The following is a 72089-nucleotide window of genomic DNA, read 5'->3' as shown; positions in this document are numbered from 1 at the left end:
TATAGAGATAAGGGAAGATCTTTCGTATGTGGAGCAGCCAGTACAGATTTTGGATCGCGAGGAACGCACGCTACGCAACAAGACTATTCCTCTAGTTAAGGTCTTATGGCGGAACCACTTGGTCGAGGAAGCAACGTGGGAACCCGAAGCACAGATGCGTGAGCAGTACCCGTATCTGTTCCAGTGACGTGCGGAAATTTCGAGGACGAAATTTTTGTAAGGGGGGAAGGCTGTAACACCCCGTCCCGAATCGCACCGGAATCCGTGCACGTTGACCGAGGTTGACCGTTGACCGTTGACCGAAGGGGTCAAAAGTTGACTTTTTGACTCGGTGGGAATTTCGAGTTGACCAGGGTACCGTGGCGAAGTGCATCACGCCCTGAGTTCGTAGACTAGTAGCACGTCGAAAACGGAGCTACGGTTTGAAAGTTATGGGCAAAACAAGTTGAAGTGTAAACTGTCTAAAAGGTGCCGGGAGTTGACTTTTTCTTGTGATGTAATTGTGAGTTGACTCTTGTATGGTTGTAACGTACTCGTCGATACGAGTTCATAGACTAGCGGCACGCTCAAAACGGACATCCGGTTAAAAAGTTATGGACGTTTGAAGTTTACCGGATACCGTATTATTTTAATATTTTTTTTTGGGTCGGTGAACAGTGAAACGCCACGTGTCAGTTTCTGATTGGTCCACGTGGCATGAACAGTGTTACGCAGGGGTTTTATTTGTTAAAACACTCGGGGAAGAGAGAGAAAGAGAGAGAGGAGAGAGAAAGAGAGAGAGAGAGAGAGCCACCGCCGGCCACCGGATTTTGCCACTGTTCCGGCCGAGTTACTGTACACGCGCCGGACAGAAAGCTTGCCCACCTCATTTCCGGCAAAACCTCCAAGTTTCACGGCGAACGGCCGCCGGACGCGCCCGGATCGGACGTCCGAAGTTTGGCGGCGATTTTTCCCCTCCACCGCCGGCCACCGCGAATCGGCACTATTCCGGCCGATATACAGTACACGCGCCATACATCCAGCATCCTCTCCTCAAGTCCGGCCTACCCACCAAAAATCACGGCCATCGGACCACCGACGCGCCGGGATCGGAGCGTTTTCCGGCGAGGGGTCGAAAATCTTCAAACGGTGATTTCTCCGCCGTCCGACCTCCGTTTTGCTCACCGTCGGTCCCGTTGGATTGCTCTCCTCACGATCTACAAATCTGCAAAATTTCACAGCAAACGGCCACCGTCGGAAATTACTGTTCCGGCGACTGTTGCCGGTGACGTGGCGGCCTGCCGGAAATCACTGTTCCGGCGAGTACCCCGAAAATTCCGGCCAGCTCCAGTCCGCAGTGTTCGACCTCCTGAACCCAAATCCGACTTCCGTTTCCACCAATTCGCGACGGTTTGGGAGAATTGCAGAGCCGAAACCCGAAAAGCTTCCCGATAAAATTCCGACCCCGTCGGGTACGATCATCGGAAATTAAGACCGGATCTATGATTAGCATCACTCGAGCTTCGATTCGGTATATAATTCGTAAATTTTAGTTATCGTTTGTGTTTTGACCCCCCGGGTACCGGGTATTATTTACCCGAATAAAATATTAATTTATTTGACTGTCTGTGAATTTTGTTCTAGGAGCACCGGTGAGTCGTAGAATTGATCCCGTAGTGGATCATGGGTTAATTGCGTGCTCCAGGTGAGTGACCCACCTTCAAATTAATTTTGGGGAATTTAATTGATGAATATATTATGTGTGAATTAAATATTTGGAATTTAATTTCTATGTGCCAAATATTTATTGGATTTATTGTAGAATTATTTATGAATTTATTGGATTTAAGAAAATGTGAATTCTACAAATTTATGCCGTGTGGAATTATTTTATGATTTTGAGGATTTTGAAATTGGTGTGGTTTTAATGGTAAATTGGGCACGATTTGAATTTCAAATATTTCAAGGAAAATATTTGGTTATGTTGGTGATTTCAATTTTTATAAAATATGCCCATGAAATATTATGAGATTTGATTATGAGATTTTGAGCATTATTTATGCTATTGGGAAAATGTGGATATTTGAATTGATGGATTTGAAAGTTGGTGGATTTGAAAATCATGGAATTTATGGCATTGATTACAAAGAAATTGTGGGAAAATTCCCGGTTCAAGCGGATGGATTATGCCCGCTATGTTTATGAAAAATGTGAAATTTGTTTTATAATTTAAATTGTGGATTTTATGATTTTTAGATGCACCGTGCACGTACTGGTGTTCTGATTATGTGATATGGTATATGTGATATGGATATTGTGCACACGGATATGATTAGCGCGCAGGTGGGTGTGAGTAGCGCGCAGGTGATATTATGAGGGTGTCCTGTGGATGCCATCGGAGAGGGCGGCCACCCCCCTTTGGCCGGGACACCAGGTTAGCAGCGGCGCAGTGGGACGCCACGCGACCGTATGCCGGTTTCTTTCTATAACCTCCTGTCTGGCGGTACCTTGGGACGCTGGGTACTGTTGGCGCCACTGGTATATAGTGGGTGCATCAAATGATTTTCAGAACTGTGTTTTAAAAATAAAATGTTTGGAAACTGAATTGGAATTAAAAATATAATTGTTACCGCTTCTGGTATTTAATTGATGTCTTGGTTTTCGGGGAATATGGATAAAGGGTTTTGTGAAATTGTTTTAAAAGGGGAACCTTTCCAACTGAGAGAATTGTAAGGGTTTTGAGAGAAAATATTATTTCCAAATAATTATTATTTATACTTATTACTGTGATAATATATGGTATAGTAGTAGGGTCGCTCACTGAGATGATTAGCATCTCACACTCTTAAATTCCGTTCCTCTAGGTACCAGGTTGTCGGTGTTCACTCGGAGCGGACTTGATCTTCCTCGCTGTTTTAGTTCGGCAGTACCCTGTTATTCTTTTATTGCAGTTGTAATATTTCTTTCACTCTTGTTGTAGTTATTTTGCACTGGATTACTGTATTTATTTTTTTAAGTACTGCAATTTGTGGAACCAATTTGTAGTTTGTGGGAGGAATAAGGGGATATTTTTGAAGTGTGTTTTCAGTGCAGGTAAATTTGTGGTAAGTAAATCCCTTAGGGGAGGTGCTGCCGGATTTTCCGTTGGAAGGTTCGGTGGTATTTCCCTGGGATCAGGGCTGTCTAGGGTTCCGGAGGAGGAATTCTGGACGGGTCCTGACAACTAATGTGATTGTGGCTCATGAATTGACAAATATATGAAATTGTGATGTGATTATGGTTTTAGAAAAAGGAAAGGCTGTGAAAAAAAGAACCCATGCAGCTTTAGTAGCTAAAGGTTCCAACAATGGTGCTTAACACTCTCTATGGAGTGTGCAAGAATCCAAAGAAGCTTCATGTAATTAAGGAATAAAAGATGCACTTATTTTCATTGAAGTAACTAGTGCTATGTGTAGTAACTTAAAGATTCATTTGTTAAATCTTGAAATAATGATGGTAGTTAGTTGAAGGATAAACTACAAATTAAAAAAATTAGTCAAATTTTTTACTCTTTAATGTCTCAGAATCCTTCTTAGTTTATGAAGTACACATGCCTGAATCATCATACATACGGCCTTAACTTCACTTTCTTACTTAAATCTCAAGAAAATGCTCCATTTTGCTCCAAAATTTTTAACTTTTGCCAAATAACCTTCAAAAATCTCAATTGAAACCCTTTCAAAAAAACAAAAAAAAAAAATATATATATATATATATATAACTAAAAGTTTGAGAAATCAAACAAATATTATAAAATATGGGAACCCACTCTATGTGGGATGGTAGGATATAGGGGGAACAATACTCGCTGTAACATACCTTGCCCTCTGGATCATCCATCATCTTTCAAGCGAGGCAAGGTAAGGTCATAAAAGAGGATGCGATGGAGCACTAATAATGTAGTGCCATTAAATGTTGCATCCCCCTCTCCACAAGGCAGGGAACATATGTATTGGGTGGGTTCAGGTCAGTATAGGTTATTCATGGATGGGCAACTCGCCCTTCATTGATAGTCGTGAACCCCAATCCATATGATTGTGAACCTTTCATTGGGAAGAGGTAGGTTATAATGTTGATGATAAGAGGTGCACCCTAACCCAAAAGCAACATTATTGTACAGTCCAATTTATACATATAATTAATTTAAAAGAAGATAAGTTGTTTCCTGATTAATGATAAAAAAATCGTCGAATTTTAAGTAAACATTTGTAGGGATGGTTTCATATATGCCATTGTAACATGTAGTACTATTAAATTGGAATAACGAGATGTGCTACATTTGAATAAACCTTAATGAAAGGCAACAAGCCAAATACATATGAAAACAACATAATAATAAACAAGGTAAAATAAAATCCATTAAACGAGGAAAATAAATATTGATATAGAGAATGACTCATCCATGGGTGCTAGCACCCGACACCAAGTGTCCTCTAGACCTTTGAGAACCCTAGCACTACTTGATTAAGTTATCAAGTGGAATGGGGCATGTACATGTTTTCCTATTATGAATAGTATGCTTACACCGGTCGCATTTTTTTTCCCCCCTTAAGATGGAATCTGATTGGTTTTAGGTCATCCAGCCCTTCAGGCAAACCTAGTGAAAGCACAACCATGTCTAGGATAGCAATAAGAGCATGCCACTGTTTTCTATCTCTAAGTAGGAAAATAGTTTCAGAGTAAGCTGCATGGAGAACATCAGCAAAGTAAAAAAGATCGCAAAGCTATAACGTGAAATACTGTGATCCTTACAAACATAAAAGCATGGAAAAGTCGACTCGTGGCATGAGCACGTCTTGGATCATAAATTAACTTTCCCAATTAGATCACCACCATGCATTTCAAACTCTTATAAGTCAACTAGAACCACATAGAAAGTAGCGCATGCCTTTCTATGTTGTTGCAAATTCTTTTCCAACTCCTCGGTTACCAAACTATTTGAGTGGGTTGTTGCACTATTTCACCTCTCATCAGACCATCACTGCAATATGGCTTTGATATGATCGAGAAGATGAATAATTGGAGCTTATCTTGCTTCTTTTAGAATGATGTTCATGCTTTCCGCAATGTTGGTAGTCATGATATTAAATCGATTACTAGGAAAACATGCAAGTGCTCACATCACTAGATTTGCATCCATTACATGTCGTGCACAATTAGGGTGCAATTGGTGAAGTTGCCCCATATGCATGTCAAAGTCTTCTAAAATATAAGCTTTGGATGCTAAGTAGAATATATTGCTAATATTCCCCTATCGATGGACTTTTGGAAACTTTGCCCTTATATTTTGCCTTACATCGTGTGTACAGTATCCATGGTATGCATTGGAATAAATTGATCGAATCGTAGTATCAGAACCCGTCCAAGATCTCTCACTGGAATCCTAGACATGCCCTGATCCCAGAAAAACCTACCAGACTCTCCAATGGAAAATCCAATAGCATCTCCCCTAAGGGTTGGACTTATCACAAAATTTCCTGCATAAAAAACACATTTCTATATACACCACCTTATTCCTCCCACTTTACTAGAATTTATTTCCATAAGTTTGCAACATTTCAAATAACAACAGGGAATTAATGCATAATTAATTAAATAAATACATCCAATATAGTATACAGAGCATTTATAAAATTTTTAAGTATGATAGTTATTACAACATAAAGTAGAAAAAAATATTACAAGATAAGAAATGAAGAAATGAAGACTTCTCAGACTTTCAGAAACGAACAAGTCGTCGAGCTCACCCCTGTTGATCAACGTCCACAACCTGAGCTTAGGGAAACGAAATTTAAAAAAAAAAATATGAGATGCTAATAATCTCAGTGAGTGACCCTAACTACTACACAATTATAATAATAATAATAATATGATAGTAAGATAAGCATGATTAATTAAAGATAATAAGTAAATAAATATTAAATATTTGAAAATAATTTTTTTACTCAAAACCCTCACAATTCACTCGGTTGGAAATGTTCCCCTTTTAAAATATTTTCACAAAACTCAATATTTATATACCTCGAAATCAAGAAAATAATTAGTCAATTAAATTGCAAATAAATACAATAAATTAAAGATCCAAAATTTATAATAGAAATAAAATAATTTTTATAACAATTACTAAATGGTAAATAAAAATATCATAAACAAATAATACAAAAATCACAATAAAATTCATATTAAAAATAATTCAGGAAACATTTAAATAAATAGAATAAATCAATTAATTACTAAAAGAAATATTTAAAACAATCTAAAATAGTCATTTAAAATATATGGTAAAAATAAAATATAATAGAATTTATTTTAAAATACCAAACCAATTTAAATAATAAAATTAAGGCAAATACCTTTTAAACATTAATGAGAATAGGTAATAAAATCACGATAACATTTTCATAAAATTTGTGTAAAATTTTAAATTTAAATAAATAATAAAAATATATTTAAATACAATTTTAAAATATTTTATATTTGAAAATCATGTCGTAAAAACCATTTGATGTACTAACTATATACTAGTGGCGTGCGACAATACTCAGTATCCCAAGCACTTCCTGACAGGGAAGTTAAAGAGAGAAACCGGCATACGATCGTGTGGCATCCCATAGCGTAGCTGCTAACAGGCGTCTTGGCCACAAAGGAGGGCGGCTATGGCCAATATCAAACTTGCCTACCATTGGTCCGATGGCAACCACAGGACAATCCCATAAATAACCTGCACACTAACCATATCCACATGAGCATTAATCGTATCACATATACAGTACAGAACACCAGTACTGTATGGTGCATCTAAAAACTCGTAAATCACAAAATCAATATTTACGTAAAATACTACCGGGTTTATTTTATCCATTTAAACCTGTAATTTTCCACGTTCTCTTTTAAATCATCATCACAAATCCATCGCTTAAATTCCATCAATTTCACCATAAATAAATCAATTCCATAATGTTCAAATGCGTAATTATATTCTTCAACATAATTATAAAACAATATCCTTAAATCCTCAAAATTCAAGATAAATAGAATTTCATTAAAATCACATAAAAATTCACAGATGGATAAATTTATATAAATACACTTTTATTAATCATAAATAAATTCACAACTAGATTCAACAATAATTCAATTAAAATTAAATTCTCATTTTCTTTAAAAATCGAATTTCATAAAAATAAATTCCCCATAATTTATCAAAATCAAAATATGCTTCAACGCACATATATATATTTCAATTTATTCAAACTGTGGCATCAAAAATTCAATTAGCAATTTATTTAATATTGAATATACACTAACATTTTCAAATATTAAAATATCACAAAATATAATTAATTTAACACTCAAAAATAATTTTGAAGGTAGGTCACTCACCTCGAGCACGCATATCAATCAAGATCCTCCATAAGATCAGTCTCACGACCCTCACGTGCTCCTAAAATATCAATGTTACACAATATCAAATAAATTAATATTTTATTCAGATATATAATACACGGGGTACCCGGGGAAGCTAACACAAACAATATCCAAAATTCACAAATAATATATCGAAACGAAACTCACAACGCGAGGATTAATAGTTGACTCTCACCTTCCAGAGATCGGATTTGTGGTGGTCGGAATCTTGCCAGAATTCTCTCGAATTTAATGTCCTCGAATCTCACAAGCCATCTCGAATTGAAGGAAACTGACCTAGGATTTGGATTCAGGGAGGTCGAATTAGTGGGGAAGGGTAGGTTGGATCACCGGGAACTCATCGGAATGGTGTTTTCTAGCGAGCCACCGTGCCACACTGGAGAAGCCACCATCGGTGGCTCGTTCTGTGGCCAATGGCCATGAAATTTGGTGGAAAGGTAGATCGGAGGATGAGTGTTTTAATGGGATTGGCGGTGTCAAAAATGGGCGGCTAGTTTGGGAGAAATCAGATGAAAACATGATTGGCGCTGTCAATAGAAAATGCTCTGATCCGGGCACATTGGTGGCCGACCGAAAACGGGAGGGTGGTGATGGGTGTCTGGCATGTGTCGATGGAAGAGGGTCGGAAGGTGTTCAAATGGCGATGGCTGGTGGTGGCTCTTTCTCCTCTTTCTCTCTCTTCTATCACACACCCCACATGCATTTCTAGCCAATTAAAAGCCGCCCGTGGGTGACACTGTGCACTCACTAGATCAGCTGAGAAAATGACATATGGCACACATTGTGCACACGTTTTACACACATTTAAAATAATAATAAAATAATATGGTATTCGAAAAACTTTGTAGGTCCATAACTTTTCAAAAAAATGTTCAAATTAGGCATGCGACTAGTCTATAGACTCATATCAATGAGTACTTTACAACCATACCAGAGTCAAAACAAAATTTTACAAAAATAAAAATTCAAACTTGGCACCCTCGGACAATTTTGACGACAACTTGTCTTGCTCATAACTTTCAAACGGTAGCTCCGATTTCAACGTGCTACTAGTCTATGAACTCGAGACAACATGTACTTCACAACGGTGCCTCAGTCAATGTAAAATTCCATCCAGAAGAAAAAGTCAAAATTTACCCCTCCTCGGTCAATGACGGTCAAACTCAATCAATGTCGGTCAACGTGAAGAAAATTCCAGTGTACTTTAACATGAAGCTTAGGTGTCTATCTATTATAAAGATTAGATTATGGCTGTCTCCATATGTTTCTTTAAATCTTGCCAAAAACTAAGTGTAGGAGACTTCATTCTCACTAGCCATGATTCCAAATGCTAATGGATCAATTTGTTCATTGCCTTCCATATAGGCTGCAATGTACAACATATCACCGTATTTACTATTCAAAAAGTGGCATCCACAGCAACCACAGGACGCATATGTTGAAACCCTAGAATGCAAGCTCTAATGGCCATGAAGTAATTTTAGAATCTATTATCTAAGTCCGTCTTAATATGAGTGAGTGGGCTAAAATTATTACTTTCCAAAATAGCAAACCATAATGGTAGCTTTGCATAAGATTACTTTGGCATCCCATATACTGTTGCCCCGTGCACATTCTCTAGACCTCAGAGCATTGTCATAGCTAATATTCATCCCGAGCTCCCTACGTACATCGTTCACCAAATCAATTAGTTTAAATGGATATCCAATAGTGGTCAACCTTGTTTAAATAACTATCCAATCACTAAACTACTGGCTTGTCGATGATTACGATGCATAATGTCCAAATCGCACATGTGAGTTGGGACATATATTTTGATTGACCAAGAGTCTGTTGGACCAATCCTTATTGCTCAAAGTTTTCATGTACAATTGGTATCAATGTATCCTACATCATATCGCCCTGCGTTGGATTTCTTAACTTTGAACTCGAAATTATTCTTGATAGCATGAAGACTCAACTTCTTTTTAAGATCCTTTTTACTTGGAAGCATTTAGTCCTTCTTTATTGTTTGATGTGCACTTGATGAGGAAAGCTCTAAAGGTGGGATAGAGAAAAATATGGACCATAAGGGATAGGTGGTGTGGTTAGAGGAAAGCTGTGGAGGTGGGATAGAGAAAAATGTGGACCATAAGGGATAGGTGGTTCTGTAACCATAACCACACCACCTTCAGTTAGCACACTTGAAAGAATTTGACCATGTCCTGTGCCACCCTGTTAGTAACTCCTTTTGGACTATCATCGTGTAAACTGTTAGCACTTGAACTTTCATGTGTATCATTGTGTGGAACATCTATGTGTGGAGCATCAGCACCATATCGATCATGGTCATCATGATTAATATTTCGATCATCATCAATATCAAAGTGTGGAGTATGAGGAGGAAACTCATCACTACATACATAAAAATAATGTTCCTTCCTCATCAAGATTGTCAACAACATCATTCAAAGCCCATTGTCCAATCAAGTCATTATGTAAACATTTATTGTCGACATTAGTGTTCCGTTGATATTCATTTAATTGAGTTTGTTGTACTTGTGTTTCAGACACTTGACTATCTGGCATTTCACCTTCTGCCAATTGTATTACTGGAACTTCCAGTTCAAATGCCACTTGTGCTGCTGGCACTTGCATTTTTTAGAATAGGCACAAGGATTGTTGACACTTCAACTACTAGAAAGGGGACCTCAATTTGATAATTATGTAATACCCCGTCCCAAATCGCACCGGAATCCGTGCACGTTGACCGAGGTTAACCGTTGACCGTTGACCGAAAGGGGTCAAAAGTTGACTTTTTGACTCTGTGAGAATTTCGAGTTGATCAGGGTACCGTGGCGAAGTGCACGATGCCCCGAGTTCGTAGACTGGTAACACGTCAAAAACGGAGCTACGGTTTGAAAGTTATGGACGAAACAAGTTGAAGTGCAAACTGTCCAAGGGGTGCCGGGGTTGACTTTTTGTTTATGGAGAATTGAGCTTTGACTCATGCATGGTTGTGAAGTGCTCGTCGATACAAGTTCACAGACTAGCGGCACGCTCAAAACGGACATCCGGTTAAAAAGTTATGGACGTTTGAAGTTTACCGGATACCGTATTATTTTAATGTTTTTGGGTCGATGAACAGTAAAATGCCATGTGTCAGCTTCTGATTGGTCCATGTGGCATGAACAGTGTCACACAGGGGTTTTTATTTGATAAAACTCTCGGGGAAGAGAGAGAAAGAGAGAGAGGAGAGAGAAAGAAAGAGAGAGAGACCGCCAGCCACCGGAGTTTTTCCACTATTCCGGCTGAGTTACTGTGTACGCGTCGGCCAGCAAGCTTGCCCTCCTCATTTCCGGCAAAACCTCCAAATTTCACGGCGAACGGCCGCCGGACGCGCCCGGATCGGACCTCCGAAGTTCGACAGTGAGTTTTTCCCCTCCACCGCCGGCCACCGCAAATCAACCCATTTCCGGCGATTTTCTGGCCACACGCGCCATACACCCCTAATCCTCTCCTCAAGTTCGGCCGACCCACCAAAAATCACGGCCATCGGACCACCGACGCGCCGGGATCGGAGTGTTTTCCGGCGAGGGGCCGGAAATCTTCAAACGGTGATTTCTCCGCCGTCCGACCTCCGTTTTGCTCACCGCCGGTCCCGTTGGGTTGTTCTCCTCACGATCTACAAGTCTACAAAATTTCACGACCAACAGCTACCGCACGCGCCGCCGCCGGCGACGGTTGCCGGTGACCGCGGCGGCTCACCGGAAAGTACTGTTCCGGCGAGTACCCGAATTTTCGGCCAGCTCCAGTCCGCTGTGTTCGACCTCCTGAACCCGAATCCGGCTTCCGTTTCCGCCAATTCGAGACGGTTTGGGAGAATTGCGGAGCCGAAACTCGAAAAGCTTTCCGGCGAGATTCCGACCCCGTCGGCTCCGATCACCGGAAAGTAAGACCGAATCCGTGATCCTCATCACGCGAGCTTCGATTCGGTATATAACTCGTAACTCTTTAGATGTCGCTTGGTTTTCGCTCCCTGGGTATCCATTTGGGAATTATCCGAATAAAATATTAATATTTTTGGTTGGTGCACTGTGGTTGTTTAGGTGCACGTACGAGTGGCGTAGTTGATCCCGAGGAGGATCTTAGTTGATTTGCGTGCTCAAGGTGATTGACCCACCTTCAAAAATTATTTTGGGCAATTAATTATATTTAATTGGTATTTAATTTGGTATTTAAATTATGCTCATGTGTTGTGATTTAATTATAGTTTTATTGTGGTTTAATTTATTTATTATGCATGAGCAAGGTGTATTTTGGTAATATTTGTATGTGGTTTTAAATTTGATTTTCCGGGCATAATTGGGTTAAATATTTTACGAAAATATTTGGTTATATTTTATAAATTATGCCCGCGGTATTTTTATGGTTGCATTTCGTATTTCGAGAAATTGTGGTTTGTTGGTTATCAATTGTTTCGTACCGGGTTATTAAATAAAAATATGTGGGATGGTGTTTGTGAAAATTTGGTATACTTCCCACGGTGGTTTTTGGAAAAACGGTACGGTTGGTTATTTATGTTTATTTTTAGACACACTCATACAGTATTGGTGTTCTGGTGTATGGTGTATGGACACGTGGTAGCACGCGGTTATTATATGGTTTAGCGTGCGGTTATTACTTCACCCGTGAGTTGCCATTGGACCATGGGCAGGCAAGGTTATTGTTGTGCACAGCCGCCCCCCTCCTTGGCCGGGTGATGGTTTTTAGCAGCGGTACTGTCGGGACGCCGAAGTGACCGTTGCAAGTTTCTCTCTTTAACCCCCTGCCAGTCGATGCTCGGGACGCTGGGTATCGGAGGGCATCACCGGTATATGGTGTGGTGCGTCGGTGTACATTGCAAATAATGTTTTAAACCCCAAAGGTGTTCTAAAATTATTTATTATAATTTATTGCAGTTATTATATTTGGGGTATTTATTTAATTAATTGTTGTTTATCAAATGGTTTAATCCCTTGGTTTTTGGGAGGTATGTACATTGGGTTTTGCGAAAAGGTTTTAAAAAGGGAACATTTCAAACGGAGCGATTGGTGAGAGTTTTGAGGGAATTATTATTTTCCAACCGTTATTATTATTATTTATTTATTAATTGTTGGTATTTGTTCTATTCCTTAATTGCTATTACTATTATTTTTTTTATTATCACAAAAGGTGTTCAGTAGTTCGGGTTACTCACGGAGATGATTAGCATCTCACACTCTTAAATTCCGTTCCCTTAGGTGCAAGTGGTGGTAGGCGTTCTTCCGGAGCGAACCAAGTTTTCCGCTGCTGTTGTGTTTCGAGAAGTTTCTTTGTACTCTTTCATTTCAGTGTATTATTTCTTTCAGCTTTGTTGTATTTCTATTGTTTAGCACTTCTTAAAGCTCTGTATACTATTGGGATACTCCTGTTTTATTTATGCACTGGACTGTTGTTGCTTTTGAGAAGTGCTGAAGTTTGTGGAACCATTTGTAGTTTGTGGGAGGAATAAGGGGATGTTATAGAAGTGTGTTTTCAGTGCAGGTAGTTTGTGGTAAGTAAATCCCTTAGGGGAGGCTCTGTCGGATTTTCCGTTGGAGGGTCCGGTAGGGTTTCCCTGGGATCAGGGCTGTCTAGGGTTCCGGGGAAGGAATTCTAGACGGGTCCTGATAATTATGACCTAGAGTAGGATCTGAGCATGGAATATGATTGCTACCACAACAAAAGAAAATCTTCCATGTATAGTTCTTGCACGTTGTAAACTCTTCAATTATGTCACTTGAGGGACTATATTAACATATAATGGAGATCTAAATACAAGTGATTTTGTTATCTGCTTGGCATTGAAAATTGCTACATGCATATCGGTTGTACAGGGGCACAATGAATTATTTAGGACATTAAATGTAGAGAAAAACTTCATATTTAGATCATATTGGTGTACGGCCAAACCTAATGATTTCATAACTGCATCCTTCAACTCACAAAATGTAGAACTCTTTTTTATGTACGTGGCTTTCATCTTTGAATCTTCATATAATCATACATCCTGTCCATTTTTAATCCATTTTCCATCGTATGAGATTTGTATCCAAATCATGTCCAGTTTATTGAAATGGAAACAAATCAAAACTCAAAATTGAAGTAGCACAATCTAACAAATAACATAATATCCAACCAAAATTGTGCGTAGTCGTGCGGTTCCATGTTATTATTATTTGGTCTTCACCTCGACTTAAATTTATGTCCCCCACTCCAGTTGGGTAGGGTACCAAATAAACTATTTCCTTTACCCTCGCCTTTTAATAGGGTAAGGTGTGGGGACCATTTAATTGTCACTTGTTACTGATCCTATCCTAAATTCTACACCCTGCCACTAATTAGGGTGAGCCTCTACTATTAGGGTGGGATGATCTTACTCGATTTCCATTCTGCTCCTTTCGAGTGGCCAAACCCCTTGCCCACAATTCTGCACCCCACCCCTAATACCCATACATACAGATGGGGTATGCCATCTTCAAACTCAAACCCACATACTTTCTTTAGAGTTTTGGACTTTATATCATCAAGTTTTTCCCTTCTATCTAAGCTGAAGACTTCTAAATATGCATACAACATGCATATACACATCATAAATTGCTAAAACATGATTATAACAAAGAAAAAGCAAATTACCTTCATAAAATTTGGAGTTATATTAGATGTTAGGTCCAACAAATTGTAAAATAGCGTCCAAATGGCTTTTTAGAAATCTAAATATTATTCCAACAAATCCAATAAATTGTAGCTTTCCTGGTAGCTTTAGCATAGATAAATAGGGGTGATTCTTGGTAAAATTCGACAACCATTCCTTCACAAATGCCGAAAGCACACTCTGTGGGATTTTGGTTGTACGGAAGAACCAGAAAGAAGGGGACAGGTATATCGGTAATTAATTGTGTACGGCAAGTGAAAAGTGGGCAAAATTCTGTAGTTTTGGAAGGGTGGTATAATTCGATATTTTAGATGAGGTGTGGGCATTCTTACCAATTTCCCAATGATTAAAGCTTATAAAATGACCCTTATTGCCCTTAGACAAAGCCCACATATGACCTACATGACAATTCTGTTAATGTTCTGGTTGGAAAATTTGAATTGGCCAAATGGTGCATTATTCTGTTAGTTTAGGATGATATTAAAGAAAAAAAAGGAGATCAAAATGCAACTCACACTCTGTATTAGGAACCATTGGTGTAAATATTTATATTATTGATGTCAAAATATGCATGACCAATCATACGATACCCTAAATTAGCCAAAATAATAATAATAATAATAATAGAAACAACAAAAATAATAACAATAGAAAATTCAAAATTCAAAAACAAAATAAATAAATAAAACATTGGGTGCCCCTCTCGATTCACAAGGTAATAACCCTCCTTGTCGGTAGGCTAACAAAAAAGAAAGAATTGGGTAGGAGGTTTGACTCAAGTGTAGTGTCTTGCCTAATATCATTCTGACATTCAATTCAATCCTAAGGATCAGAAAGACTAGGATAGAATGACATGTCTGAAATGTTTGTGGCTATAGCTATCTATTGATGCAATAATTGGCAGTTCCACTAATGATTAGTATCACATATGACAATTAATAATGGCGGATCCAGGATTTATTTATTTATTTTTTTTTTTCAGATGGAGCATCATGGAGGCTTTTTTTTTTTTTTTAAATTTTTAGAAAAATCTTTTTTTGGAAAAAATTCTATAATTTTTTTTTCGGAGAAAATGCAATTTTAATGTAGTGATTTAGCATTCATAATAAATTCCCTACAAATTCATGTAAAAAAGAAAATAAATTTTATTTTGGTACAAAGCAATCAATCAAATTGATAACTAGAAAAAAAAATCAAGAAAAAAAAATCAGTAATAAAAACTAAAAATTGTAACTCAAGAATTAAAACAAAAGAAAATTAACAATCAAATGAATATAATTTTTTTCTAATTACATATTTTCTTTTTCATTAAGGATTTGTATTACATAATTTTAATATTGTAAATAAAATTAATTACTATATTAAATAATTCTACCCAAATAAGTATTACAGTGTTTGTTAGAAAGGTGTGCAGAAATATTAGATAAATATTACAATTATATTAAATAATTAAGATTCTAGACTAGGGAAATATTAATAGAAAAGAATATAGATAAATGCAATAAATGTATTAAAAAAACCGAAAAAAGAAAATTACGAATTAATCGAGCTATGGGTTGGGGGGTTAGAGGAGAGAGGTTGAGAGGGACACAAATGCAATTTTACTTAGATAAAATGGTAAATAAACAAAAATTAGTAAAAAAGTAGAAATGGAAAAAAAAAAAAAAAAATTGGAGGGCACGTGCCCGCTGGCCATATGTGGATCCCACGATGTCTACGATACATGTAAACATTCACCGCCACCACTCACCACACATTGCAAAAGTACTCCGAATCACAAACCAAAATTCCATTCACCAATTTTACTGATGAGTGAAGGGGAAATTCACCAAAAAAGCAAAGGGGGCGATGAAATTTGGATTATCACTTTCTATTTCTAAATTCTGGAGGTATGAGGTATCAACCATTTGGGTTTTCTTTGCAGTCAAATTCAGGTGCTTAATTCTCTTTACCATACTAGAGCAACATACTAGAGCAAGAGGAGGATGAGAAATTTCACATCATCTGGGTATGCTTTACTTATTCCTTTGATTATTTTAATATTTTGCTTAGGGGGTTTTGTTTGTTTCTTAAGTCCCTCTTTGAAATATTTCAGCCAAAAAAAAAAAAAAAGTCTCTCTTTGAAATAGAAGAAGAATAGCATACACAATGATTGCAACCTTTTTGAGTGAAAAGGCAATTAGTGCTTATTTATTTTTTAAGTGGGTGTCTCTTAATTCTGCTGTTTCTGATGTCTACCAGTACTTATTTTGCTGCCCTTGTTTCCATGATTAAGTGGCATCTTCCTGGCAAATATTTCAAAAAAAAAAAAAGGAAGAAAAAACACATAGACACGCACACATGGTTTAGAAGACCAAAAATTATTATTATTATTTTTTTTTTGCCATCAAAATTTTCAAAATTTTAAACATACTGCACTAAAGCTGGTTTTGCAGATTCAAAATGTTCTACAACTATTAAAAGAGATTTGATAGGGAAAATGAGAATTTTTCTCTGGTTTTTGAAAGGAATAATAAGGGTGGAAAAATAAAAAAGGATAATACTTTATTTATTGGTGAAGTACAGGAAAATTGGTACAGACGGATAGAGAAGAAGACTTTTAACAAGTAATCTTCGTGTGATTCACCCAAAAAAAAAAAAAAAAGAAGTGATCTTTGTATTGGTTATGAATGTATGAAAGGAAATAGAAGAATGTATATTCTGTAAAAGTGTCAATAGCAATTTGAAGTGGACTTGATTCTGACAGGATTGATTGGGATATTTTCAATGGACTATGGAATTTAATTAATTAATAGTTGGTTCATTCACCATTTCACATGCATTATTTAAAACAAAAATGAAAAAATAAAGTTAAAGCATATAATATAAGGATGTCTATTTGGATTAGCTCTCTTTTATAAGTTTTCTTTTTCCTAGTAAGTTTTATTTTATTTTTATTTTTTTAAAATAAAAAATACAAATATCACTCGCAAGCAGACAAGGGGCCGACTGCAGTAATACAGGGAGTCTTACGTAATGTCTACGTCTGGTGAGTCTTGTCTCCAAAATAGTATGTATATGTTTTTCTCGGGTGTTGATACACAAGATGGGTTTGGATCGGATTCAGATAAAAAAATACAGTTTTATATTAGATATAGTTTTATGCAAAATTAAATTGGATTAGATTATTTTATAATTTTTATTTTTTAAAATGAAATTTTTAAAAATTATATTTATAATTATAATAAAAAATATTATATTTAATTAAAATTGTAAATTTATATATTTATATTTACATACAAAATTTAAATTTTTTTTTACACCCACAATTTATATTAATATATAATTTTAAAAATAAATTAAAATTAAATTATAACATAGTATTTTATAAATAATAATTAATTAAAAATAAAAATAATGGATTTACGTGAAAAGGGGAAAAGGTATGTACAATAGTATCATGTAAACAAGAAAATAATATCACAAGGTGAGCATCTTATTAACTATGGTAAGAATAAGCGTCTTAATTACAAAGAGAATGTGACAAGATTTTGAAACTTCACTTTCAATATGCAAAAACAACTCTACATTAGGATACGATAAGCAGATAAAAGTTGGTCATCCTTTAGAACTTTCCCCCGGCATATCAGTTGTTGTTTGCTCTGATAGCACTCCAGTGACAGAAGTAATCTGTTCTTTCAAAGTAAGAACTGACATCTATAGGATAAAAGAAAAATATAATCTTTGACAAATTCCTATAGTAAAAGTAACGGCCACCATGCCCACCACCGTATAACTAGGTGCAAATCTGTCATGATGAAACTTCAAAAAATAAGTTCAAAACTTGCATGCATACATCAAGTTTTCAATCTAGCGGACACTCAACATTTTATTTTGAGAGTCATATCAAACTGTAAAGCACAATGACAAAGTTATGCACAGGTATGCTGGCAACATGAGAACCTTCAACATATGCCATGGGAAGTACACGAGAGCCCGTCCATGGACTTTACACCCTGCCCTCAAAAATCAAGCTTAGACTCCATATCATCAACTTGTTACAGCCACATTTGAATTTCTTGGAATAACCTATCAGCAGTTTCAACGGGTTGCATCAAGCCCTCAATTGAGTCTTTGTCAGCCTTTACTTGAGCTAAAACACCTAGCACCTACATAAGAAAAAAAATAATAATAAAGGGAAAAGGCAGTTATAAGGATAGAAATCCAGAATTAATCAATTTGTCAAAACTACATGGATTATACAAAAATCACCAGATCAAAAGATTATCATTAAATCTTCTGTGAAAGAACCCACATTAAAGAGGCACTCCTCAGGTCCCTATCTTATGGACAAATTAATATGACACCAGCAAAATTCATAAAGTAGAAATATACAGAGTAGGACAAGAATAGTAGCAAGAAGAAAGAAATGAAAGCTAAACTTATTTACAAATCAAATTCTTTGACAGAGAGATGTGTATCTTTTTCCTCTCATTGGTATGTTCCTGATTGTCTAATGCAATTACTTATGCACCGTTAGGTGGAAATAAAAAGCAATTAATTCTCTACTTGAAAAAGTTACACTTTTTAACATCATGTTAGATAAAGGATTGTATTTAAGGAATCTGTGTACTTCTCATCAATAGCTAGCTATGTCAAGCATTAAGTATTCAACACAATAAACTTAAATAATTTTCTATAAACGGCAAACTGTAAAATAAAAAGCCATAATATTTATTTAGGGAAGTAATGAAGAGGCAATTAAGAACAACCCGTTTATCCACTCTCAAAGTATAGGTTTGTGAATCCAATGTCTTTATTTTAATCTCAATGGCTTCAGATCCTTCAACTGTATCACTGCCAAGAGTCTGGCCTTCAAAATTACTTCCAATTCTTGTGACCACGTTAATTCCCTAGAAATAAAGAAAGTATGAGACGAAAACTAGTATGCTTTCTATCAGATGGCAGGATAAGGAAAATAACACTCAAGCAGCTGGTTTTTGTAGGTGACGGAATGTATTCAATGTCGGTATACAACGCTTAAAAGCCTCGAGAGAGGAGAATAGGGATAAACTTGGGTTCCCACTGTATGCTCCCCCCTCTCTCTCTCTCTCTCTCTTATGTTGTAATCCCAGGTACATATAAAGAGGGTGTGTGAGACTGCAATTTGCGTGAAAGTGGTCTTTTGTGTTGTGTGTGTCAGTCTGTGGCAATTCAAGGACAAGGAGGACACAGATGAAGGGAAAAGAGGAGGGAATTGTGCGCATCTTGATACATGGTGCAGGTGATTGAATACAAGCCCTAATTTTGGTAAATCAAAATACAGACATTGGAGAGAACACGAAGAAAAGAAATCATACTAACCAGCCGTGTTTGTTCCTCGGAGAGATGCAGAGATCCGGCAAGGCCACGAACATGCACTGAAGAAGAGCTGCTTCGATTGTTGACATGATCTGGTGGACCTGCTTCGGCGAGAGATACCAGCGAGAGAGAGAGGAGAATGGGACGATGAGTTTGGGACAAAGCTGACCCAGGTGGAAAACAGGTCAATTTAATCCTGCTGAAGTTGGGACTCGTTCACTTTATAAGTCAAGTTGTCACATTCTCTAAATGTTGCTACCAAACATTGGACTGGGATACAGTCCTGTTCTAATTTGCCCAATCCGTTGAAACAAACATTGTTTCTAATATTGTCTCCAACAATATCTTCTATTACTAGTTTAGCAAAAAAAGAAAAGAAAAAAAAAAAACAACAACAACAACAAAAAAGTATATGTATATAGAATATTTCTATAGTCATAATCGACCTAATTAAAATTGATGAGAACAAAAAATATGCTAAAAGTTATAGTCATTCAATTCAAAATCATAGATATAAACGGTTCAGATTTACCTTATATGAGAAAAATTGCCAAAAATTTCTTTCTCGCTCGATGCCACAGTTCCCTCTCACTCCATCAATTAAAGAATTCCCAACAAAACAAAAACGTTTTAAAAAAAAAGCTCCACAATTCTAAGATGGAGCTAGAGGCGAATTAGGTGCTCGGAAATTCCAGAACTGGTAGCACTTAGGGACATCTTGGAGAAGAAATACGAAAGAGATTTTGTATCTGCAGCTGCTGATCTAAGACCCAACTGTGGTGTGAACCGTATGGTAAGATATATTAGTAATTGTCAAAGGTTTTCCCTCTATAGTTGAAAAATTCAGTTGACCTTCTTTCCTTGAGATCATTCCGTGTCACTCCTCAATATACATACTGTGTGAACTTATCCTAATTTATTATTTTCTTGGTCATATTACAATTTCTTTGACTAATTATTCAGTGTTTATTTGTTCTTATAGCTTATTGACAAGCTGTCTGTTAGATCCCGTAGTGGTGAAGTGAAATTGAAAATCATGAAAGAAATAGCCGAGGAATACCAGATTGACTGGAACACAACAGAAACTGAAAAGGAACTCCACAAGAAAATTAAAAAAAAATAAAAATAAAAATGGATGGAAATGTCATAGCTTATTATTTGTTCTTATAGCTCATAGCTTATTATTATTCACTAAAAATGCCATAATTTATTTTATGGAAATGTCAAATTAAATTTTTTGATTTACTAAAAAAAAAAAAAAAATGAAGCATTTTGGCAGCAAGAACCCAAAAAAAAGATTAAAAAAAAAAAAAACAAGATTCTGATTTTTTTTTTTTTTAAATTGAAAGTATCAAAACCAACGCTATTATTGCTTAAATATATCAGCTTTTTTCCATCATTTTTTTTTTGTTTTTTTTTAAAATAAAAAAAATAAAAATTTTTAAAATTTTGATATATTTTTTAAAAAAAAGTTGATGCTTTCAATATTACAAAAAAAAAAAAAATTGTTTTTCTTGCAAAGAAAATGGTTAAAAAAAAAAAAATTGGATGGGGAAAGTCGATGCTTTCAAGCAGCAATAAATGCGTAGGCTTTGATGCTTTCAAAATTTAAAAAAAAAAAAAAGAAAAAAGAAAACAAACTTATTTTTCTTATAAAAAAAAAAAAGGTTAGAAAAAAACTATGGAGAAAGCCGACGGCGTTGATACATAACAGCGTCGGCTTTGGTATTTTCAATATTTAAATAAAAAAAAAAAAAAAAAAACTCAGAATCCCATGAAAATCAATCGAGAAAACAGAAATATACTGGTTACCCAATGAATTCTTTTGCTACTCCGCCTTTGACTGAAACTCGCTTACCTTTCTATCAATCCTCCTCCCCTGTTTGCTTGGATCCGAAACATTCATTGCTGAACAATTCCGATAGCGTTCTCACCTGCAACAACATTCCTCCTTCTTCTGCTGCTCCTCGTAAACGCCAACGGGATTCGATGGTGATGATGAGGGGTGATGGGTGATCCTCATCATCATCACGAATTCAACACCGATTTCATACCATCTCAGAATACCAAACTCTCCGGCAGCTTTTCACCATTGCTTGACAACGACGTTGTCTCCCAGATCCAACTTCAGCAATCCGAGATTGACCGCTTCATCATCCAACATTATTTTCTTTAATAATTCCCATTTTAATGGTTTTGAAATCAATGTTTTTCGGTTCTTATTTACCTTTTTTTGGGAGGAAAAGAAATTGAAACTGGAAGAGCAGAGATGATGTTGGCGATTCAACAAGGGATCACCATGAAACTCAAAGAGAAAGACGATGAGATACAGAGGATGGGAAAGCTCAATTGGGTTCTCCAAGAGCGTGTCAGAAGTCTATGGGTTGAGAATCAGATTTGGAGGGATTTGGCTCACACCAACGAAGCCACGGCCAATTCTTTGAGCAGCGATTTAGAACAGGTTCTAGCCCACGTCGGAGAAGACCGCCGTGCTTCCGCCGCTGGCAACGACCAAGCTGCGGTTGTTGAGGATGATGCAAAGTTGTCACCCAATTCCTTGATGGCAAAGTCGTGAGCTTGTTGTCTCTTGCCTCTAGGTTGAATCACATAATTGTCTCAGATTTCCACGGTTTGTTGTCTCTTGCAAACTTAATTCGCCTCTAGCTCCATCTCAGAATCTTTTGCTGGGAATTCTTTAATTGGTAGGGTGAGCCGGAGCCATGACGTCAAAGCTGGACGGTAATTTTGATAATTTTTCTTGTGAGGAAATTTTAAATCTGAATTGTCCGTATTTATAATTTTGAATCCAACGACTAATTTTTAGCATGTTTTTCGTCTTCATCAATTTTAATCAGATTGGTCCTAACTATATAAAAAGGCTTTATGTATATATACATATATATATATATATATATATACTGTTATTGGACCTTTTTGGAGGAGCAATACAATGTGTTTGGACAAACAAATAACAAAGTGCATACGTGGTCAATAAATTTATAACATAGGCACTAAATGAAGTTCATCTGAATTTGCAACTACAAAGCCCAAAAAACTTAATTATTAGTAGTTTTTTTAACATGTTAATAACAATTATTAGCATGTTCTTTTCAAAAGACGTATATAAATATAAATAGTTTTTTTGGACAAAGATATTTGATAAATAATTTAAGTTTTTTAACTAACTTAATTTAAAAGTCTAAAATATTTTATATCAATATTCTAATATCATTATTGTTTACTTAAATTATTTATTATTATTAAAATTACTCAGCATTCTTTTCAATTTAATTCAAATGTTTTTTCTTTCTCTCTCTCTTTTGGGATTTTTAATCTTTAATTTTAACATATAAATTTTTTCCTTTATTCTCACAAAAAAAAAATTATATATATATATATATATATATGAGAATGTTTTCATGGCTTTAATGACTTTTGGGACAAAAATTTATACTTTTTTAATTCTCAAAAAAAAAAAAAAGACTTTAATATATATATATATATATATATAGTCAAGCTCAAGTAAGATCCATTTTTTTTAATAAAATAATGTTTATCCTTGATAACCATTGGATCATATCAATTATTAGGATTTAAAATTCAAAAAGTAATTAAATATATATTTAATGACATACTAAAATTCTATTTAGAAAAAATAAACTTGTAGGGACTTGATGATTAATAAATGCAATTTTAAATCTCAACCATTTATTCTATATAAGAACTATAAAAGAAAATCCCATGTTAGACTTTATGTTAAAGATTTTATTTGATCTTGGATATATATATATATATATATATATAAGAAGTGTCTTTAATTGGTCTTGTAAAGAATTTTTCAATTTCATCATTTAATTATTTAAATAGTATATCGTAGAGAGATTTTCAAAATAAAGGAATCTAGTTCAAATAATAATAACAATAATAATAATAATAATCCAAATAAAAAGGGGAAAAAAATGAAGAATTGGGGATTAAGGAGAGAGATAGGTGATTGAGATTGAGGAAAAAAATAATTTTGGAGGCAATAAATAATTTAGGTAGAAAATAAATACTATTTGGATATGAACTTGAGATATTTACGGATTTTTAAAAAGACAAATATAACCGTCTAGATTAGATAAATTGAAAGGAGTAGATTATTTGTTAAAAAGATTTGTATGAGAAAGTCTCCCGTATAACAATTTTTCAATGACACAGACATTAACAAATTTTTGTTAGGAAATTGATAAAACTAAGAAACCTAAAGCCTAATGCATACATTAATATATATATATATATATATATATCAATTAATATATTGAACAGTAGCATAGGCAACACTTAAATACTTAAAAGCATCAGCTTTAGTTGCCTATGCAACGCTTTACTAACCAAAACCAAAAGCGTGGTTTATAGTTAGAAAATAACTTAAATAGGTATTAAAATATTTTAGTAGGCTGTCAAATTTAAATTATCACAATTAGAAATTTGAATATAAATTAATGAAGAAATTATTGAGAAACAAAAAGTTGTCAATAAATTAATATTACACTTAGAAATATACAAATAAATAATTGATAGATTATTTAGAAATATCAAATAATAATGTAATTAATTATTTTTAATGAGAGAACCCTTTGTCAACACTTTGTCTTAAAAAGCGTCATTGTAGACCCTTGGCCAACACTTTTTTACTTAAAAGTGTTGAGGATAATTTATCTATAAATTGATCTCAAAAACTCTTGTGAATCGTCTAAAGGTTTTTCTGCCTAAGCTTATTTTGGAAGAACAGAGTGCTTTCGTTCCAGGAAGGCAAATCACAGATAATGTTTTAGTGGCCTTCGAACACATGCATTTCATTGGCAAAAAACGTTTGGGTCAAACCGGTCTTATGGCACTTAAATTAGATATGAGTAAGGCCTATGATAGGGTGGAATAATGCAAGAAATGGATTTTAGTGCAAGGTGGATAAACCTAGTCATGGCTTGTGTTACGGGAGTTTCTTACTCGCTTTTGATTAATGGCAGACAGCAGGGTTTCTTTGAACCTACTTGTGCTTTCACCTTTCACCCTATCTTTTCCTAATTGTCTCTGAAGGACTCTCTTGCTTACTTCGGAAATCCTTATTTTCCAACCTGCTTACTGGGATATCAATTGCACTGTCTTCTCCACCACTTTCTCATCTATTTTTTGCTGATGATACTATTATGTTTACCCATGCTACCCCAAGTGATTGTCAGCAAATATTATCAATCCTCCATTTATATGAAAGAGCTTCAGGCCAGAAGATTAATATGCAGAAGACGGTGGTAACTTTCAGTCCTAACACACCACAATCGGTATGAAATATTGTGTTTCAAAAGTTTCAAATTCAACGTAATTGTGGTCATGATAGATATCTTGGTTTACCGTCATTTATTGGTAGGAGAAAGGTTGAGCTTTTTCAGTCTATTAAAGAACGGATGTGACATAAATTGGAGGGTTGGAATGGAAAATTATTATCTCGGGGAGGGAAGGAGATTCTTCTTAAGGCTGCTATTCAATCTATACCAACATATACAATGAGTTGTTTCAAACTTCCAAAGAAGTTAATAAAAGATTTAACTGGTCTAATGATCCGATTCTGGTGGGGTTCTTATGCTGGAAAGAGAGGTCTTCCATGGAAAAATTAGATGCAACTTAACACAACCAAAGTCTCAAGGTGGACTAGGCTTCCGATCCCTAGATGAATTCAACCGTGCTTTGCTAGCAAAACAATGTTGGAGAATCGTTAGAAATCCCAGTTCTTTACTAGCAAGAGTGGTGAAGGCAAAGTATTTCCCATGGTGCTCCTTTTGGGAAGCAGGTGTTGGTCGCCACCCACCCCATTCTTGGCTTAGTCTTGTATGGGGGAGAAGAATTCTGGAGACTGGTGGGATATGGCGTGTTGGTGATGGAAAATCCATTCGTATATATAAAGATTCTTGGCTACCAGGGGTGGGCTCATCTCGAATATTGTCTCCTAGAATCTTAACTGAGGATGCTACAGTGGCATGTTTACTTATTGATTTTGGAGCTTGGAATTTAAATCTTCTACAAGCTTCTTTCTCTACTGATGAGGTTGAGGTCATTAAAAATATCCCAATTGATGGTGCTGATAAGGCTGACCGTTTTGCATGGAAATTCAGTCCTACGGGTGTCTACACGGTTAGAACCGGTTATTTGGAAGCTAGGAAGCTTGGGGTTGGAAATCGAATTAGTGGCCCCTGTGATTCAACTGTTCATACATGGTGGAAAGGTCTCTGGAAATTATCAATTCCAAACAAGGTCAAGGTTTTTATATGGCGTGCATGTCAGGATGCTATTCCTTGTCTATCTTCCCTAGCCTCACGTCACATAACTGATATTAACGAGTGTCCATTATGTCACCAAGCTAGGGAAACTACATTACATGCTTTATGGAGTTGTATGCATGCGACCCGTATTTGGAAGCATTTGGAATTCTATAAAGAACTGAAGTATGGTGTCTGACTCTTTTACTACTTTATGTTTCTCTGTTTTTACAGTGTCCAGAATTCCAACTAAAGAAATTTTCATGGGCATGTTGGTGTTTGTGGAATAAACGAAATGACCTCGTACATGGCAATTGTATTAAATCTGATACTCAATTATTGGACTCTATTTTGAGATTGCATGTGGAGTTTAAAGAGGCTACAATGAGCACCAATATCCAACGTTCGAACAGAGCACAACAATGCTCGGAGCCACCACATGGAAGTAATTTAAGATAAATGTGGATGCCTCTGTTCTGGCTAGACAAAACAGAGTTGGAATTGGCGTGGTAGTGTGGAATCCTTCTGGTGAATTGATGGGTGCTGTGGCAAAACCTTTTGAAGCTTCCTGGTCTGTCATGTATTCTGAACTCATGGCTATTCGTGTGGCAATAGATTTAACCATGGAAGCTGGTTTCGTCCATGGTGAAATTATATGTGATTGTCTGGGGGCAGTTCGTGCGGTCAATGTGGGTATAACAAAAGCTAGTTTGGATGAGAACTGTTTTTTGGTTGAAAGACTACAAAAGTTATTATCATTATGTCCAACTTTTAAACTTTCTTTTGAGTCGAGGGGAAAAAATTATGTAGCCCACTGTATTGCAAAATATGCTACGGGGCTCTCTAATTTAGAAACATGGCTTGAAGAGGGCCCACAGTGGCTTCTCAATTTGCTTTGTGCTGATATGTATAATGGTTTAATGTGATATATGAAATCTTACCCCCTTTTCAAAAAAAAAAAAAAAAAAGTGCTGAGGATAGTTAATTTTTCTTTTTCTATTTTCTTTGGCCGATGTTGTGTTTGGTAAAACAGCATGCGATTTGCCCTTTTCAACTATACCAGTATTTGTGGTTTCCTTTTAATGTGAAGCTCTAACCAGATCGGTTTTCACTTATCAACAGCCCTACGTACGCATTATGCAAGTAAGTTCCCTAAACAAAAGCTTCAGTTTTAGGTTTTGTTTTGAAGTCTCTTTGGGTTTTTATTGAAGTATATCCCGTGGGAAGGGTTTGAAAGCTTGGGTTTTGGGTTTTTATATCAAGTACAACCGGTGGTGTTGGTTTCATAGCTTAGGTTTTTTGGGTGGGTTTTCTTCAAGGTTGCTTGGAGTTGATATCTTGCTCGTGATTTTGCTTGAGGTTGAGATTTTTCTTGCAATTTTGCTTGGATCAACGAGTTTTCATAGATTTTGCCTTGGGTCGATGGATTTTTCTTGCAATTTCACCTTGGGTTGACAGGTTTCTTGAACTGGACGGATTTTTGCCGTGGGTCGCCAGATTTTCCTTGTGATTTTGCCTTGGGTCGACGGGTTTCTTGAATTGGATGGATTTTGTATTGGGTCGCTAGATATTCCTTGCGATTTTGGCCTTCTTGCCATCGATTGAAGTTGGCGAGTTAGGGGGTTTGTAGAAATTCGTAGATTCTAGCTCGTATTTGCATAAATTTGGTTTTGAAGTGGGCGTTTATAGAAATTTGCAGATTGTAGCTCGATGTGCGGTGGTTTGTATGGTTGGACAGCTGCTCGGGTGCTAATCGGTTTGGGTTTGCATGGCTGCTCACCTGTTTGGGTTTGCGTTTGCACGGCCACGAAGATTGGTCAATTGTGTCATCGAATTTGGCTTGGGTTTGTTCTTGTGCTTCTGTTTGGTTATCGAATTTGCCTCGGGATTGGATTGGATTGGAATTGGGCTCGTTGAAATTGGTATGCTTAATTTAATTTTATTGCTTGAAAATATCATGTTTGGAACAAAGGAAAGTCACTAAAAAAAAGCTTCAGTGGCAAAACAACACAATAGTTAATTATTATCTTTAAAGTTAGCATTATTTTTTTTTTTATATACTTGTTATTTTTTATTTTACATACTGGTTATCTAATAATATATTTAAATTAATGTTTAAAATTTGAACTCTTAAGCATCCTGAAAGCAAGGAATGTGGTTATTATGTCATGCTAATAATAAGGGACATAATTAGAATAAATGTAGATTGTTAAAACTTACAAATAATGGTAATTATAATATTTTATTAATTATTTGTGTTCTACTAATACTTTCTTAATGATTTTGTGTTCTAGTAATTTTGTTAATTTAATTGTTTCATATCCAGTATGAGGGTGTTAGTTGATCACAAGATAATGATAACCAAATTAGAACTGACGGGGCATCAATCATGATTTCAAAACCTTTCATCTCAACCAGTTGATTAGTTTACTTTTGTTTTAAAAATTATATGACCATATATATTAGTTGATTGAATAGTAAAATTATTATGTGGATTAATATTTAATTTATTAGAATATTTTTGTTATCCAAATACATATTGAATTAATATTAACTGTATTAATTAATATTTTAATTTTATTGTCTATCATTGTGCATGAAACTGTCAAACAATTTCAAATTGATAAAATTATAAGTAATATTTATAAAAAAAAAAAAGGAAAAAAAAACACATCAGTAAAAGATGCCTTTGAGTGAAAAAATTGTCATTTGAAATACACCTTGGGAGACACTTTTTTTTTTTTTTTGAAAAGCATCTTAAACACGACTTTAGGCAACATTTCCAAAATTAAAACATCGCTAGATAGAATTTTAGGCGACACTTTTACATAGAAAAGCATTGCTAAACATTCACTTTATGCGATGCTTTTATTATCAGAAGTGTCGCTGCACATAGCTTTAGGTGATACTTCTGATAACAAAAATGTCACCTGCACACAGCCTGCACATAGCTTTAGGCGAAGCTTTTATTATCAAAAGCGTCACTACACATAGCTTTAGGTGACATTTTTGATAACAAAAATGTTGCTACACATAACTTTAGGCAACCTTTCTAGTAACAAAAGCGTCACTAAACATTGATTTAGGTGATGCTTTTACACAATAAAGACTCGCTGAAATATTTCGTTTATTTCTTTTCTAATTTTTTTGTGATGCTTTTGACAACTTTAAACGATGCTGAAAGTGTCGTTTAAGGTATTATCAGGCAAAGCTTATAAAAGCGTCAGCTTTTGTTTTGTTGACACTTTTGTTTTGTATATTTAGCGATACTAGATCAAGCGACGCTTAATCTAGCGTCGGTTTTTAGTTCAAATGATGCCTAAACCGCATCTCCTATCAATGTATTTCTTACAGTGATAGGATTAAAGCTTTTTTAATTACATCATGATAAGCCCATAGATATTATCCCTAATTAATGTTATGTTTGTGCTCTACTCAAGAAATGTCAAGGAAAACGTAACTATTAAAGAAAAAAGAAAAAAAGAGAAAAAAAACTTGGTTGCAACATAAGGTAGGTTGGAAAAGAAAAATGTATATAGCAGAAGAACGGAAATTAAAAAATTAGATCATTTAAAGATTAAAGGGATCTTACTAGGGAAATTTCCATAAAAAATAATATGCCAAAAAAAAGTGAGGTTAACAGTGTTATAATTTTAGACGAATGTCTTTTAGAATGTGGATTGTACATGAAACTGACTTGGAGTTCTTAACGTGGTGGTAGTTTTTAAATGAACAGGCCTATATCATATATGGTAGGTCTATTGTCTAAAATAATTTCTTTGTGAAGAGGTATTAGCAAGAGAATTCTTTTTATAATTTAAAAAAAAAAAGAAAAAAAGAAAAAAAAAAAGCTATATCCTGGAAGAGAAGTTCTTTTTATAATTAACAAAAAAAAGCTATATCCAGTCCTAGTCATTACATATTACCACTTAAATATAAAAATATAAAATAACTTTATACACTATTCTTAATGCCTAAAATGCCCATAATTCATATCGTGTCAAAACAAAGCCAAAGTCACATCTTTTTCACAAAGCAAACACAACAACCAAAGACAACATAATTGATTGAAAGTTTGAATCTGACACTCACTATACAATTCTGGCACCTCACTCCATCAAGCTGGAACGTCCATTCTAGTAGCCTTTCTGTCTCATCTCATCTACTTTTTTTCACATGTATTTGTCCTAGCGTATATTTGATCCCTGCAAATCTTCTCAAATGATGGTTAAAAGACTTTTGGAAAGAGGAAACTAATAATCTTATCTCATTTTAAGAGTTGCCAAGAGTGGATCCCATTCCGAGAAGTGTGGATGCCTAATAAGCTTTCTCCCATGTTCGAGCAGATTTTTTTTTATATAAGTGTAAACAAATGAACTCTAGGTAATTTTACCATTTTTTCTGTTTAAATGTTTGGTATTAAGATAAATATATGTTTGCCCTAGTTGGTTGAACATGTAAAACATGTTAAGCCTTGCCCAACGGAGCATTAATGAGACATTCAATTTCATACAATTGAAGTATTGAGGCATGGGTATAGGACCCTTTATGGGTAAGACCTATTGCTTATGAAATTTGGGATCCTAATTTAGGTCAACTGGCTGTGGCTGCTTTTATTTGAGGTGGGTGCTCTTGGCCTAGTGAATATTGCTTATTCTGGTGCTTATCAGTGGAGGTATATAATCCGTTTACATCCTAATGGAGATATTTATAATGGAGCTCTTTTTCTATTAGTTCTTTCTACCATATCTTTAATAGTCGACAGGGCCGGCTTAAGGCATAGGCTACTAAGGCCAATGCTAAAATGGGGGCCCAAAAAAATAGTTATATATATAATATATATATATATATATATATGTATTAATTAAATAGAATATAATTATTAGTTTATTTTGAAAATATAAGAATTTTGATTTTAAAAAAAATTTAAATTATCTTTAATTAATTATTTATTTATTTGGATGAATTCTAATTGATCATTTATTGTAATAATTATCTTTAATTATTTTTATTTTTGAAAAATAATACCAATTAAATCCAATTAAGTATTTTATATTTTATAATTGATTAGATTTTAATAAATAAAAAAAAGTTAGATACTTCTTTTGTTCATACACTTTTTTCTGATTTGTTCATGCATTTTTTCTCATCTAGTTCACTTATTTTATTTTTTTTATTTACTCATCTTTTATATTTATTTAATTTTGATATCCAATTTATATAATTTGCAATTTTGGTCCAAATGACTCTAAAATAAAAGGCAAAGTTGTAAATTATTATTTATTTTAATGAACTTATATTATTCATTCTCATAATATTTTTAATTTTTCTTCTTTGTTTTCTATGAATTCATGATTTTAATTATTTACTAATTGTTATTGTTATTTATAAAAGCTAGACTTTATGTTTCTATAGTTTATGCTTTCATTTTTTTCTCTTTATCATAATTCGAATGAATTGATTAGGTTTATTTTGAAACTAAAAATCTAAAAGAAAAAATAAATTCATAAATAAAAAATAGCACTTGAGATAATAAATTCTATTAAAAATTAATTTTTTTTGCAATGTATGGATTTATTATTTTGTGTTAGTATAGCTTCAGTAAAAATAAGTTTTTCAAAATTAAAATTAATAAAATCTTATTTGTGTTCAACTATGATTCAACAAGATTAAAAAATTTAATAATTTTATTAATTAAAAAAGAATTATTATCAATCTTGAATTTAAAATTTTAATTAATACCTTTACATTAAAAAAGCCCAAAAATATATATATATATATATATATATTTATAAATTTTACATAAAAATCTATTTTATCAAAAGTAGTATTTAATTAAGGCCTCAAATATTGTTTTTTTGGCCTAGGGCCTCGAAAATTCTTGAGACGGTCCTGATAGCCGATTGGTTACACCTACAACTGAAGTGGAAACCAAACACTTCGTGGTTTAAATATGCCGAATCTCACCTTAATCATCATTTATCAAAACTATTTGAAGTTATCTTCTAGGTGGAATTGCTATAACATGGACATTCTTTGTAGCAAGAATTATTGCAGTAGGATGATGGCTAGGAGGATTTGCAAGGCATTATGGCATTAAGATTTCCAAGGTTTAACCAGGCTTATCTTAGGACCCAATTGCACATCGTAGTAGGTTTGGTATTGCTACCGCACATGATATCTCAAACCTTTTAGCAACATATTTTTCAACACATTTGAGACACTCAGTCCCATGATTCTGAACACAAATAGATTTAATTGTTAAATGATTTTAGTAGTGGTTTTAAATAGGGGTAAAATGATAAATTCATAATGAAATTGTATAGAGTTTGTTTGATAGTTGCTAATGCAAAAATCCAGCTCAATCAAAACTCCCACCTCATCAATCTTCAACTTACAAAAGATGTCAAAAAAATCTTGGAATAACAACAAAACACTCTTCGATTGTAACACCCCATCCCAAAGTACAATGGAAGTTTTCCAATTTTGACCAAGTTGACCGTTGACTTTGACCATTGACTTGGATGGAATTCTAGGTTGACTGAGGTACTGTTACGAAATACACATTGGCATGAGTTCGTATACTAGTAGCACGTTGAAAATGGAGCTACAGTTTGAAAGTTATGAGCAAAACAAGATTGGGGTCCAAACTGTCCAAGGGTGCCGAAGTTGACTTTTTATTTATGGAAAAATGAGCTTTGACTCATACATGGTTGTAAAGTGCTCGTCGATACGAGTCCACAGACTAGCGGCACGTCTAATTTGGACATCTGGTTAAAAAGTTATGGACGTGCAAAGTTTTAAAATATCGTATTATTTTAATATTATTTTTTAAACGTGTAACAATGTACCATGTGTGACTTAATAAATGTGACCATGTGTCACTATGATGAAATGCCACATGTCAACCATGCTTAATACCATATTATTTTATTATTGTTATTTTATATAATAATATTATTTTTAATATTATTTAATTATTTTATTTTATTTTATTTTCTTCCCTTCCCTTTATTTTTTTTCTTTTTTTTCTTTTCCCCCACGTGGGAAAACACCCAGCGTCCCCCCCCCCCCCGAAGCCTTTTTCTTCTTCTTCTTCCTTTCCTTTCCTTTTCTTCCTCTCGGGCCCTTGCGGTTTCTTAAATTCCGGCCACCACCTTACTACACGCGCTGGCCAAAGAGGAGCGGGGGACGAAGGCGAGCTAGGCCGCAAAATTTTACGGCCACCAGTGGCCAGACGCTGCCAGATCGGGCCGGAGAAGCTCGACGCTTGGAAATTTTCTCTCTCCTCTTTTCTTGTGTTTTCTGGCCAACCCAGCTCGACCCATACCTCTATCCCACCATTTTCAACCCCTCTGAGTCTATTTCCGTGATTAGATTGCCCAAAACCCCTACCATTTGAGAGATCTCTCAAGTTCAAATTCTGCCGGTACTTCCGAGGCAAATTCCGACCACCACCGGCAGAATTGGGATCAATGGAGAACGGTAATACGATCCTCGTTCCATAAGCTTTGTTTCGGTATATTACTCGTCAATTTTGGTTAACGTTTGTGTTTAACCCCCCGAGTACCGGATATTATTTATCCGAATAAAATATTAATTTATTTGAGTTGTGTAATGTTGTTCCTCTAGGAGCACGTGTGCATTGTGGAATTGATCCCATGGAGGATCTTAGGTTAATTGCGTGCTCCAGGTGAGTGACCTACCTTCAAAATTAATTTGGGATGTTAAAATATATATATTTTGTGTAAATTGGTTGTTTGAAAAATATGTTTAATATGTCCAATATTTAGTAAATTTATATTTGGAATTTTGGTGCCAAAATTGAATGGAAGTAAGTATCTATGCATTATAAAATATTTTGGTTTTAAGAAATTTGAGATTTTGATAAATTTTATCAAATTTCATTGTTGGAATATTTTATAGTTAAATATTTGATAAATATGTGTTATGTATTTGATATTAAGAGAATTTCCATATAAATTGTATTGCTAAATTATAATGTTTTTAATATATATTTGGGTGCCAAAAGAATATATTTCAGAATTTAAAGAAATTATGGTTTGATTTATTTTAATTATTGCTATGGTTATTATTCAATTATTGTGCACAATTATATGAATTAATTATATATGAAATTTATGTGGTTTTAAGGATTTGTTGATTTAAATGGATTTTGAGGATTGGAGAAAAATATTGTTTTAAAGAATTATGTTTCAAAAATATTTATGCCATTGGAAAATTGTATATTTGAGTTGATGGAAATGAAAGTTGATGGATTTTGTGATATGAGAAAAATTATATATTATCGAAGTATTCATGCCGGTGTTGTTAAAGAAAAATGTGGGAGGTTGAGTTCGAAAAATGATATAATTCCCACGGTGGATTTTGGAAAAGTTTGCGTATCTTTTTATAATAAAATTTGGTTATTTATTTTAGATGCACTCATACAGTACTGGTGTTCTGTACTGTATATGTAGATGAGCGCGCAAGTTATAATGTCTCCCGTGAGTTGCCATTGGACCGAGGGCAGGTAAGTTTTATATAATGCATATCAGCCGCCTCCCTCTATGGCTGGGATGACAGTTTTAGTAGCGGCGCTGTCGAGATGCCAAAGCGACCGTATGCAAGTTTCTCTCTTTAACCTCCCGCCAGACGGTGTTCGGGACGCTGGGTATCAGAGGGCATCACTAGTATATGGTGTGGTGTATCAAGTAATTATTTTTCTGAGATAAATTTCAAATCCTAAAATTTTAAAGCAGTAATTAAATTAGAATGTATTTAACGTTGTTTTTATTATTTATTTCAATTGGAAAACTTAATATAAATTTTATGGAATTTTATTATGTTTTTGATTACTTATTCATATTAGTGTTTTAACAATGCATTTCATCTTGATTTTACTATGTTTTTACCATTTATCTTAAATTGAGGTTTTAATTTGGTTTAATTATTCCTTATTTAATTGTTCAATTAATTATTTCATTCTAATTATTTTAATTATTCCCTGAATTGTTTTAATGTAAGTTTTATTAATGTTCTTATATTATTTGTTTATGACATTATCAATCGTTTAGTAATTATTACGAAATTATTTTTATTTCTATTCCTATTTTATTTTCATTATAAATTTTGGATCCTTGATCTATTATGCTTTAATCGATATTAAGTTGATTAATTGTTTTCCTTGGTTTTTGGGGCATACAAATAGCGGGTTTTGGAAAATGTTTTAAAAGGAAAAATTTTCCAACCGAGTGAATGGTGAGAGTTTTGAGAGAAATATTACTTTCAATTAATTATTATTTATTAATTTTTTTATTGTTTGGTATCGATTAATTAAGTTTCTTTTATTGTTATATTATTAATATTAAAAGTGTACAGTAAATAGGGTCACTCACTGAGATGATTAGCATCTCATATTTTTAAATTCCGTTCCCCTAGGTCCATGTTGGGAGACGTTGATCGTCCGGGGCAAGCCCGATGTCTCAGTTCATTGCCGAAAGTCCAAGAAGCATTTCTTCCCTTTTTCCTCTTCTTGTATTGCTTCCTTATCTGTCATTGTATTAATTCCACATTTTTTGTATAATGCTCTGTATACTGTATTGGACGCATTTTATTAAATACTGCATTAATTCCCTGTTATTCTTTTGGAATGTTGCAAATTGTGGAATTATATTGTAGTAACGTGGGAAGAATAAGGGGTTGTATATAATATTGTGTTTTCAGTGTAGGAAATTTGTGGTAAGTCCAACCCTTAGAAGAGGTTCTGCCGGATTTTCCATTGGAGGGTCCGGTAGGGTTTCTCTGGGATCAAGGCTTGTCTAGGATTTCGGTGAGGAATTTTGGACGGATCCTGACATCGATGGTTAAGTTAGTGTTGGTAATACTTATATAGAAATAGTAAATTAGTCAAGAGATTTAGAATGACCTACCAGTTGTGTTGATATAGCTCATATTTATAGTGCCTTTGGAATAATTGATAAACCTCATCGATGGGATTTGATTATGTTGTTCAACTTTAATATTTGATCTGTAACTCCTGATCAACCATTGATATCACATTATTTACTGAGATTTACCTCAAAATGTATTTATCTAGACGCTATTAGCGATTATTTTCTCTTATTTAATTAGATGTCATTAATCATATCTCATCATTTACTAAGATTTACCTCAAAATGTATTTATCCAGATGCTATTAGCGATTATTTTCTCTTATTTAATTAGATGTCATTAATCGTATCTCATCAGACTGTTTGCATAGTAATTTAATAATGTTGATAATATTACATCTGATAATGGTTCCACGCCAAGTAGGATATTATTCCCACATAAGTGGAAGCCAAATTTACCCACAACATTAGCCCCTAGCTACGTTGTACAATCAAAAGATTAACTGAGTGTGCATAGGTAACATTTGAATTATCTTGAAGCGTTAGTTTATGCTTATCTTACTAAATGTCTATTTAATGTTGCATAATCATCACTTCTTGTCGTATAGTAGCGACTCATGTCATATTGCATATTCATGTTGTTTTATTTAGAATAAAGTTGACTATGTGTCATGCATTGCCTATCCAAAATGTTTTATGTGGAATAATGATGACTTTATGTCATATGTCATTCAATACCATTCAGTGTCTTACATTGCATCGTCCATTACGTTTTATGTCATCATGCTTTATTTGATTATTATCCAGTTGCATTATCCATGATATTTTATGTCATCGTGCTTCATTTGATTATTCATCTAATATCGACTTTGCAACTTACATTGCATCGTCCACAACATATTATGTCATTGTAATTCATTTGATTATTACCCAATGTTGACTTCACATTGTATACGCTGATGATTTTTATCTGGACAATGTTAAGACATTTCACACTCAATCGCACCTTGACAATATTGGGTACGTTGATATCACTTTATTTGGTTTAGTATACCTTCACAATGTCAGGACTTATCGCATGACTTAAGTGCACCTCTATAATTTCGGGTATGCTAATTGATTTGATATAATTTGACAATGTCAAGAGTTATCACACGTAAATGCGGCTCGACAATGTTGATGTCACATTACTTGTATTTAGAAAATGTCCAAACTTATTACCCTTAATTATGCCACGACAATGTCAGGATTTATCACTTTTTGAGGTTGTGCCATTTGATATTGAAAATATGTCACATAATTTCATCCGATATCGAAAATATATCACATAATTTGGCCTAAGATCAAAAACATAAAAGATATTCAAATTTTGAAGTCGAATTAATGGTGAACTTTATTTCATAGATAAGTGATTCTTATATACTCCAATATGAGTTGAAAGATTTATTGAATTAAAAATAATTTTATGTACCTCATATGATACAGAGTTTGTCAAGTGAAATTTAGTGACAGTATTATTTGTTAAGGTCTATGAGATCAACAGAAACCTTCCATGCTTCATTTATTTTTCTAACATGAATAATATTATATAGCCAATTCGAGGAAGAAAGGAGATTTACCTCTAGCACTAGCTATTACAAACTCCTGTGGATGACCATTCCCAATCAAATATTCCATCTCGTCTTTTAGGTACAAGCATTTCTCAGTAGTGTGACCATGGTCATTATGGAAATGAAAAAACTTTCTTTGATTTCTAGTTTCTAGATTGACGTAAGTTTGTTTGGGCAATGTAGCAAGTTTTGTCCATGATTTGCATCAGTACTTCACTACATGAGATGGGGTATACATTTGAAAAGGAGCCTCATGCTGATGTGGAGGATGCTTTTGGTTTGATTGACTTGCCTATCGACTATCATTCTATTCTCCATATTTGTTAGTTTCTCTTATTCTTATCCTTCTTAATTTGACCAGTTTCTCAACATTAATAAATTTTTGAGTCGTGTTAAGCAGATTGGAGAATTTTTTCAATGGTTTTTTTCCCAATCTTTCGTATAAACTTCTTCATGTTTATGCTCCCCATGATAATCATCAGTGCTTCATCATCATTGTATGATTTTACATATACAGCTTTAGAATTGAATCAAACCAATTACCATAATTGAGAGACTTTAGTGCTTGTTTGGCCAATTGATTTTAAAACAGTTTTCTGTTTTACAAAACAGAAAATTGTTTTCAAAATAAAAATATATTTGTTTGGCCATCAGTTTTTAAAAATAGTTTTTAGAAAACAAAATTTAAAAAATAGTAAATGATGTTTTCAACTGTTTTGAAAATAATAAAATACGTATTATTTTAATTTGTTTTCTTCATCATTTTTTTTTTAATATGCATTTTCCTGTTTTATAGAGAGAAAATTGTAGAGATAAAACGTGACATTAATTCTTTGAAAGATCTTAGAGAGAGTTGTAGAGAGAGAGATAGAAGAATATTATATCATGATAAATATATCCATTAAATTTTCTCATTCTTTTATTTACCTTTCTCTTTTTTTAAAATTTTTTTTCAAATAGAACAACTTAAAAAATAACTATTCTCTTTTTTTATTTTTTTCAATCCTTTGTGAGTTATATCTATTATTTTTTATTATTATTATTTTTATTTTCCTTTCCTTCGTTATATTTCTACTTGTTTATTTTTTTTACTTTTTATCTTACTTTTTTTATCAGTTTTTTTTTTTCCATATATTTCTTATTTCAATTATTTATTTTGCTATTTTGTTCCTTTTCCGTATTTTCCGTTTTCTTCTTATCAAATATTCTCTCTCTCTCTCGCTCTCTTCTATTTTGTTCTTTTTCCTAACTTTCCATTTTTCCTTCATCAAATACATATATATATATATATATATATATATATATTCTTATATATAGTTTTCCATTATTGTTTTTCTTATTTTTCATTTTCTATTGGGTATTTTTTTTTTCTAATTTTCCAATTTTTATTTTTCCTTTTTCATTGTTCTATTTTTCTATGAGATGTTCTTTTTATTTTCTTATCTCCATTTTTTTTTTAATTTTCCCTTATCTCCTATTGTAGTTATTTTTTTCCTTTTTGTTGTTTATTTTTGTTTTTACCTTTTTTTTGTAACAGTGTCAAGAAAATTTAAATATGTGGCTTAACTATATTAGTAACATATAAAAGTTAATAGTTTTATTGTTCTGCTAATTTGAGATTTTATGAATGTTTATAGTTGGAAATATTATGTTAGACTTGTAAAATTTAATTTTTTAATTAATAGAAAATTCCAAGTCCCAGTAGTTATTTTAATTAATATAAAAGTTAGTAATTAATACACATGAGTTTATTTGCTTGAAACTCACATCAAAGAATTAATAACATATATTGTATAATATTAATAAGGTTTAAAAATTAATTAATAAAAAGATAATTGACCGATAATGTAGAACAACTATTAGTCATACAAGGATTAGAAAGACGTAGCTCTAAAAGGTGAACTATAAATCAATGAAAAATTAAATACATACAATTGAAAAAATGATATATGTATATATATATATATATTATAATGTGAATGAATCAATAATAATGAACCAAACTAATACTATGAATGCTATAGAAGAAATGTTGCAAAACTATATACAGGTATATGTACTATCATTTGCGGATATACAATTTACTATTATTATTATTATTATTGTTATTATTATTATTGATGAATATATTATTTATTCATTTAAGCACACCCTTAAGCAACTTCATGTTGAAAGAAAGAATATGAGCATTACAAATTATTAGGAATTATATTTAACAAGTTGATTACCACTAGAGTGTCTTGTCATGCATCTATTAGTAACCCACCTAATACCAATGATGAGATGGTATGGGAGGCTCAAAGTGCACATGTTAATGCTGATCATAATGATCCTTTTTATATCCTTGATAAATCAATAAGCTATTTGAATAAACGCACTACATACAAAAATATTGATGAAATACATACAATCAACAAAAAAATTGGGGGAATATTTCATAAAAACCTTTTCATATTTGCATTAATTCCAATTTAATCCCTAAAGTTTCAAAAATGTCATTATCTCTCCTTAGGTTTCAAATAGTCTTCATTTTTATTTCTTGTTATTCATTTACATCTACACTTCTAATAATAGTGCCAATTGTAATTTTCAAAATCTGAGAGACTAAATTAAAATTAATGCAAATCTAGGAGTTTAGATTGAATATTCTCAAAAAAATTTATAGTTATACATGTTATATATAATGTTAATGAATTAATAATAATTAAAAAAAAGGTTCAACAGAAAATAAATGTTATATTATATTTTAATATATTTTATATATATAATTCATTAATATGTGAATGCATTAATATATATATATATATATATATATATATATATTATAGCTATACATATTATATATAAGGTTCTTTTTATGTAAAAAAAAATAAAAAATTCCCTTTTATGTACCCAAAAAAAATGAATACTTTTTAAAAAAAATTTGAAAATTATTTAGCCAAAAATGTTTTCTATTTTCTTATTTTGAAAATTGTTTTCAAGTATCAACGGCCAAACATTCATTGTTCTCATTAAACAAGAAAAAACAGTTTTCTATTCTCTATTTTGAAAATAATGTTTTGAAAACAAAAAACATGGCTAAACAGGACCTTAGCTTCCTTTTATTTTGTCAAAAGAAGATGAATTTTGAGCCTCTTTACAACATTTTATGCTCTTGCAAACTAAGAAACAAGAACATATCCCAGCTGAGTGAATGACTTAGTAGATATTAGTGCGAGCTTTACAAACCACATTCTTGTCGTTCTAGTTAGTGTGAGAGGGAATGCTTGGCATATTGCCAAATCAGTAGCTCCATCGAGCTCCATCCATATGTGGTACAATCATAAGTATTCAATTGGATCTCCCACTTTTTTGTAGATGTTAAGCTACAGCATATGAAACTTGGACAACATTAGTGCTTCTTAAATTTCCTCAGAGAATGGAGATTTTGTCCACTGGAAGTTCCCTTAGCTTGGCTCCATTGCTAGTTCTAAGGTTGTCCATTCACTCATTTAGCTATCTTATTAGCACCTCCCAATGTTGCTCTCCCTTTTCTCTAAGGTAATAGGTCTGTGAAGCTCTTAGTTGACCTCATAGCCTTGTGCAACAAGGTGATGATGTAGGTTAGTACTATCTTGATTTTATCTGAGGGAAGAAGACACTAAATCTTCAAGTTCAGCTTGTTGCCTCGTGTCAAGGTGATGATGTAAATCAAAGAAGTCATTAGATCTTCAGGTTCATCTTGTCGTCTCATGTGAAGGTGATAACGTAAGTCAGACTTGTCTCATATTTTTTTGAGTAAGAGATCATTGAATCTCTAGGTTCACCTTGCTACCTTGTATCAAGATGATGACAAAGTCAAATATATCTAATGTCTGGCATTATTTTCCAGTCTCATTAGTCTTGTTTTGTCTCTTGATCTTTGTCCTCTCTCTCTCATTGCTATTTGACTTCCCCTGAGGCTTGCTTTCTTTAGGACAAAGTTACTGTGGATTTATCTGAGTGATCATTTGTTTCTGACTTTTAAAGCCTTCTTCCATCTTGTTTTCCAAATTATTGTAAACAGATGACACCATCTTCTTGGTTTTTTTTTTTTTTTTTTTATATTTTCATTATAGAAAAAGGATGAGCTAAGTTACTAACCTTCTTTGGCTTGTTTCTACCTTTTAATTAAGCAAAAAGGGGGGGACGTGCACGTCGCATTTTCATGGGAATGAACAATGTTTCTGGAATTCTCTTGGCTACTTATTGCTACCTTCATTTCACCTTAAATTGTATTGAACTTTAGCTTTGTAGGAATGTCCACCCTCGTTCTATCATCAAATGTTGATGCAGAAATCCGATTTGACCAAAACTCCTACCTCCTCGATCTCTGACCTACAAAATATGCCAGAAAAATATTAAGGTATTGATGTGGTACCGACCAAAAGCACTCCAATGCTCATGTCAGTGTTGGTATATCATAACTAGGGGTGGACAAAATCCAATCCAATTCATTTTTAACGGTTTGGATTGAATTTTTACATCAATTGGATTGGATTTTTACATCAATTGGATTGAATTGGGTTCAAAATATTATAAATTATATGGATTGGATTGGTTATGGATGGAAAATATAAATGCAATCCAATCCAAATAATATATTATATAATTAAAAAATTATATATATATATATATATATATTTCATTTTTATATATAAATTTGAATATCTTTTTCATTTTTATATATTTATTTTTAACTTATTTTTTTCCATTTTTATATATTAATTTTTAATATATATAGCTATTTTATATCCCAAAATCCCAAATCGATTTTTGAGTAAATGAATTTTGATGAATGTATTATTTTACATTATTTGTTCTAACAATTTTAATTTGATTTTGTAGGAGTGAGATGATGACATTAATGCTTGCTACTTGATAAGTGCATGATGTGTATCATTTGCTATATTTTCTTCTTTATTTTTCATTGTAGACTATGTTGCATTATTCTAATTGTATTTTATGTTTGGATAATTATAATTTATTATTTATATTTTATATTTGGAAAATTTTTTATTTGTATTATATATATTTATAAATTACTAAATTTCAAACCGATCAACCAATCCAAACAACCAAACCATTATTCAAACCAAACCGAACATAAATGGTTTTGTTTGCTTTAGATTTAACATTTTAATGGTTTGATTTGGATTGCATATTAGGAAAACCAATAAGTATGGATTGAATTGTATTTTGGTCCAAAACCGAACCAATTCAATCCATATCCACCCCTAATCACAACAACAAATTTGGGCTTTAGCAACACAACTATTATGTCACTAAATGTAAAAATTTAGTCATTAAACCCATTTGATGACAAAGAAGTGTCCATCACAAGTTTGTAACCGTGTCTGTGACCCTAAAGGCCCATAATGGCAAGAGTAATATCTTCGTAGCTGATCATATTATCTTAGTGACAAAGTTTATATTTATCACAGAATAGAATTCATTTAGTGGCACAAATATATATCACAGAAAATATATTTTATCACTGAATTTGGAATTCTGTGCCTGATTAGAGTGTAATCTCGTCAAACCATAAGAATTAGATATATATACTTTTTTGTCACTAAAAAAATTAGTGACAAAATTAAGGCTCTAGCAACATATTTGATGCCACTTTTAAGTACAAAATAGTCTAACCAGTAACAAATTTAAAATAACACTTCTAGAATTGCAATTTTGCATAAATGAATAATATTTTATTACCACCAAATATCTTTTACATTAAAATTCCAATATCGAATTATAACACAGTGTATTAAACACAATAAGCTTACACCAAAAAAAGGTGAGAAAAAAACATTGTTGACTGGAAAAAAATTACATTACAGTTTCCTAGTCTAAACCATCATTAGAGAATGCTCAAAATGCAAAGTGTCCAAATCCAATGCTCCTACTGTAGCAGCTGGAACACAAATGATGTCAGGACCCGTCCAGAATTCCTTCCCCGGAACTGTCAGGACCCGTCCAGAATTCCTCCTCCGGAACCCTAGACAGCCCTGATCCCAGGGAAATACCACCGAACCTTCCAACGGAAAATCCGGCAGCACCTCCCCTAAGGGATTTACTTACCACAAATTTACCTGCACTGAAAACACACTTCAAAAATATCCCCTTATTCCTCCCACAAACTACAAATTGGTTCCACAAATTTCAGCACTTCAAAACAAAAATACAGTAATCCAGTGCAAGATAAATACAACAAGAATGAAAGAAATAGTACAACTGCAATAAAGAAGAACAGGGTACTTCACGAAGTAAAACAGCGATGAAGATCAACTCCGCTCTGGATGAACATCGACAACCTGGTACCTAGAGGAACGGAATTTAAGAGTGTGAGATGCTAATCATCTCAGTGAGCGACCCTACTACTATACCATATAATATCACAGTAATAAGTATAAATAATAATTATTTGGAAATAATAATTTCTCTCAAAACCCTTACAATTCTCTCAGTTGGAAAGGTTCCCCTTTTAAAACATTTTCACAAAACCCTTTATTCATATTCCCCGAAAACCAAGACATCAAATAAATATCCGAACAGTAATAATTATATTTTTAATTCCAATACAGTTTCCAAACATTTTATTTTTAAAACACAGTTCTGAAAATCATTTGATGCACCCACTATATACCAGTGGCGCCAGAGTACCCAGCGTCCCGAGGTACTGCCAGACAGGAGGTTATAGAGAGAAACCGGCATACGGTCGCGTGGCGTCCCACTGCGCCGCTGCTAACCTGGTGTCCCGGCCAAAGGGGGGTGGCCGCCCTCTCCGATGGCATCCACAGGACACCCTCATAATATCAACCGTGCGCTACTCACACCCACCTGCGCGCTAATCACATCACCTGCGCGCTAATCACACCCACCTGCGCGCTAATCACAACCGTGTGCACACTAACCATATCACATATACCATATCACATAATCAGAACACCAGTACGTGCACGGTGCATCTAAAAATTATAAAATCCATAAATTTAAATCATAAAACAAATTTCACATTTTTCATAAGCATAGCGGGCATAATCCATCCGCTTGAACCGGGAAATTCTCCACAATTTCCTTATAATCCATACCATAAATTCCATGATTTTCAAATCCACCAACTTCCAAATCCATCAATTCAAATATCCACATTTTCCCAATAGCATAAATAATTTCTCGAAATATCATAATCAAATCTCATAATATTCCATGGGCATATTTTATAAAAATTGAAATCACCAATATAACCAAATATTTTCTTTGAAATATTTGAAAATCAAATCATGCCCAATTTACCATTAAAACCACACCAATTTCAAAATCCTCAAAACCATAAAATAATTCCACACGGCATAATTTTGTAGAATTCGCATTTTCTTAAATCCAATCAATTCATAAATAATTCTACAATAAATCCAATAAATATTTGGCACATAGAAATTAAATTCCAAATATTTAAATCACACATTATATATTCACCAATTAAATTCCCAAAATTAATTTGAAAGTGGGTCACTCACCTGGAGCACGCAATTAACCCATGATCCACTACGGGATCAATTCTACGACTCACCGGTGCTCCTAGAACAAAATTCACAGATAGTCAAATAAATTAATATTTTAATCGGGTAAATAATACCCGGTACCCGGGGGGTCAAAACACAAACGATATCTAGAATTTACGAGTTATATACCGAATCGAAGCTCGAGTGATGCTGATCACAGATTCGATCTTACTTCCCGGTGATCGGACCCGACGGGGTCGGAATCTCGCCGGAAAGCTTTTCGAGTTTCGGCTCTGCAATTCTCCCAAACCGTCGCGAATTGGCGGAAACGGAAGCCGGATTCGGATTCAGGAGGTCGAACACAGCGGACTGGAGCCGGCCAGAAATTTCGGGTACTCGCCGGAACAGTATTTTCCGGTGGGCCGTCGCGGTCACCGGCAACCGTCGCCGGCGGCGCGTGCGTGCGGTGGACCTTGGTTGTGAAATTTTGCAGACTTGTAGATCGTGAGGAGAGCAATCCAACGGGACCGGCGGTGAGCAAAACGGAGGTCGGACGGCGGAGAAATCACCGTTTGAAGATTTCGGACCCCTCGCAGGAAAACGCTCCGATCCCGGCGCGTCGGTGGTCCGATGGCCGTGAGTTTTGGTGGGTAGGCCGGACTTGAGGAGAGGATTAAGGCTGTCAGGCGCGTGTGGCCGGAAAATGGCTGGAACAGGGTCGATTCGCGGTGGCCGGCGGTGGAGGGGAAAAACGCGCCGCCGAACTTCGGAGCTCCGATCCGGGCGCGTCCGGCGGCCGTTCGCCGTGAAATTTGGAGGTTTTGCCGGAAATGAGGTGGGCAATCTGGCTGGCCGGTGTGTGTACAGTAACTAGGCCGGAAAACGTGAAAATGACCGGCGGCAGGTGACTCTCTCTCTCTCTCCTCTCTCTCTTTCTCTCTCCTCTCTCTCTTTCTCTCTCTTCCCCGAGTGTTTTAACAAATAAAACCCCTGCGTGACACTGTTCATGCCACGTGGACCACTCAGAAGCTGACACGTGGCATTTCACTGTTCACCAACCCAAAAACATTAAAATAATACGGTATCCGGTAAACTTTAAACGTCCATAACTTTTTAACCGGATGTCCGTTTTAAGCGTGCCGCTAGTCTGTGAACTCGTATCGACGAGCACTTCACAACCATGCATGAGTCAAAGCTCAATTCCCCATAAACAAAAAGTCAACTCCGGCACCCCTTGGACAGTTTGGACCGCAACTTGTTTCGTCCATAACCTTCAAACCGTAGCTCCGTTTTCGACGTGCTACCAGTCTACGAACTCGTGGCATTGTGCACTTCGCCACGGTACCCTAGTCAACTCAAAAGTTTCACCGAGTCAAAAAGTCAACTTTTGACCCCTTCGGTCAGCGGTCAACGGTCAACCTCGGTCAACGTGCACGGATTCCGGTGCGATTTGGGACGGGGTGTTACAGGAGCCCTAGACAAGCCCTGATCCCAAGGAAATACCACCGAACCTTCCAACGGAAAATCCGGCAGCACCTCCCTTAAGGGTAGGACTAACCAAAAATTACCTGCACTGAAAACACACTTCTAAAAACATCCCCTTATTCCTCCCACATTACTACAGATTGATTCCACAAATTACAGCACTCCAAAATAAATACAGTAATCCAGTGCATAATAAATACAACAAGAGTGAAAGAAATATTACAACTGCAATAAAAGAATAAACGGGTACTGCCAAACTAAAACAGCGAGGAAGAGCAAGTCCGCTCCGAATGAACACCGACAACCTGGTACCTAGAGGAACGGAATTTAAGAGTGAGATGCTAATCATCTCAGTGAGTGACCCTATCTACTATACAATATAATACCACGGTAATAAGTAGATAAATAATAATAAATTGGAAATAATAATTTCTCTCAAAACCCTTACAATTCTCTCAGTTGGAAAAGTTCCCCTTTTAAAATCTTTTCACAAAACCCTTTATTCATATTCCCCAAAAACCATGACATCAAATAAATACCAGAAACAGTAATAATTATATTTTTAATTCCAATACAGTTTCCAAACATTTTATTTTTAAAACACAGTTCTGAAAATCATTTGATGCACCCACTATATACCAGTGGCGCCAACAGTACCCAGCGTCCCAAGGTACCGCCAGACAGGAGGTTATAGAGAGAAACCGGCATACGGTCGCGTGGCGTCCCACTGCGCCGCTGCTAACCTGGTGTCCCGGCCAAAGGGGGGTGGCCACCCTCTCCGATGGCATCCACAGGACACCCTCATAATATCACCTGCGCGCTACTCACACCCACCTGCGCGCTAATCATATCCGTGTGCACAATATCCATATCACATATACCATATCACATAATCAGAACACCAGTACGTGCACGGTGCATCTAAAAATCATAAAATCCATAAATTTAAATCATAAAACAAATTTCACATTTTTCATAAACATAGCGGGCATAATCCATCCGCTTGAACCGGGAAATTCTCCACAATTTCTTTATAATCAATGCCATAAATCCCATGATTTTCAAATCCACAAACTCCCAAATCCATCAATTCAAATATCCACATTTTTTCCAAGCATAAATAATTCTCGAAATATAATAATCAAATCTCAAAATATTCCATGGGCATATTTTATAAAAATTGAAATCACCAACATAACCAAATATTTTCTTTAAAATATTTGAAAATCAAATCGTGCCCAATTTACCATTAAAATCACACCAATTTCAAAATCCTCAAAACCATAACATAATTTCACATGGCATAAATTTGTAAAATGCACATTTTCTTAAATCCAATAAATTCATAAATAATTCCACAATAAATCCAATAAATATTTGGCACAAGAAATTAATTTTCAAATATTTAAATCACACATAATATTTCACCAATTAAATTCCCAAAATTAATTTGAAGGTGGGTCACTCACCTGGAGCACGCAATTAACCCATGATCCACTACGGGATCAATTCTACGACTCACCGGTGCTCCTAGAACAAAATTCACAGGCAGTCAAATAAATTAATATTTTATTCGAGTAAATAATACCCGATACCCGGGGGGTCAAAACACAAACGATACCTAGAATTTACGAGTTATATACCGAATCGAAGCTCGAGTGATGCTGATCACAGATTCGGTCTCAATTTCCAAGGATCGTACCCGACGGGGTCGGAATTTCGCCGGGAAGCTTTTTGGGTTTCGGCTCCGCAATTCTCCCAAACCGTCGCGAATTGGCGAAAACGGAAGTCGGATTTGGGTTCAGGAGGTCGAACACTGCAGACTGGAGCTGGCCGGAATTTCGGGTACTCGCCGGAACAGTATTTTCCGGCGGGCCGCCGCGGTCACCGTTGGCTGTGAAATTTTGCAAACTTGTAGATCGTGAGGAGAGCAATCCAACGGGACCGGCGGTGAGCAAAACGGAGGTCGGACGGCGGAGAAATCATCGTTTGAAGATTTCCGGCCCCTCGCCGGAAAACGCTCCGATCCCGGTGCGTCGGTGGTCCGATGACCGTGATTTTTGGTGGGTAGGCCGGACTTGAGGAGAGGATCAAGGCTAGCTGGCGCGTGTACTGTAGATCGGCCAGAACAGGGTCGATTCGCGGTGGCCGGCGGTGGAGGGGAAAAACGCGCCGCCGAACTTCGGAGCTCCGATCCGGGCGCGTCCGGCGGCCGTTCGCCGTGAAATTTGGAGGTTTTGCCGGAAATGAGGTGGGCAATCTGGCTGGCCGGCACGTGTACAGTATCTCGACCGGAAAACTTGAAAAAGTCCGGCGGGTCCTCTCTCTCTTTCTCTCTCTTCCCCGAGAGTTTTAACAAATAAAAACCCTGCGTAACACTGTTCATGCCACGTGGACCAATCAGAAGCTGACACGTGGCGTTACTGTGCACTTAAGCCAAATATATTAAAATAATACGGTACCCGGCGAATTTCAAACGTCCGTAACTTTTTAACCAAATGTCCGATTTAAGCGTGCCATACAAGAGTTCATTTCTTCTATGAACTCGTATTGACGAGTACTTTACAACCATACAAGAGTCAACTCAAAATTACATCACAAGAAAAAGTCAACTTCCAGCACCTTTTGGACAGTTTGAACTTCAACTTGTTTTGCCCACAACTTTCAAACCGTAGCTCCGTTTTTGACGTGCTACTAGTCTACGAACTCAGGGCGTCATGCACTTCGCCACGGTACCCTGGTCAACTCGAAATTCCCACCGAGTCAAAAAGTCAACTTTTGACCCCTTCGGTCAACGGTCAACCTTGGTCAACGTACACGGATTCCGGTGCGATTCGGGACGGGGTGTTACAAATGATCTGGCAAGTAAAAGGTTAGAACAGAGAGCTATCAGAGAATTCTCCACTTGCAATGGGTAAAAAAAAGAGTAATGCAACATGCAGTTTATTATTGGAACTTCAATGAAAAAAGAACTATACAACTTCAGATGTCATGAGATGTACATCATTCACAAGCCTAAATAACTTGTAAAATCACAAGAAAAGAACTATATATGCAACATATGGATGCTTATAAAAGCCCTTAACTTTGGAGAAGAAAAATTCCTTGCAAGTTTTGAATTAGATATGGCACCAGAATATGTCTTCCTCCCCATATATAATCAATTATACAAACCATGTGGAGATGGAATGGAGGTTTTCACTGTTCTAGCAGCAACTAATCTGGGAGCAAAGGAATGTGGAACATAAAAATATCACCGTCTAATTTCATAAACAACATAATTGTAAGTGACAACATGATTGTACAATTCTTTAATTCTATTGACAGAAAACTTTTACCAGGTAGAGCAATATACAGCCATAGTTTTATCAATTTAGCTTCCATTAGATGAAAAGCATACCTTCATTAGATGCTTTAGTTTCTAGATTGGAGGCTGATATGTTCCTGCAAATAATCAAACTAGCTATATTAAATAACTTATGATAATACTATAATTGGTATATGTCATTTTATAAAAATAAATACCTGTCTTCACCAACAGTAAATCCATTCCGTTTAAGGTGACACACAGGCTGCCACAAAGTCTCCTTCTCTTTTACGAGATGGAAAACTCTTCACGAGCTACACCATAAGCAACCAGATATCAATCCATTTTAATTCCCACAACAATGTCATTCGCAAGAAGCAATAAATAACTGGAATTTGCTAATTATTTCATTACTTCTTTGGCTGGACAGATTAACTTATATCTTTTGACTCTACTGGCAATAAGGTGGTGTGGGATTTGGATAGGTCTTAGATCAAATCCTTACGTGTGTGGGTGTGTGTGTGTGTAGAACAATGTATATATAGGTGCATATAAATACACAAATAGATAAAAGGTATTTTTGTCTCAACGTAGGATGCAAATAGATACCTGCCCCTGTCCTTGAAGAGTCATAATATAGATGGATGTTATTGCATACAATGATGTGACGGTACTCTTTGGGAAAAGATGAACAGAATTTAGAGAAGCATCACCTCCCTGAAAGTCCAGAAAGGAAACGGTTGCAATTAGGCACCAAAACAATACATGATAATAATAAGTATCAACACTGTGTTTTAGATAGTGTCTCAATTTGGTCTCTAAACATTTTATTAAGTTATAATGTCACATAAACTATGACATAATATCAAATAAATTATTCTGTTGCATTTCCTATTGGTCTAACGTATGTTCTATTCAGATCAACCACAGAGAGTTCTCAAATTCTAAGGAGATGAGTTAGGACAGGAGACGAATAAATATGAAAACAGTGTAAGGTACAAAAATTTTAAGCAAGCAAGGATAGATTTCTCTAACACACATAAACCATTGCATACAAAATTATACCCTTAATGTTGACGGTGGCTTAAATATTTGTAGCAAGTGTTGAATTCATATCCCAGACCTATAACAACAAAAGAGAACACTCTTATGCAACCAAAGAAAATAAATCCTTACCTAAAGACAGAATCCCTAAATATGTAACAGAATTTAAGCTCACCTTGACTGTGCAATCACTGAATGCAGTGATAATATGATCTCCAGTGTTTGTAAAAGTGCATCATTTATACATGATCCATGACGACGAAATTCTCTCAAAAACTTCCCAGATTTTAGACCCTGATTTCTGCATTCAACATAACCCACTACATTATTAGATTATAGCAACCACAAAGAAAAAGTACTGCTTTTGTTATTTAATATTGTTAAAGCGTATCATTATGGTAGCCTGAGATACATAGTTCAGTTTAAGCTTTTAGATATTGTAAATTAACAAATATTACTTACAGTAATTCTAGACCGCCGTACAATCGGTCAGACATATCCAAAATCATAGCACTAAAGACTCGAATGGTAGAATAGGGATAAATGGTGCCACAACTGAAGGAAAAAAACAAAACTGTTGATGCACCACCCTGGAAAAGACCAGGAGGAAAGAAAATCTAATTAAGAAAACTCACTGTGCAGTCAAATGATATACGAAATCTAATTAAGAAAACTCACTGTGCAGTCAAATGATATACTAAGTAATTGGCTTCCATCTCGACAGAAGAAAACACTTGTGACACCCCGAGAATGTACATGTTCAAGGCAACACAAGCACTGACCAGTCAAAAAGAGCCAAATGTGAATTTAAATGACACAATAAGTTTTGCTATAAAAATCACTACAGAACTTCCAACGAAAGCAATAACATTCAACACAATATTGACATGAATTAAAAGAAAACCAACTACTATATTTATTTAATAAAAACATATGGTGAAGGTTGACTTCAAGGACTTAAAGTAGGAAGAAAAACAAATCCTGATCCAAGAATATATAAGTAGACTTACTTTAATTTTTCCATCTTCTGAACCAGATGCGAGCATCTCTGAATACCTGCTAAAATCAACACAAGGGACTGGATCATCATGCGTCATGAAAGCTTCCAGCAAGTGTACAATATGTCATGGAATGAACAAAAGCAAAGGGACTTGCTAGATTGTGTAAATCAACATGTACAATATGTCATGGAATGAACAAAAGCAAAGGGGCTTGCTAGATGGTGTAAATCAACATGTCATGGAACAAACAAAAGCAAAGGGGCTTGTTAGATGGTGTATATTAAGTTCTCAGTCACAATTCTTAACTTATTAACAGAACAAATAATCAAAGCCCATTAAGTGATTATTTCTTTCATATTTGTAATAATTAATAGTGAATTAACAATACCTCTTAAGATATAACATTTAAAAAGGGAAATATAAAATACACAGGTTTTCAAGAAAGAAAAAAAATATATACATATATATATGTACATATTATACGCAGGATGCATGTCATAGAGCAGAGTAATGGCTAAACAAAATTAACCATGAATGTTCAAAAGATAGTGGACCATAAACTAAGAGAATAAGAAAAAATTTAAGAGGAAAAAGCATTAAGAGAAGCAAGTTTCTAGGACATATCATTAATAAACATATCAAATACAATATGCATCTAAAGCCACATTATATGCCAACTTCAACAAGATTCTGGAATTGAATTCAATGAAGCACTCAGATGTTACCAAATACTAATCTAAAATCAAGGAAACACAAAGGAATAAACAAGAAAGAAACATCAAAGGAAGAAAAGCAAAGCACATTAATAGCCATATTAGCAGATGACTTCAGAAATTAGCAAATTTAAATTAAAAGAAAAAACTGAATCAACTACTTCAACTTATATATTCTTTTATACTAATTTAAAATCATCGCGACATTAACAAAAAACAAACCAGTTTTTTTTCTATACAAATCAGTTTTTACCCCTTTTTTTTTTTTTTTGGTTGTTTTATTATAGTTCATCAAACACATGAAGACAATGATGAATGAAATAGAACCATAAATTACAAATATAAAGTAAGGTCGTAACTTCAAACAAATAGAGTAACAATCCTCTTTAAGATCGTAATTAGTAAGGGACCATTTAAAATATCTGATATCCAGCAAAGCGAGAGAGAATTGGAACTGGTTTTCTTTCCTTTTTCCCCAAAATTCCCAACCAGCAATCGCAGCAACGCTAATGCAGAAGAGAGAACTTCAGTTCGGAGCTGGGATTCGAGCTGGCAAATGGCTGTGGAGCTTCTAGGTGGTGGAGGCAGGAGAGCAGCGGAGGTGAAGAGGAAGGCTGAGAAGTTTGGGTCGAAAAGGTAGGGAGTCGAGAGAGCATAGAGCTTCTCTGCCTTCTCGAAATGAGAAGAATTTGGGGCTTTATTCTGGGCAAACAAAAACGTGTAGTACTGTGGCCTCTTTTTGTTTTTATTATTATTATTATTTTTTTATGTGTGTGGTTAAAAGGCAAAATATTTTGTTACTACATTGATTTATAAAATTGAAAAACCAAATGAAAAATCTTAGTGACAAGCTATATAAACTTTTGTCACAGTTGACTAGAAAATTTGGACAGCAAATTTTGTCTTCAAAAAACTTACCCCCCTTGTTACAAATTTTAGTGACGAAGTGTACGCTGTAGATGGTTTCAGTAGCTCATGAAAAATTGTACAAAATTCATTTTATATCACTGAATGGGTATATTCTGTAACAATTACACTTTTGCCACTAGGTCTATTTGTTGCTAAAGCCATTGTTGTTGTGTATTTGTATAGAAATTGGAGAATTGATGAAGAGATTTATAATGACATACAGTTATGTAGCTCATGTTTATAGTGTCTTCGCAATAATTAATAAACCTCATAGATGAGATTGGCTTATGTCGAAATTATGTCGTTCAACTTTGGATATTTATTGAATAACTGTTGATCAACCATTATGATCACATTGTTCACTAAGAGTCAAACTCATAATATTGGAGATTATATCTCATGATATCTGATCATAACAGTAGTCTACCTGCGTAATAATCTAATAATGTTGATGATACAGCGTCTGATATTAGTTCCACATAGAATAATGCACCATGTAGGATATCATTGCCACCTATGTGGGATCCAAGTTTACGTATAACAATAGTGCAATTAGAACTTCGCATTTTCAATTAGCTCTTTCTCTTTTTTCTTTTTTTTATTATTATTATTTTTTTTTTATAGTTCTCTTTTTCCTACCTAGATTTTTCTTTCCGATTTGCTTTTCTTTTTCTTTTTTCTTTTTTTTTTGTAAAAAAAAATTATAAAAAAAAAGAGAGAGAGAAAATCCATTCATAAACAAAGAAAGACGAGTCGCCGACCGTAGTAATACAAGGTGGCTTATGTAATGTATATTCGGTGAATCTTATCTCCAAAATGATATATGTTACTCTTGTTGCTGTTGCTAATATTGTCTCCAAAATAAGTTATTAATACTAGACATTTTTGGAGGAGTAGCACAATGTATTTGGACAATCAAATGACAAAATGCGTGCAAGGTCAATAATTTTATAACACATGGACGAAATAATGCTCCTCAGAATCTGCTATGAAACCCAACAAACATAATTATTAATATGTTTTTTTAATAGATTAGTAACAATAGTTGCGAGTTTCCAAATATATATATGCCAAATTTTGTTAGCCAAAATATTCTAAAAGAACAAATTTTTGGAACTAGTTTTAAAATTTTATATTTTAGAGTCAGTCATGTAAGGCTGCTATTAAATACCATCAATCAGTCAAAAAAGCACAAGTTTCAACAAATTAAAAAATCAAGAGTGTAAATTATTGAATCAAAAAGTTAAAAATCAAAATTGCAAGAAAATCGAAGATATTAAAATGTAATTAATCATAAATTTTTACATTATTATTTACAAACCGATTAGACTAGTACTTTTGAGAAAGGAAATAAGAAACTTCAACATTTTTTGGAGCTTGATTTACATGTGAACAAGCACAAATCACATATTTAATTTTTATTAGTTTTTTGGGTTTGAAATCTGGACATGCAATAAACACCCAATTTTATTCCCTTGGAACATCCAAATGGCAATGATAATGAATGATAATTCTCAGATATTTAGTATGATAAAACCTAGACCGCTAGAAAATCCCTCTCTCCCAATTTTTTTTTTTTTTTCGGGAGAGAGATTGCAAATATTATACTTAAAGGGGAGGGAGATTTTTTCCTAGGCTTGGTTGAAACTAAGACCTGGAGGTATATTCTTAATGGTTTTTCCATTGAGCCAAACTTATGAATACCTCTCTCTCTCTCTCTCTCTCTCTCTCTCTCTCTCTCACACACACACACACACACAATTTAATTCTGAACATACTCTAACCCTGTTAATACCAACCAAAAAAAAAAAAAGACTGTCCATATGATTTGTTCGTTCGTTTTTTTGTTTTTGTTTTTTGTTTTTTTCTTTTTCTTTTTTTGTTGACTCACTTAACAAAATTTCTACAACTCTATGAGTATCGATTAAGAATCTTATAGTGCCAACATGGTATTAAAAATTCTGGATTATTATTCATGTGCTTTTTAATTCATGGTTGGTGGAATAGCTGGCAATAGTAGTATGAATGATTGGTTTGGCCCTTGGGCCTTATCCTCTGGCGTTACGTATACATGAGCATGTATATATATATGTGGCACCTCAGGCCTTATCGGTTAGACGAATCACCTTTTTTGTCATGATTTTGTTTCCTTTGTATTTTTGGTCAAATTTCATGAAATTGTGCGCCCATGTTGCTTGCAATATACTTTGATACATATTTTGGAGGCCGAATTCTCCTCCGACTTGTACCATGCTCTACATCAACTCCAGACATTATAATTAAACTTCTCTATCCCAGAGATGAGGAACATATACACCTAGCGCTTCGCAATTTTAGAGTCCGCAAGATTTCTGTCTCAACCCCTTTTCATCAACGTATATACGACGTCATTTCTTCTATCTTCTGCTCTGTTCTAAAAATTTCTCATTATTGGTCAATATCTACGCCTACAATGTATTTACACATTTCACAGCGAAAGCCCAATTGGGCGTGCATGCTCTCTTTCAGGGACGCCCTTTCAATTTCAGAGACTATTTGCCCACCGGATCAGTTCGATATCGGAATCTTTTCGTATGATGGTCGACATAGTTATAAGTACAATGGTGGTTGCCGGTCACGAGAACATTCCGAGTTGAGCTCGAGCTGGGTAGAGTGCGAGTGAAGTGGAAGCGAACAATACGTATCAAGGATTTCGCGAAGCATCTGAGACCTCGGCCCCATTGAGGAAGCAAAGCGTATGAGTTGTTGGGCTGCTGGGGAGTAAGTTGAGCTTTTAAGAGAGACAATTTTCTCGAAATAAAAGCAAATAGAATAGTAATAAAAAGCAAAAAGGGCAAAAATGAAGATGTACAAACATATAATTAATTTCTCCGTGCCAAAGGAGAAATAGTGGGTGGCAGTAACATCACCCTAATGTTGCTTGAGATTAGTTTGGTTGTTTTTTTTTTTTTTTTTTTTTTTTTTTTTTTTTTTTTTGGTAATTTGCTTGAAATTAGTTGAGAGCACATTTCGCATGTAAAGTAAAAGCAGAAGTAAAAATACATACTCCATAAGGGCATGTTTATTTTATTATTTCTATTAAAATGAGGATAGTTATTCATAAGAATAAAAAATAAAATAATGATTTTTATTTGTATGTTTGGTAATAATAAAGAATTAGATTCAAAGTTTAGAATTTAAAATATAAAATTTGATTAAAATTAATAAAAAGTCAACTTTTATATTTATTTGTATATTTTTTAAATATTATAAATTATCTAAATTTAAAAATATTACAAATATGGTAAAGAAATATTGAAAACTTATCCCGGTAATAATATATGAATAGCTTTTATAAAGGAAAAACTATTTATTCAAATGAAGGATTTTCTATTTCCTTGAAATAGCTATTCATTTATTTGAAAATTTATCAAATATAGGAAAAATTAATATGTTAGAGTCGCTATTTTATTCTTGCATGCATTTCACAAACCAAACATGTCTTTAATTCTTTCTATATTGGATGTGTTTTTGAATTTAAGAATAGCTATTTTACAGTTATAGATATAACTTCATGTGTGGAATAACAATTCATTTTAAAAGTCTTAAAATTTCTATATTTTAATTTAGATAAATTTTAAACTATTCTTACCATATTTTGATAAGTTTAGATTTAGAATTATCATATATTAAAAATAAATTAAAAAAAATCATATTTTGAGAAGTTTATATTTAGATTGATTGCCATAAACTAAAAATGTATTAAATTTTATATATGAAAGAAATAATTATTTGACACCTCAATTTCGTTCACCCGATAATGAAAATTTTCAAATCTCATTAACATTCAGCATGACTTACCAAAAACACTTACTTTTGTTTATGTTAATAATATAAATTATTTTCGGTCGGTACTCTCTGTAAGTTTCAAGAACAAACGGTATTTTAACATTTTTTTAAATCCTTTTTACTATAAGTATTTTTTTTTAAACATATTTTCAATTTCACATGTTGCTCTCTTTTCCTTAACTGAAACAAAAATAACAAAATAAAAATTACTGTCTGAAGAAGTGGTACCGCATGTTCATATGAATAAGAATTTGGACCCTCGGCACCTTTTAAAAGGTTGAGATTTAGAGGAAACATAAATAAATAAATAAATAAAGTTTTAATCATTTTATTTTCCAGCAGTTTTTAGGCGATGAAAATTGAAAATAAAAATCAAATTCATTACCAAATAAACACTTTATTGGCATAAAATCTGGAAAAAATTAAAACAACAGACGACCTAATTAGGAACCACACTGAATCATCTTTTATTTAGCTAGCTAATTCATATTTTCATTCAAAGATGGACATATATAGTAAATTTCTATTTCAAACAAACTAACTAAAATAAGAGATTCTTGATGGTAGAAGCCACTGAGAAGCCGGAGAATACAAGGAAAACGAGGCCAACAAGAGTGGAACTGCCAGTCCAAATATCCTTAAAGTAAACCCTCCTGAGAGTTGACCTGGCAACATTCAACGGTTTGCCACGATGATCGTTAAGTTTTTTACAGATATCAGAATAAAAGAAATGGTCTATCACAATTTCGTAGCAGAGTTTGTTAACCAAATCAACCACTGCCTTGTTGCTGCCAAGCAAGTTGTGAATGATTTTCTTGTCAACCAGCAAATCCACATCTTCAACGGTGCTGATGAGTTGATCCAGCAGAAAAATGTAATTGCAGATACGAGGCTCGTTAGGATAAACAAACTGCTCCAACGCCATGACGTTTCTGAAAATGCATTCGGTCTTGTCTTCTATCGTCAATGGAGGGATTTCCAATTTCAAACAATTAATCCAACATAACCCATTTATCCAACAGCCACAGCAGCTGTTCCTGCAATTGCAACGTGGGTCATTCTTCCAACACCGATCATGATCCCAGGCCGTCTCTATATCCGCTAAAAATTTTGCCTTTTCAGGACTCCCAAACACCACCCTCGCATTATCCAGTTGCTTTGCAGAATAGTGACAGTAGGTAAAATTGTTAGAACTATTGCTATAGTCACGTTGCTCGCACATTGATGCTCTAATCAAATCAGTGAAATGCTTGATGTTCTCCGCCCTTGTCATTAATTTGGTGACCAAATCCATGTTGCCAGGATTCTTTTGCCCAGTCTCATTGGAGTCCGATGTGGAAGGTAGTGTCTTTTGTGAACTCTCCTCGAGGTCGGGGAGGGGTTTTCCAAACTTGTAATAATCAGTGAAGAATTCACATGTAATTTTTGTTACGAAACGGTGGAGAGAATTTTCAATCTTTGTTTCCTGTAAATAAGGGAGCAAATTAACATTTTGTGACGGTTCTTTGACGATGTGGTCAAATAGTTCAGTAAGAACAAAATAGGGGAGCTGATTTTCGATCAATATCAAGTCCTGTTTTATAGCTGCCTTAAGCCATGGACTTCCCAATATGTAGTCCCGTGAATAATCTTTGATTTCAGCGGGCAGCTTCTCCTTATGTGCTTTATGAAGCTGAGTTTCGTGGTTTCTCAAGAAGAGCTCAAAGATGAAGCAGGCATCTCGTAGAATCATGCGGGTGAAGTCGTTCCTCTTATTCTCTTCATCCGCCGCTGCCGGAGCCGGCATTTCCAACGACGACGTTCTCCTTCTGAATTTATTCGACCTATTCACAGGCTTAAGGGTCACAGCATAGCTACCCTGGATGCGTTGTAAGCGATTCTCATCTTCCAGGAATTTGGTCAAATTGTCCACCTCAATATGCGTACAGAATTTCCGTCCCAGGAATGCTTCCATGTACTTGGTTTTGTAATGTTCCATGGCCTTCAAGTTTGATTTGCCATAGTGAAATGGCCCGATGGAAACTAGTTGGGGAGTGTAAGCTGTTGGGCGTATCTTCCGGAGCTTATTCGGAACCTTGTAGATGATCCACTCCGGCTCACCTGCCCGGTAACCATCTTCCAATTTCTGTGGAATGTCGATAATGATCTGCTTGTCAGGGAACTCCTTTAAAACCTTCTCTTCTTCCATATTTTCCTTTCCCTAACTTTAAGTTTAGGACATCAAGAAATGAGAAAACAAACAACACCAAGAGATTAGGGGTTATGATATATGTATGTAGGTGGAAATGGATTAATTAATAAGAGTTTTGTTATTCCTATCAGCGAGAAACATTGTTGATTCAAAAATTTTAGTAAGGATAAATCATGATCATTTATAAATTAATTGTCATGTGCCACCAAATATATTTATCAAATAATATGTGTTAATATATTATGCTTATTATATTCATATAATATAAATTTAAATAAATGAACTTCAAAATAGATAAATAATTCAAAAAATAAAAAATAAAGTAATTAAATATTGCTGCATCTTATGCCAAATAAAATTTAATTAATATTTTGATAATTCTAACATTATTAATAATCTAATGGAACAAATATATTATTGTTGTTTAAAAATAATCATTAAACTTTAATTCGATATTAAAAGAAATATTTATGACAGTTAAAATAACACTAATTTCCAATATTCTTTCTCTTCAACAATGTTAATCTATTCTCCTTTAAGAAAATATTTAATCTCTTTCTCCACAACGTTTTTTTCTCCCTCTTCTAAGCGTTCACATGATTGTCTCTCCAAAAAAGAAAATGCCTCTGTTCAACTAAAAATTATAAAAAATGCCAGCATCATAAACTCAAGAATAATGCTAAAGATACAAAATAAATGTACTACTAAGATGTATATTAAATATCATATATTAATACTTGATTGGATTATATTTAATTATATTTATTTTTTCAAGGATTCATTAATCTAAAACTATTAATATGTTAACCATTAAAATATTGATATATTATACCTGGTATATATCTTGATAGATTTATTTAATACCTAGTATATCTCTAAACTCAAATCGCAAACAGACTCTCCTCCACTGTTTTTAAGTATATGTTATCCAAAAGTTTCGAATTCAAAATTCTTCATTAAAGAAAATATATATATATATTATATAAATTTAAATACTCATATGAAAGAACAAATGTTTTTCGAACAACTACAATTAGAATTGTTAGAATATTATAGGATGCAATTTTGAAATTTTTTAAATTAATAAAAATTATTGTTTTTGTTAATTATATGTATTATTTATTTTAAATATTAATGAAAAGCTAAACTATAAAGTTGGCCTAAAACCCACAAAATCTCTGAGCCAGTCCAGCTTGGAATGTGTCTCCTCTATATACATGCTATGGAAAAACAGATTATTAGCCACCACAAAAATCATGGCTAAAAGTTTATACGCTGTGACTATATGGTTTTAGCCAGAATAAAATTCTTTATTAGATTATGATAATAACCTCATGATTGGAAGTTGTTAGCCAGAACATGATGTACTTAAAAGTTTTTAAGCATATTCTTAACAACGTCTTTGTAGCTAAAATTAATTACTGTGGTTTAAAGCTATTGTTGCCAAAAGTGCTTTTAGCCAGAATGATTCAAAATGAAAAATAAAATTAAAAACAAACAAATAAGTATAGATATGCGGATGGAAGCCATGCACACAAGCACTCCATAAAATTGGACACTATTAAAAAAGACTTAAATTTTAAAAATTAAAAAGAAAAGCAGAAAGAAATTCATGGCACAAAAATGATGGGACGACTAACCGACTTTGGATAAAAACTGGCAGATTCCTATTGATACCTCAAGTCGAGTGCGATGATGGCAGTGGCGTTGAGAGTGGGTAGTTATATATGGAAACGAGAAGGTAAGAGACAGGCACACAGCAGCTTTCAAGGGTCTCCATCCTATAAGAAGATTTCCTTATATTTATTAAATGAGGATTTAAAAAATGCATAATTTTTTTTATTATTTTATAACTAAATATAGTGAGTTCTAGTTAAATTGGCTACCATTAAAAAAATTATTTTTTCATATTAAATTCTTAATATTAAAACTAAAAATGAAAATAATTGTTTTAAATTAATAATGTCATTCATAAAGCTATCATAAAGTGAGCTATATAACATATCATCATGCATTTAAAAAAACAAAAAAATTAGACCATAACTATCCCTCAAAATATGTCACTGAGCCTCTAAAAAATTAGGTTTCCATATCTTCTACATCATTTTGATATGGAAATATTATTCTTACTTTTAATAGGCATAATTATTTAAATACATTTAAATTCTACATTCTTTTAGCACTAACCAAACGTTGAAGAAAAGGTTAGTGAAGCTGGTCTACAGCTAAAATCTTGAGGCCGTGGGTTCAGGTCATACAGCCCCCTTCCCTTGAAAAATAAAATCGATTGGCAATAAATCTAATTTCTAAAATTATCTTTTTAATTTTTACCTTCATCAATGAAATATGTGTTTGAGACATATATTTTCCATTCAATTCTTGAATGCTCGACAAATATAAATGGTATCATTTTTTTTTTTTTTTTGTTCATGACTATATAGTGTATTTTATATAAAAATAGAGGGGACAAATATCTTATTTAGATAAATTGTATTCTTTTTATTTTTTATTGTTTTAAAAGAATACAATACAGATTAAATAAAAAAAAAAGAACTTAGGGTCATGGTCCCAACCCTATACTGGGGTCTGGGTGGTAGTAAAAAACTTCTTCCCCAAGTTATGGTCTTGAAGGAGACTAGCCAAGATCATACGAGTTGTCCTAAAATATGAATTTATCAGATTTGGACACAGGTTATTGGCTTTATTAGTCCTAAATAGGTTTATAGGTGCATTTTGATTCTTGAATTGTTTTTTGTTTTTTTTATTTTTTTATTTTTTATTTTTTTGGTTTGTAAACTTTATCTTTAAGTGCATTTGTGCACAGAGCTATTTTTGGTCTAATTTTCAACAATTTTAAGGTACGTAGTACATTAATTGTAACAAAAATAATAATAATGAAACTAAAATATCAAAAAATCCTACAAGATTTTTACATATTACATCAAATACATTGTATGTTTCAAAATTACTAAAGAGTTAATAAATAATAGTTTGAGAAACAAAATACATCAAATTGAAATTTAGGATCACAGTGCCAAAAAAATAAGTTCAGGACTCAAAGCGTTTGGTATAGTTTGTTGGGTATAGTTTAAGGACTAATAAAGCTAATAACTTTAAATTTTCTAATCAAATATTTATTTTATGTAAATAATTTTTATTTTTCATGCATGGATTTCGTTGTCACAGGCTATCCAAAAGGACTCTTTTTCCATAGACTTTACACATTGACGTACAAGTACAACTGTCTACTAATTAGATAAAGAGTACCAAAAATAAAAAAAGAACTGCCTCCCAATTGTATACAGGATAATACAAAAAAACCAAAAAAAAAAAAATGTGTTTACTAAATATCTTGAGATCGAGCCAAGTCAACCACATATATAAAACCGTACAGTTGAAAATTCCTATAGTCTCTTTGGATTTTGTAACTTTATTAGGTCTTTGCATTTGTGTTTGTAGGTTAGTTTTAATGATAAAAAGTACTAATAATATACTTCAAGGCTCCTGGATAAAAAAGTTAGATGAAATTTTTATCCATTTTAATTTAGAATATATTACAATTTTATACTCAAATGATAATTATACACTTTTAGTCAATGCAGATTGAAGAAAGAAAAAAGTATCAACATACACAAATTGAAAAATCATTTCAAACTATTTTCAATTTTCATTTATGCCTTTTTAACTATCATTAAAAAAATAATATAAATCTTAAACAAATAAAATGAAAAAAAAAATACTTTTTTTTTTTTTTGGGTTTTTTTAACCCAACGAGCTCTTAAAAAGCAAGACACACGTATCACGTACTGTATGTCATTATTTGTTTTGTCTCAAAAGTTAGGAGTTAGGGCGAATTATTGAATATCATATGTGATGAATAACACTACGTGACTACGTCATCGGAAGCGTCATTATTCTTTTCTTCATACCATAAAATATATTTTTAATCAGATTTCAAATCATATGACTATTTGTAACGCCACCTGTTTAGGAGTCTCAATCGAATATAAACGTTACTTTGGCATCATATGAACTTCATCAACGCTTGATGATCACATATCTCACATATTATATGTCATATGATTATTATTTGCCGCACCACTTCTTTACTCCACGATGTATATGTGTATAGAACGAATGACAAGAGTAAAATATTTTTTCACCAAAAAGATTGAGAGTAAATTATCATTTTAAGTAACACCGTTAGGGACCTTTTTTTTTTTCACCATAACCAAATGGTTTACTAAAGTATTTATAAAGTAATATCACATAGATGATGCATATCTGTTTTATTGATTGATAAATAAATATAATTTAAATATAAATAATAAATTTTTAAAAGGATAAATATTATTCAAGCCAAATTAATAAAGTAATACTATATCATTTTGTTTTTACCCAAAAAAAAAAAAATACTATATCATTTTGTAATATTATTTGATAAAATATTTGATGCCTATATATATATATATTTTTTTTTTGGGTTCATGATCAACCTATTTTGGATGATAGTCAAACAAAGTTGACTCCATAGATATATTTTTCACATCCATATTTGTAAAGTTATAAATTTGAGATATCACAAGAAAAAAAATTATTGTAAATGATAATATATATATATATATATATATATATAAATTATCGGTGAGAGGAAAATTACTTGCATATGTATAGCAATTTTATTTACCAACGTATTTATATATTAGCAAATAACTTGTCAAAATTAAAGATTGAATAATAATATACAAATAAATTATGAATAATAATATACAAATAAATTATAAATATATAATTTGTTAGTGCTTAGGATTTTTGAAAAAATAAATAAAGGCAAAAGCATGAAATTAATTTTGCATGTGCAAAAATTAATAGATTTTTTTGTAGGAACCATTGCTTTATTTAAATAATTTTGGCACTTAATGACACTGGGTTAGCCATGGATGGGCAGATGTCCGCAAGTCATTATGATCCATTTTCCAAATTTTAGGTAGATCCCTCTCAAGCCGATTGATTTGATTCAAACTCGGTGAGAATGTAGTATTTTTTGAAGCAGTTGTATTATTTATCACCAATAATAATGATTATTAATGAAATCATTGCTGACATGATTATTATTTATTAGTTACATATTATATTTTAAAATTCTAATTAAAAAAATATTTAAAAAAGCTACTTATTAGTTACATATTATATTTTAAAATTCTAATTAAAAATGTTATTTAAAAAAACTATTTAAATTGTCAAATAATATTAAAAATCAAAATAATTATTGCAATGAGTGATGAGAAATAGCCTTCCTTTTTTCTTTTTTTTTCTTTTTTTGAAATGTTTAGGTATCAAGTGTTTACTTTACTTTCATTAGGATAAAATTTTGAAACAAGAAGAATTTAATTTCCAACACTGTGGAATATTATGAGAGAAATGATTTCCTCCAACGCAGTTTATCTAGTAGACCAAGTAATATACTTTGTGATTCATTATATTAATGCGGTACAATATATATATATATTAGGTGGATCAAATTTAATGTGGTACATGAGATTGTGGTACGAGTTGCTCTGAAAGATTAATTTATTAGATTTGGATACATGGGTTTTAGGTGGATCATATTTAATTGAAATTAATACATTTACCCAGTCTCAACTAAAAGAATTTAATTTTCAACACTGTAGAATATTATGAGATAAATGATTTCCTCCAAAGCATTATCTCTAGTAGATCAGGAAGTATACTTTGTGATTCATGATGTTAATGCCGCACAATATATATTAGATGGATCAAATTTAATGAGGTACATGAGACTGTGGCATGAGTTGCTCTGAAAGATTAATTTATTAGATTTGGACACATGGGTTTTAGGTGGATCATATCTAATTGAAATTAATAGATTAGCCCAGTCTCAACTAAAAAATTTAATTTCAAACACTGTAGAATATTATGAGAGAAATGATTTCCTCCAAAGCATTTTATCTAGTAGACTAGGTAGTATACTTTGTGATTCATGATATTAATGCCGTACAATATATATTAGATGGATCAAATTTAATGAGGTACCTGAGACTGTGGTACGAGTTGCTCTGAAAGATTAATTTATTAGATTTGGACACATGGGTTTTAGGTGGATCATATTTAATTGAAATTAATAGATTGGCCCAGTCTCAACTAAAAGAATTTAATTTCGAACACTGTAAAATATTATGAGAGAAATGACTTCCTCCAAAGCATTTTATCTAGTAGACCAGGTAGTATAGTTTACGATTCATGATATTAATGCCGTACAATATATATTAGGTGGATCAAATTTAATGAGGTACCTGAGACTGTGGTACGAGTTGCTCTAAAAGATTAATTTATTGATTTGGACACATGGGTTTTATGTGGATTATATTTAATTGAAATTAATAGATTGGTCCAGTCTCAACTAAAAGAATTTAATTTCGAACACTGTAAAATATTATGAGAGAAATGACTTCCTCCAAAGCATTTTATCTAGTAGACCAAGTAGTATACTTTGCGATTCATGATATTAATGCCGTACAATATATATTAGGTGGATCAAATTTAATGAGGTACATGAGACTGTGGTACGAGTTGCTCTAAAAGATTAATTTATTAGATTTGGACACATGGGTTTTACGTGGATCATATTTAATTGAAATTAATAGATTGGTCCAGTCTCAACTAAAAGAATTTAATTTCCAACACTGTAGAATATTATGAGAGAAATGATTTCCTCCAAAGCATTTTATCTAGTAGACCAGGTAGTATACTTTGTGATTCATGATATTAATGCCGTACAAAATATATTAGATGGATCAAATTTAATGAGGTACATGAGACTATGGTACGAGTTGCTCTGAAAGATTAATTTATTAGATTTGGACACATGGGTTTTAGGTGGATCATATTTAATTGAAATTAATAGATTGGCCGAGTCTCAACTAGAAGAATTTAATTTCGAACACTGTAAAATATTATGAGAGAAATGACTTCCTCCAAAGCATTTTATCTAGTAGACCAGGTAGTATACTTTGCGATTCATGATATTAATGCCGTACAATATATATTAGGTGGATCAAATTTAATGAGGTACCTGAGACTGTGGTACGAGCTGCTCTAAAAGATTAATTTATTGATTTGGACACATGGGTTTTACGTGGATTATATTTAATTGAAATTAATAGATTGGTCCAGTCTCAACTAAAAGAATTTAATTTCCAACACTGTAAAATATTATGAGAGAAATGACTTCCTCCAAAGCATTTTATCTAGTAGACCAAGTAGTATACTTTGCGATTCATTATATTAATGCCGTACAATATATTAGGTGGATCAAATTTAATGAGGTACATGAGACTGTGGTACGAGTTGCTTTAAAAGATTAATTTATTAGAATTGGACACATGGGATTTAGGTGGATCGTATTTAATTGAAATTAATACATTGGCCTAGTCTCAACTAAAAGAATTTAATTTCCAACACCGTAGAATATTATGAGAGAAATGATTTCCTCCAACGCAGTTTATCTAGTAGACCAGGTAGTATACTTTGTGATTCATGATATTAATGCCATACAATATATATTAGGTGGATCAAATTTAATGTGGTTCATGAGCTTGCGGTACGAGTTGCTCTGAAAGATTAATTTATTAGATTTGGAACACATGAGTTTTAGGTGGATCATATATAATTAAAATTAATAGATTGGCCCAGTCTCAACTAAAAAATTTAATTTCAAACACTGTAGAATATTATGAGAGAAATGATTTCCTCTAAAGCATTTTATCTAGTAGACTAGGTAGTATACTTTGTGATTCATGATATTAATGCTATACAATATATTTTAGGTGGATCAAATTTAATGAGGTACATGAGACTGTGGTATGAGTTGCTCTGAAAGATTAATTTATTAGATTTGGACACATGGGATTTAGGTGGATCATATTTATATGAAATTAATAGATTGGCCGAGCCTCAACTAAAAGAATTTAATTTCCAACACTGTAGAACATTATGAGAGAAATGATTTCCTCCAACGCAGTTTATCTAGTAGACCAGATAGTATACTTTGTGATTTATGATATTAATACCATACAATATATATTAGGTGGATCAAATTTAATGTAGTACATGAGATTGTGGTACAAGTTGTTCTGAAAGATTAATTTATTAGATGTAGACACATGGATTTTAGGTGGATCATATTTAATCGATACAGTGAAGACACATGTATTGATTTTTTTTATAATTTTAAAATAACTTTTTATAGTTTCATTCTTTATATACTATTATATAAATATATAAAAAATATAAAATTATTTAATAAAATATTATTTATTTTCAAAATATCCCTAATTGATATCATTTTAAAATTGTATATTTTTTATAAATATTTTTTTTTACAGTTTTAAAATAATTATAGACGATTTTTCACTAAAATACTCTTATATTTTTCTTTTTCGTTACAAATTAGGATTGATTTTTTTCTTTTTTTTCCCTTACTTTTTTAATAACATAAAAATGTTATTTATTTGAAAGTAAAAAACTAATGAAAATTGGAGGGTAATAATGATTAGGTACTTGGTAGTATATTTCTTAACAACTTTGGAAATGTTCAGTCATATATTACTGAACATTTTAAAGTAGTTCAATTCTATACTATTTTCTGAATTTTCTTTTTTTTTGTACAATATTTGGTCATAAACTTTTAAACCTATTTAAGATTTTCAGTTTTATATTTTTGAACTTCTTTAAAATTGTTGAGTTATATTTTTAAATATCTTGAAAATTGTAATTTATTATTTTGGAATGTTCGGTCCTAAATTTATGTACATATTCAAGATGTTCGATTATTAACTTATAAATATATTTGGAATATTTGAATTTGTTCAACCCAATAATTTTATAATTTTTTAGTATATGATTTGGTGGTTATTAAAATTTGGTAAATGTAGATTTACGTTTTAGATTGGCCGACATTTAAAAGCTAACAAACTACCATACGCCAAAAATTCTATTTGGTATAGGATTTATATGCTATATGACATAATAAATGTCATTAAATAATTCATTTTTAAAATTTTTATATACAAAATTATTATTTTATTAAAATTTAGTATATAATTTGGTGGTTATGATCACTGAGGATAACAAATAATAAGATTCAAATAATAACTTTCAAACTATTTTCAATTTTCATTTATGCCTTTTTAACTATCATTAAAAAAATAATATAAATCCTAGACAAATAAAATGAAAAAAAAAATCCTTTTTTTTTTTTTTTGGGGTTTTTTTAACCCAACGAGCTTTTAAAAAGTAAGACACACGTATCACGTACTGTATGTCATTATTTGTTTTGTCTCAAAAGTTAGGAGTTAGGGCGAATTATTGAATATCATATGTGATGAATAACACTACGTGACTACGTCATCAGAAGCGTCATTATTCCTTTCTTCATACCATAAAATATATTTTTAATCAGATTTCAAATCATATGACTATTTGTAACGCCACCTGTTTAGGAGTCTCAATCGAATATAAACGTTACTTTGGCATCATATGAACTTCATCAACGCTTGATGATCACATATCGCACATATTATATGTCATATGATTATTATTTGCCGCACCACTTCTTTACTCCACGATGTATATGTGTATAGAACGAATGACAAGAGCAAAATATTTTTTCACCAAAAAGATAGAGAGTAAATTATCATTTTAAGTAACACCGTTAGGGACCTTTTTTTTTTTCACCATAACCAAATGGTTTACTAAAGTATTTATAAAGTAATATCACATAGATGATGCATAGCTGTTTTATTGATTGATAAATAAATATAATTTAAATATAAATAATAAATTTTTAAAAGGATAAATATTATTCAAGCCAAATTAATAAAGTAATACTATATCATTTTGTTTTTACCCAAAAAAAAAAAATACTATATCATTTTGTAATATTATTTGATAAAATATTTGATGCCTATATATATATATATATTTTTTTTTTGGGTTCATGATCAACCTATTTTGGATGATAGTCAAACAAAGTTGACTCCATAGATATATTTTTCACATCCATATTTGTAAAGTTATAAATTTGAGATATCACAAGAAAAAAAATTATTGTAAATGATAATATATATATATATATATATATATAAATTATCGGTGAGAGGAAAATTACTTGCATATGTATAGCAATTTTATTTACCAACGTATTTATATATTAGCAAATAACTTGTTAAAATTAAAGATTGAATAATAATATACAAATAAATTATGAATAATAATATACAAATAAATTATAAATATATAATTTGTTAGTGCTTAGGATTTTTGAAAAAATAAATAAAGGCAAAAGCATGAAATTAATTTTGCATGTGCAAAAATTAATAGATTTTTTTGTAGGAACCATTGCTTTATTTAAATAATTTTGGCACTTAATGACACTGGGTTAGCCATGGATGGGCAGATGTCCGCAAGTCATTATGATCCATTTTCCAAATTTTAGGTAGATCCCTCTCAAGCCGATTGATTTGATTCAAACTCGGTGAGAATGTAGTATTTTTTGAAGCAGTTGTATTATTTATCACCAATAATAATGATTATTAATGAAATCATTGCTGACATGATTATTATTTATTAGTTACATATTATATTTTAAAATTCTAATTAAAAAAATATTTAAAAAAGCTACTTATTAGTTACATATTATATTTTAAAATTCTAATTAAAAATGTTATTTAAAAAAACTATTTAAATTGTCAAATAATATTAAAAATCAAAATAATTATTGCAATGAGTGATGAGAAATAGCCTTCCTTTTTTCTTTTTTTTTTTTTTTTGAAATGTTTAGGTATCAAGTGTTTACTTTACTTTCATTAGGATAAAATTTTGAAACAAGAAGAATTTAATTTCCAACACTGTGGAATATTATGAGAGAAATGATTTCCTCCAACGCAGTTTATCTAGTAGACCAAGTAATATACTTTGTGATTCATTATATTAATGCGGTACAATATATATATATATTAGGTGGATCAAATTTAATGTGGTACATGAGATTGTGATACGAGTTGCTCTGAAAGATTAATTTATTAGATTTGGATACATGGGTTTTAGGTGGATCATATTTAATTGAAATTAATACATTTACCCAGTCTCAACTAAAAGAATTTAATTTTCAACACTGTAGAATATTATGAGATAAATGATTTCCTCCAAAGCATTTTCTCTAGTAGATCAGGAAGTATACTTTGTGATTCATGATGTTAATGCCGCACAATATATATTAGATGGATCAAATTTAATGAGGTACATGAGACTGTGGCATGAGTTGCTCTGAAAGATTAATTTATTAGATTTGGACACATGGGTTTTAGGTGGATCATATCTAATTGAAATTAATAGATTAGCCCAGTCTCAACTAAAAAATTTAATTTCAAACACTGTAGAATATTATGAGAGAAATGATTTCCTCCAAAGCATTTTATCTAGTAGACTAGGTAGTATACTTTGTGATTCATGATATTAATGCCGTACAATATATATTAGATGGATCAAATTTAATGAGGTACCTGAGACTGTGGTACGAGTTGCTCTGAAAGATTAATTTATTAGATTTGGACACATGGGTTTTAGGTGGATCATATTTAATTGAAATTAATAGATTGGCCCAGTCTCAACTAAAAGAATTTAATTTCGAACACTGTAAAATATTATGAGAGAAATGACTTCCTCCAAAGCATTTTATCTAGTAGACCAGGTAGTATAGTTTACGATTCATGATATTAATGCCGTACAATATATATTAGGTGGATCAAATTTAATGAGGTACCTGAGACTGTGGTACGAGTTGCTCTAAAAGATTAATTTATTGATTTGGACACATGGGTTTTATGTGGATTATATTTAATTGAAATTAATAGATTGGTCCAGTCTCAACTAAAAGAATTTAATTTCGAACACTGTAAAATATTATGAGAGAAATGACTTCCTCCAAAGCATTTTATCTAGTAGACCAAGTAGTATACTTTGCGATTCATGATATTAATGCCGTACAATATATATTAGGTGGATCAAATTTAATGAGGTACATGAGACTGTGGTACGAGTTGCTCTAAAAGATTAATTTATTAGATTTGGACACATGGGTTTTACGTGGATCATATTTAATTGAAATTAATAGATTGGTCCAGTCTCAACTAAAAGAATTTAATTTCCAACACTGTAGAATATTATGAGAGAAATGATTTCCTCCAAAGCATTTTATCTAGTAGACCAGGTAGTATACTTTGTGATTCATGATATTAATGCCGTACAAAATATATTAGATGGATCAAATTTAATGAGGTACATGAGACTATGGTACGAGTTGCTCTGAAAGATTAATTTATTAGATTTGGACACATGGGTTTTAGGTGGATCATATTTAATTGAAATTAATAGATTGGCCGAGTCTCAACTAGAAGAATTTAATTTCGAACACTGTAAAATATTATGAGAGAAATGACTTCCTCCAAAGCATTTTATCTAGTAGACCAGGTAGTATACTTTGCGATTCATGATATTAATGCCGTACAATATATATTAGGTGGATCAAATTTAATGAGGTACCTGAGACTGTGGTAAGAGCTGCTCTAAAAGATTAATTTATTGATTTGGACACATGGGTTTTACGTGGATTATATTTAATTGAAATTAATAGATTGGTCCAGTCTCAACTAAAAGAATTTAATTTCCAACACTGTAAAATATTATGAGAGAAATGACTTCCTCCAAAGCATTTTATCTAGTAGACCAAGTAG

The 72089-nt window shown here is 33.1% G+C and overlaps 3 protein-coding genes and 1 long non-coding RNA gene across 5 annotated transcripts; 1 reads left to right on the top strand and 3 right to left on the bottom strand.

Annotated features, from left to right (window-relative positions):
* Positions 1–17623: 17623 nt before the first annotated feature.
* Positions 17624–19746, bottom strand: LOC132800033 (uncharacterized). Its single transcript, XM_060812924.1, has 4 exons — positions 19740–19746; positions 19484–19644; positions 18892–19032; positions 17624–18288 (listed from the first exon to the last, which is right to left on the bottom strand). Exons 1-4 carry the CDS (start codon positions 19744–19746, stop codon positions 18178–18180), a joined length of 420 nt encoding a protein of 139 aa, XP_060668907.1. The 3' UTR covers positions 17624–18177.
* Positions 19747–21295: 1549 nt separating this feature from the next.
* Positions 21296–22055, top strand: LOC132800032 (E3 ubiquitin-protein ligase BOI-like). The gene is made up of 2 exons (XM_060812923.1): positions 21296–21485; positions 21721–22055. The coding sequence occupies exons 1-2, from the start codon at positions 21296–21298 to the stop codon at positions 22053–22055; spliced, it is 525 nt and encodes a 174-aa protein (XP_060668906.1).
* A 25967-nt stretch (positions 22056–48022) lies between these two features.
* On the bottom strand, positions 48023–53028 carry LOC132799325 (uncharacterized). 2 transcript variants are annotated; one of them, XR_009634933.1, is made up of 9 exons: positions 51646–53028; positions 51314–51412; positions 51098–51225; positions 50811–50936; positions 50201–50308; positions 49810–49905; positions 49685–49728; positions 49371–49505; positions 48023–49142 (listed from the first exon to the last, which is right to left on the bottom strand). It is a non-coding gene; the product is annotated as an uncharacterized LOC132799325 (long non-coding RNA). The 2 variants fall into 2 exon arrangements; XR_009634934.1 differs by lacking the exon at positions 48023–49142 and adding an exon at positions 50657–50714 and having other exon boundaries at positions 49151–49505.
* Positions 53029–57508: 4480 nt separating this feature from the next.
* On the bottom strand, positions 57509–60949 carry LOC112489090 (uncharacterized). Its single transcript, XM_060812602.1, has 2 exons — positions 60922–60949; positions 57509–59286 (listed from the first exon to the last, which is right to left on the bottom strand). The coding sequence occupies exon 2, from the start codon at positions 59272–59274 to the stop codon at positions 57628–57630; it is 1647 nt and encodes a 548-aa protein (XP_060668585.1). The 5' UTR covers positions 59275–59286; positions 60922–60949; the 3' UTR covers positions 57509–57627.
* Between the last annotated feature and the right edge of the window lie 11140 nt (positions 60950–72089).

This window comes from Ziziphus jujuba, chromosome 11, assembly GCF_031755915.1.
Source record: "Ziziphus jujuba cultivar Dongzao chromosome 11, ASM3175591v1".
Lineage (NCBI taxonomy): Eukaryota > Viridiplantae > Streptophyta > Magnoliopsida > Rosales > Rhamnaceae > Ziziphus > Ziziphus jujuba.
Note: the sequence above shows the minus strand (reverse complement) of the source record. Positions and strands in the feature narration are given on the sequence as shown.

Bases quoted from the DNA above. Each gene is read 5' to 3' on its own strand.
- LOC132800032 (XM_060812923.1), top strand. From the start codon at position 21,296: ATGAATTCTTTTGCTACTCCGCCTTTGACTGAAACTCGCTTACCTTTC. The intron at 21,486-21,720 runs GTGATGGGTGAT...TTTTTTTGGGAG, and splicing joins TTCGATGGTGATGATGAGGG to GAAAAGAAATTGAAACTGGA.
- LOC112489090 (XM_060812602.1), bottom strand. From the start codon at position 59,274: ATGGAAGAAGAGAAGGTTTTAAAGGAGTTCCCTGACAAGCAGATCATT.
- LOC132800033 (XM_060812924.1), bottom strand. The intron at 19,033-19,483 runs GTTAGTATGATT...CTTTATTTCTAG, and splicing joins CCGAGGAACAAACACGGCTG to GGAATTAACGTGGTCACAAG. The intron at 18,289-18,891 runs GTTGTTCTTAAT...TTTCTTATGTAG, and splicing joins CTTTGAGAGTGGATAAACGG to GTGCTAGGTGTTTTAGCTCA.